Here is a 67,690-nt window from a genome sequence, read left to right as displayed (position 1 = left end):
CACCTCTTAGACAATATTGCCCCTAATTCATTTCTGCTCTCTTTCATCCTTATTTCAAGTGTGTGCGAGAGGAGTTTATTTTTTTATCAAAAAAATGTCAAGGGACAGATCCCAAACTGGTGAAAAGCACAAAGCAGGCCAAAGATTTATGAGATGGACACTGATACAACACCGTTATCTTCCTTTTGGATCTCTGAAGACCTCATCCTTCAGCAGCATGCCTGGAAGGTCTCAAGTCCCTCCACCTGCCCTGTAGGTCAGCACTGAAGGTGAAATCACTGCGGTCAGAGGTGGTGTTTTGATTCTCTTCTCAGCCTAAAGCATCACCTGGGTCAGGAGATATTCCAGGACACCTCAAGGGGCATCATGCTCCTCTGGACCCAAAAGTGGAATCTCAGGTGTCATGGCATAGCAACACTTGTGTTCAGGGACCTGCTCAAAACACCCATCTCCGTTTCGCTTGAGTTTGCTCAAGTAACCCTTGAGTTGATTCCCATCCGCTGCTGGCTGTCCTCCTCCACAGGAAGAGAACACAGGGGGCATCCCCCATCCTCATCCTCCTTGCCAGTCTCTCCAGCAGAGCCTGTATTCCTCCACTGCAGAACCCCATGTGAGCAAGCTGTCCCACCACATCTCATTTCATCCAAACCCATCACAGTTGTGTGACAAGCCACGGGGCTCCAGCTCCTCCTGCCTCTGATCCACCTCCTCCTGGCTCTGATCCACCTCCTCCTCCACAGCTCAGCTGTGGCACCAGGGTGGAGTGCCGACTTCTCACAGGGAAACCTGAGCAGTGACCCTGACCAGAAGACCATTGGACAGCGAGCTGTGCTGCGCTGCACGTACAGCCTGGCCTTCACGCCTGTGCCATGCAGAACGGAGCCTTTGGCCGCAGGACAACTTCAACAACTCATTGTCACAGAGGAGCCTGCAGGCAGTACTGCCCTTACACCTCCTGCCTGGCCTTGCCTGTGTCTAACAATGCAGCAAGGAATTCTCATGAGAACATCGCTTCTGTTAGACTGTAGAGATGATGGAAAGAGTTCTTCTTTTGTAATAAATGCCTACAGTAGCTTGAATGATCAAAAGAGGGGAATGGCTTCTATGGGTGGGGTGCGCATGGCATGCTGTGTGTGGGTCAGAGGCCTGTTCAATGCCACACCACCTGGGGTTCCCACCATCTAAAAGGGACCTAAGATGATCTGCATGATTCTCTCTTCATAGTGTTAGCGCTAATGAACAGCATGTTAAATGATACCTCGCAGAGTCTGACTGCCTTTCTTACTCGAATTACAATGAACCAGTGGTGAAAAACACTCTCGCAGCACCCTTGCATGCAGCCCCTCCAGTCCCATGGACTGGTAAGGGTGCAGTTTGCTCAAGGAACCCCTGGCTTGATCCCCATCCACTGCTGGTTGCCCTCCTCCAGCGTCCTGCCTCAAAGCACCGAGGCCCGGGAGACCTCGCTGGTGGTTGCTGAGGCAAAGAGGATGTAGAGTATCTCCGATCTATCTACACCTACTCTTACTAAATTTAGCAGTGGTCTCACAGTATTTCTGACTCTTCCTTAGCTCTTCCTGAAGTAGCAACAGCTCATCTTAATGCCCTTGGATTCCCTTTGGAGTTTCAATTAAGTTTTGAGATGAACCACGTCAGTGCTTGGATTATGCTGTCCTTGAAGACAAGATGTATCCAGGCACGCTGTTAACATGATTGGCCTGTTCCTTGATTGAATCACCAAGGGAGGGAGTAAAGACCCCGGTGCGGGGTGCTTTGTGTTCATGCAATGCAGGCAGCTGTTGTGTAGAGAAGGGACAGACCTTGCTTCTCTGATGGCACCTGATGGCTGATGCCTCTGACTGATGGCATCAGCCAATGGCACACAGGCACCAAATCCCACTCGCTGCGATGCCGTCAGGGGTGTCTGTCACACACCCGCCCTGAATGGGGATTGCTTTCCTGTAGGTGCTGTGCTGTCCCTGCCAGCCCTGGCATCTCAGGTTGCTCTGTGGGCCTGGGTTTGAAAACTAAATTGAGTCGACACCCGGAATTCTGTAAGGTAATGTGGGGATGAACATGAGGCAACTGCCAACACAGTGAGTGGAGGCCTAGTAAATACAGCTCATGGAGAAGAGAAAGAGAAAGCCTGAACTCTCCCTATGGCACGACTCCATTCCATCATAGGAATACCTCTATAGGCCACCCTGAACATAATGAGTAGGGACAGGTTCCGTTGCCCTTAATTTGGGCATCAGCTGTCATTTTAGTTGTTCAAAGGAAACTCCCAAGAACCTCCAAGAAGATGCTGTCAGTCAAGGTGGTTGTGGTCTGATATTGTCCTGTCTCTACATCTGCCTGCACCTATCTTCAGTCTCTTTCTATAGCCTGCACCTATCTTTGACCACCTCTAGCACCTCAACTGTGACCACACATTTGCACCTGAACAGCTCACTCCTGGCCTCCACCACCATTAATTACCATGGGAGCTGAGGCAAGGAGCTCACACGCAGGTGCCTCTTTAATGCCCACCTGAACAGAGGCAAGAGGAATCCCACCTCCTGTGGGTTGGTGGTGTGCATGGGAGGGAGCAGAGTCCCCTGCCAGCCCCAGGACTACAAACCATGGAGAGGATGCCTTGCCTGACTCAGTTGCATCCCTTCCCTCAGCAGGGGTTAAGGAGAGCCCTGTCTCATGTCCTGTCTAATGATGGGCCAAGAAAAGTTGATATTTGCACCTAACTCTGTCTCTCTGCAGGGAAATGACACTGCTGGAAAGAAGCGTCTCTCCCCAGGTGAGGGAGGGCACATCAGCGATGCCTTCAGCTTGTTTCACAGCAGGTTCCCCTGGAGCCCCACGGACAAATCAAGGGAGCCCAGAGGGGGTAGAGAAATTGCCACCTTGGGCTGGTCCTCTGCTGCTGAGCTCGGCTGGGCTCCTGGGACACAGGGAGCTCATGGGAAGTGGGCAGAGCTGCAGGGAGACAGCTCTGCCCAGGAGCAGCAGCTCTGCAAAGCGCAGCAGGGCTGAGGGCAGTGCCTGCAGGCACCAAGGGGAGAGGAGCAGGGCAGGGAGAGCTTAAAGGCAGTCTGGGGTGTAAGGGAAGTTGAGAGCTCACTGGGGGAGAAATCTTCACAGCCCTCTACGTGGTAAGTACCTGCAGGAAGGGCAATGTATCTGCAGCTGGTGGAAAGATCTCCAAAAGCTGGCGCATCCCAGAGTCAGGAGGACTGCCCCAGCTTCTCTAGTGTAGAGGAGAAGGACGTGCTGCACAGCAGGGCTTCCCTGCTGCACCCTCAGAGGGACAGGGCATCACAGCTGCCTTCTCCCAGGGACAGCTGCAGGGGGTGCATGTTTGTGTGCAGCCAGGGGTGCAGCACACACACAGAAGGTCAAGGCAGAATTTGCTATAAAGAGATTTTCCGAGCCTGTGTTTTCAGTGCCCTACTCTGAGGGCAGGGAACAGGAGCAGGGGTGGGGCCGGGGAAGGGAAAGAGAAATAGAAAAGGACCTGTCAAGTTTGAAAAAGTCATTGAGACTCCTGAGCTGTAACTTGGAGTGGTCAGTAGGTCATCTAACCACCTCCTAAAGTGCCTTCAACCCCTCCGCTGCCTAGGGGCAGCACCAGCATCACCTCTGCTGCACCCCTCAGGGCTGTTCTGACCTGCCCTTCTGAACCTCCCAACAGGAACATGTGCCCAGCCAGTGCCCTGCAAACAGGCAGGTTTCTGTAGGGCCAAGGGGAGAGGTTGGCATGGGGTCTGTGAGTGCTGACAGGGAAAAGACATGGGACACGGCATCACTTCCCAGGAGGAAAATCTCCAGGCAGCAGCATTACGATCAGGGAACGAGAGGAAATCTAAAAGATCAATGTTGTGGGAGGGAGAATTCAGAAAACTCTGTATCATCCCCCCCAATGCAGACCCCTGCCTCTGAGCAAGCCCCCTTGCCTCTTCTCCCACCCACCAAAGCCTCTGCCCTCAGGGCTGGGGGCTCCAAGCCATGAACCACCTCCTCTGCAGCCAGAGCTCCAGCAGAGCCGTGGTGCAGCTCTCCAGCCACGGGCCCAGTTCCCTCTGCAGAGCACAGGGGCTGAGAGCAGCTGCCCGGCAATGTTGGGGTCTGGGAGGTGGCGTGCACAGCTGGGGAAGGGTAATGCTGTCTGAGTGCCCCAGTGCCTCTGCCCTGGCCTCTCTCAGCCAGAACCTCCCTGTATTTTTCCTTCTTTCTCCACTTGTCTGTGTGATTGCTCTTGTTATCCTGGTCTTGCTGTCACGCTCTCTGGGGGTGGCAGTTTCAGATGCAGAGTCACACACTGATCTTGTGAGGCCTTTCGTGCAGCTGTGTCCCTGGGAACAAGTGTCCCAGCCTTCCCCTCATCTGTGAGGCTGTGGACAATGCAGGCTGTGGGGCTGGGGCATGAGCTGGTTTGCCCTTTAGTGAGATACCATCATGAAAAAACTGAGGTATCTCCTTGAGGTATCCTTCCAAGCTGTGAGCTGCCCTCCAGAATGCAAATCTGTCCCATAGCATCTTTGTGTTACCTGAAAGCCCCATGGAGAAGCACAGAGATGCAATGGCCAAGGAAATGCTCTTGGGTTGGTGAAATGAGCCCTGTGTGTCCTTGGCTACAAGTGGGCTGCTGAGACCTTGAGAAAGGGTGGGACATTTAGTGGTCTGCACTGGATCCCTCTGCTCTCAGCAGTGTCTGCTGGCTTTTCACAGGAACATAGCAGTGTGATCGCCCCCAATCACAGAAAGGTGCAAGGCCAGGGCCTCTCGGACTGAGGGACAGACCAGCTCCCCTCACTCTGCTCTAATCCCAAGGCAATCCTCTTGCCTTGCAGGATTCGCTCTGTTCTCCCTGAGTGCAACAGAAACATTGAGGGTTTCTGACATCCCAAAACAATCCTCAAGCAAGAGGGGGGAAATTCTTTTTAAAAAAAATGCTTTCAGTCTGCCTTCTGCATTCCTCATTCCTTAGCACCGGGAGTGCAGATGCTGACAAGCCCTTCTGCATTAGGGATGGTTTCATCTGACAAAGCTGAATACCAGGATTGGGCCGTGCTTCCACCATTCCCATGAACGCACTGCTGCACAGCAGGGCTGACACCTCAGCAGCCAGAGGGCAGAGGCCCAGCTCCTCAGGGCACATTCAACCAGCACAAAGCACAGCTTCAGCCATGGAGCTGAAGGAAGGTCTCCTAAAAAAGGAAAATGTGTGTGTGTTTATGTGTGTTTGTGTGTAGCAAGGGGAGGGTCTGTAGGAAATGGCTTTTAGTTTTGCTCAGAAAAGTCTCCCCTAACTTGTCAATTGACTTTTCCTCCTTGCACGGGTCCCTGTGCCCAGAGGCAGCAAATGTCCAACGCCAGCTCCATCACTGAGTTCCTCCTCCTGGCATTCACAGACACACAGGAGCTGCAGCTCATGCACTTCTGGCTCTTCCTGGCCATCTACCTGGCTGCCCTCCTGGGCAACGGCCTCATCATCACCGCTGTAGTCTGCGACCACCGCCTCCACACCCCGATGTATTTCTTCCTCCTCAACCTCGCCCTCCTTGACCTGGGCTCCATTTCCACCACTGTGCCCAAAGCCATGGTCAATTCCCTGTGGGACACCAGGGCCATCTCCTACCAGGGATGTGCTGCACAGCTCTTTCTGTTTGTCTTTTTGATGTCAGCAGAGTTTTCTATTCTCACCATCATGTCCTATGACCGCTACGTTGCCATCTGCAAACCCCTGCACTATGGGACCCTCCTGGGCAGCAGAGCTTGTGCCCACGTGGCAGCAGCTGCCTGGGGCAGTGGGTTTCTCTATGCTGTGCTGCACACGGCCAATACATTTTCACTCCCCCTCTGCCAAGGCAATGCTGTGGACCAGTTCTTCTGTGAACTTCCCCAGATCCTCAAGCTCTCCTGCTCAGATGCCTACCTCAGGGAAGTTTGGGTTATTGTGGTTAGTATCTTTGTGGAATTTGGGTGTTTTGTTTTCATTGTGGTGTCCTATGTGCAGATCTACAGGGCCGTGCTGAGGATCCCTTCTGAGCGGGGACAGCACAAAGCCTTTTCCACGTGCCTCCCTCACCTGGCTGTGGTCTCCCTGTTTATCAGCACTGCCATGTTTGCCTACCTGAAGCCTCCCTCCATCTCCTCCCCATCGCTGGATCTGGTGGTGGCAGTTCTGTACTCAGTGGTGCCTCCAGCAGTGAACCCCCTCATCTACAGCATGAGGAACCAGAAGCTTAAAGACACATTGAAGAAGCTGATTCAATCAGCTCTTTTCAGCAGCATTAACCTGCTTGTGTCTCTTCAGAAGTGATTTCAAATTCATCTCCGGAACTTCCTGTGTTTTGGGCAACTGATCTGTGATAACCGCGTCTGTCCATGCCTGCATGCACTCCACTCCACCAGAGGCCTGAACCCAGCCTGTCTGACCCAGAGGCCTGTTCACATGTGGCTGGCACAATGGTACAGCTTGCCTCCCATGTCGCATCTCTGGAATAAAAGGGGATTTCCTCAGTGCTGGTGCCTGGAGGTTGGGCTCTTCTGCCAAAGCTGAGGTCAGGCTGAACAAATTGCCCCCACAATGCCGTGCTGCTTTGCTTGGCTTCTCCATGGGATGAGGGGAGGAGGGCATGGGGCAATGTGTTAGAGAATGGGCCTGGGTTGAGCCTTCACCTGTGGGTGCCCAGTTCCCCCGGAGATGGTGAATGATCAACAGCGATCTGCCTGGGACATCACCCCATGGCTTTCAGGCACCACGGCCCATTCGCTCTGCAGAGCAGTACCAACAGCTTGGGGCCTTGTGGAGAGCACAGGGAGGGGGTAGGAGCGGCACGTCAGGCCAGCATGGACAAACTTCCCTGGTGAAAGGCTCTCTGGGGGCAGGGACATGCCTGGAGAAGAGCAAAGAAGATACTCCCTGCTTCCAGGGGTTATAAATGGCAAAGAGAAATCTATTTCTGAATGCACCAGCTTGGGCAGGCTTTTCTATTGCTTGGGCAGCCGGAGCAGCCTGAGGGCTCCCTGGGCCAGTAGTCTTTTCCTGGGAGAGGGGCTGGCACAGAGGGGCTTGCTGGCAGTGGACAATAAGGATGTCTTGGAGACAGGAGCAGCCACTGGCTTCCATCTCCTCATGCCATGGCTGGCCCTCAGCCCTGCACCTGATGGGGAGGCTGAGACACGTCTCTGCCTCCCAGGAGCTACTGTGACCTTCAGAGGGGCTGGGGCTGTGGGGTTGAGTGTGCAGAGCTCTGCAGTACCCATCAATGGGCACTGCCATGGGGTGAGCCCAGAATGGGCTGCTTTTCTGGGCTGGACAGGGGGGAGATGGGTAGGGGGTGGGAAGTGATGGGGAGAGCCAGAGAGGGACTGGGCTGGGCTGGGAAGTGCTCAGGAGAGGAACCCACTGAAGTTAGCTCAGCTGTCCGACCTTGCAGGGTGAGGACTCACACCAGGGGTTGGTGGTACAGAGCCAGGGCTCGTGGAAGGGAGCTGAGACTTGCAGATGCAGGAGAGAGGAGGCTACTCTGTGCCTTTGGTGCCATGGAGAGTTGGGGCAGGTGCCCCAGGGCATTTGTAACCCCCCAGCCTTTCTCCCTGGCCATTTCCAGCACTGGCAGCACACCCCAAGTTCATGGGTGAATTGTCCTGTTTGGCCATTTCCAGCCTCCTGCTGGGCTCAGTGCTTGAATCCCTCTGCTTGAAGCAAAGGACCTCCAAGATGGTCAGGGACTGGAGCACCTTTCCCCTGAGGAGAGGCTGAGGGAGATGAGCTAGTCCAGCCTGGAGAAATGAAGGCCGAGAGGGACCTCACTGTGGCCTGCCAGTACCTAAAAGGACTTGATGGAGAATAGAGAGACAGGCTTTTCACCATGGGGCATGGCGAGAGGACAAAAGACAGGGGGGTGGAAGGTGAAAGAAGAGAGATTAAGCCTACAGATAAGGAAAGTCTGTTTCAGTGTGAGCTGAGCCAAGCGTTGGAGCAGGCCACCCAGAGATGCTGTGCAGACTCCGTCCTTGGAGGTTTCCAGACTCAGACTGGATCAAGCCATGAACAACCTGGTCTGACCCTTTTTCTTCTGGCAGGTTGGACTGCAGGACTCCCGAGGTCCCCTCCAACTTGAACTGATCCTATGGTGTCAGGCCCCTTCTCTGAGAACCACAGAGTAAATGTTTATGGGGCAGGAATCTTCCTGTGCTGTATGTGACCACCTAAACTAACATCTCAGCCAGCGAAAAGAGGCTGATTCCACAGTGTGACTCTCTCTTGGCAAAGACTGAGTGGTGTCGCTGACAGTCCTGGGCAGGAACTGTCTTGGGGGCACAGGGCTCTGGGCAAGACACAAAATGACCTTTTCTTTAAATGCTGCTAGTCCGAAAAGAAAGATGTTTAGAAAATGTCAATAAACATAAAACAAAGAATTAAACGCAAAGATGCAAAGCAAAGAAAATGTTTAAAAACACTTTTCAGCTTTTAAATTTTATTGTGGTTGGATGTAGGACCCAAATGCCTTCAGCTACAGGGACACAGACACCTCCTGCCAGTGCAGATGCCCTGGGAACCCCCTGCCCAGCCTCTGCCTGCAGATCCCGAGGGGCTCTGCTCTCCCACACATCCTGCCTGAGAGCTGCCAGCCCCAGGCAAACACCTCAGGTACACCAAGGCCTCTAAAAGCTGCCCTGGATGTTTTATGGTCAGGCAAACAAGGTCTGCCTGGAAAGCTGAACAAATCTGCAACACTGAGAAAAAAATAGGAGCCCATTTTCACCAGCTGAAACAATTGAGTACTTTTAATATAGTGGCAGGGTTTTCCCATCATGCCAGAGTGGGAATGTGCAGGGAGTGCATTAATCATAGGAGAAAAAATATTGATCTCCTGTACTTGCATTATGGCTGCTCTATCTATTATATTACGCTGCGTATTCAATCTCCCTTATCTTTCAGGTCTTCCCACCTCTCTTGATTAAATGGCCATGTCTAAGGGCATCTTCTCAGCACAGGATATCGGGACATTTGGCCTTCCCATTTCTCTCCAGGCTCCCCCCTCCCCCTGCTTTTTGTTCATTCAGATGCCTCCCAATTATCTCGTCGCTGCTTGGAGCTTCAGGGACTTAGAAGCTCGCCCCATCTTTCAGAAGTCAAATGAACTCTTTAATCAGCTCCTTCCTTGCATTTATATCTATCCCTTCCTATCTCTCTGTCAAAAACAGTTCTTGTATGGCTGTCGTCGTTGGCCATCTCCACCCCAGGATGTCCTACGCTGTCCCACGCCTGTGCCTGTTTCCCTGCAGGCTGTAGACACACGATCCACTTCCCCACCTTGCTCTCATCCTCCCATGTCCCTGCCTGTACCAATATCTCTCTCTGAAACAGAAAGCCATGGGCTGATCACAGACAAACACCACCACCACCAGTGACCCGTTGCACCACGCCACTACCCTTCAAGTGACATTTCATCTTCCTCATGCCCAGGCTCAGACTCCAAAGCTTTTCCTTCCTCATGCTGTTTCCTCTACAAAGGAAATCTTCATCCTCCCTGAAACCACCTCTCAAGCGACTGCAGGCTACTACAACCTTGCCCTTGGCCTCTGTGCCGTGAGGCCAAAGCAGCCCAGGTCCCTCAGTCTCTCCACACAAGCCATGTGATTCAGCCCCTTCAGCCCAGCTTGGCAGGCCACCTCTGGACCTTCTCCAGTTCCTCCCCACTCCTGCAGAACATGGAGCCCCACACCAGGACAGATTATTTCAGATGTGGCCACAACAGCGCTGAGTCAAGGTAACTCCCCTTCTCTGGGTGGTCTCGCTCATCCTACTTCAGCCCTGTGTGCAGCTGGCCTTATTCATGGTCAGCATGCTCCACTGGCTCCTATAGCATCCCTTGTAGTGACCACGGCCTTCTCCTCAGGGTCACTCCTCAGCTGGTCAGCTCCAAGCTTGCCCTGATACATGGGGTTATTCTTCCCCTGATGCAGGACTGGCCACTTCTCCTTGTCAAACTTGATGAGCTTTCTGACGGCCAAATCCCAGAGTTTCCCAGGATCCCCATGAACTGAATCTTCCTTGTGTCAGCTGTTCATGTGTGTGTGCAGGGGGCTCATCCTGTCCTGTGGTGCCTCTAACAAGATGACAGCATGAGGAATTGAAGGCCATGATGGATAATAAAAGGAGGTAGCAGTTTAACGGCCTTGCTGACCAAGGTAAGAATTCCCAGTGCTGGCAGCCCAGAAACACCAAAGGAGGGCAACAGGCAAGCAAAGCCAGGGCCGGCGGGTAAAGGGAAATCAGGGGTGGGCTTCTTGAATGAGAGGGATTGAGGATGACTAAAGGGAAGAACCTGGGAGGGGGGACACAGGGAACAGGAAGGTTGGAGGTGAAGCAAAGGGTACAACCAGGGCTGCTTGTGGGCACCTGTCAAGTAGCCCTCGGTCTCAGCAGGGAATCAGCATGGCTGGGCACACGTCTGATGGGCCTGCACAGGAATGCAGATGGCTTGGGGAGCAAACAGGAGGAATTAGGAGTCTGTGGGCAGTTCTTGAGCTGAAATCTCACTTAGGTATCAGAGACATGGTCAGATAGCTCACACCACTGGAGCATGGCCATGGATGGAAGCTGCCTCTTTAGGAAGGATGGGGCAGGTCAGTGAGGAGGGGAAGGTGCCCTGTCTGTGGGCGAGCAGAAGGAAAGCATGGAGCTCTGCTAGCAACAGGTGAGGAGCCAGATGAGAGCCAATGGATCAGGATTAGTGGGCAGAGCAACATTACCATGGGTAATGTTGTAGTTGGTGTCTGCTGTGGACCAACTGTATTAGGAAGAAGCAACAGATGAAGCCTTCTTAAGACAAGTAGAAGCAGCTTCTCATTTGCAGGCCCTGGTCCTTGTGGGGGACATTACCCAGCTGGACATCTGCTGGAGGGGCAGCACAGCAGGACACAAGACACTCAGGAGGTTTCTGGAGGGCACCAAGAACCTCCTGAGCATTCAGAGAGGGTGTTAGGAAAGCCAAAGCCCATCTCGATCTCAATCTGATGATTCCATCTGGACATGAAGGGCATCAAGAAAGGATTTAACAATGATGCCAGCAGCAAAACAAAGGCTCAGGAAAATGTGGGCCTGCTGCTAGATGGGGTGGGACCCTGGTGACAGAGAACACAGAAGAGGCCAAGGTACTCCATGCCTTCTTCCTCTCTGCGTTTACTGGTAAGACCAACCTTCAGGAATCCCAGGCCCCCAAGACCAGAGGCAAGGAGCAAGGAAGACTTACCCTTGGTGCAGGAGTCTCAGCTTAGGGAACATTGAAACAAACGGCACGTGCATTAGTCCTTGGGACCTGAGGGGATGCACTCATGAGTGCTGAGGAAGATGGCTGATGTCCTTGTAAGACCACTTGAAATCATGTTTGAAAGGTCAAGAGGATTTGGTGAGGTTCCTGAGGACTGGAAGAAAGCAAATGGAAACCTTATCTTGAAGCAGAGCAAGAAAGAGGATGCAGGGAGCTGTCAGCCTGTCTCCCATTCTACCCCTATAGACAAGCTGAGCGAGTATGGACTGGCTAAGTGGAAAATGAGAGGGACTGAAAACTGACTGAGTCCCAGAGGGTTGTGTCCAGTGGCACAAAGTCCAGCTGGAGGATAATCACCAGTGGGGTAGCCCAAGGGTTGATACTGGGTCCCATTTTGTTCAGCCTTTCATTACAGTCCTGGAGGATGGGACCAAGGGCATCCTGAGCAAGTTTGTGGATGATCTGAAATTGGGAGGAGTGGCTGATACACCGGCTGGTTGCACTGCTGCTCAGAAGGACCTGGGCAGGCTGGAGAACTGGGCAGAGAGGAACCTCATGAAGTTCAACAAAGGGAAACACAGAGCCCTGCCCCTGGGCAGGAAGGACCCCATGGACCAGGACAGGCTGGGGGACGGCTGGCTGGAAAGCAGGTTTCTAGAGAAGGATCAAGGGGTCCTGGTGGACAACAAGCTGACCACGAGCCAGCAGTGTGGCTGTGTGGCAAAGCAGGCCGACAGCCTCCTGGGCCGCATTCAGGAGAGGTTTGCCAGCAGGTCAAGAGAGGTGATCCTTCCCCTCTAGTCAGTGCTGGTGAGGCCACATATGGAGCTCTACGTCCAGTGCTGGGCTGCCCCGTACAAGAGAGACATCGACTTACTGGAGCGAGTCCAGCAAAGGGCCACAAAGATGATGAAGGCACACAGGAATCCCTCAGGAGGAAAGGCTGAGAGAGCTGGGACTTTTTAGCCTGGAGAAGAGAAGGCTCATGGGGATCTTATCAATGTGTATCAACACCTGATGGGAGGGCATGAAGAAGAGGGAGACAGACTTTTCTCCGTGGTGCCCAGTGACAGGCAATGGGTAGAAACAGAAGCACAGGAGCTTCCATCTCAACACAAGAAAACACTTTTCTCCTGTGAGAGGGGTGGATCACTGGAACAGGTTGTCCAGAGAGGTTGTGGAGTCTCCATCCATGGAGATATTCCAAACCCAACTGCACCCTGTATTGGGCAACCCCAGTAGGTGCCCCTAGTCTAGACTAGACTAGGCAATCTCCACAGATACCGTGAAGAAGAGTCAGAAGGAAGTAATGGAGGTCTCTAGTGCCACAATCTGCTCTGAGCAGGGAGAGCTTGTCCCTTAGATCAGGCTGGTCAGTGTTTTCTCCCCTTGAGTTTTGGAAATCTCTGGGCCCCAGACCCAACACTAAGCAACTATAAAGGTGTGGGTTTTTTTCCTTAAACCTCATTTGAAAATCCCCCTCCTGCTTCTTGTTCTCTTTGTCCCTTGTCCTCCTTGTTCCCTCCTGACCGCTAGACAGATCCTGATGCCTACTCTGACCAAGGACAATCACAACCTTCTCTCCAAGTGTGGCAACACCGGGATCCCCTGCGGCTGCACCGCCAGGCATTGGTGGACAGCTCCAAGGAGAGAGACACCCTGGGGATCCCTGCATGGGCTCAGAGGAGGGCATGTGGAGACACCCAGCACCTAACAGCGAGGGAATGTGGCAGTGCCTGTGGGCTGACACTGAGGCAGAGCTGGGGGCAGCATGGGGGAGCAGAGAAGACCTCCAGCAGCTCCTCTGCATACCTGCCAAGGGAGTAATGCACTTGGTGGTGCTTCTGAGAGAGGATGGTGGCACGGGAGGGGAGGTACTAAGAGCTGTGGTGCAGGGCACCGGGGCTCAGAACTAGGTCTGGGCTTCCCAGCAGGCAGTGCCAGTGGCTACAGCCCCCAAAGAGCCCTGACCATGGAGAAAGCAGCAGCGCATCTCCTCCCCGCTGTGGAGAGCTGCTCTGGCTACAGAGAGGCTACTGGGAGTGCTGCGGTCAATCCTGCCTGCCCTGCATCTCCCAACCCAGCGTGTCAATGGGTCCCCAGAGCAATTGCACTGACTGGGGTGACAGCCCTGCCTGGCTAGGGACTGAGGGGAACTCTGGGCTGAGTCATGCTTCCTTCAGAGCAAGCCCTGACGCAGGGTCCCAGCCTCCCTTTCGATGCCACCCTTGAGGAGGGGCGATGGCATGAAGGGATGCGCAGTCGTGAGCACCAGTCCTTCTTCATCCGCTTCCCAGGCCTGGTGGAGCTCCCGGACAGCAAGGACTTCTGGCTCTGCACCATGACCACACTTTAGGGGACCCACACCCTGGGCATTGTCTTGGATTAGGCAAACGCTGGTGTTTTTGTCTCTGAGGCAATTTCCAGCCCAGGTCATCTCTGCTCTGATCTCTCCCTAACCCTCCTCTCATCTACCTGGCCGTTCCTCGCCCCCTCCCCACCACCCCTGCAGGGCCCCGAGCTGGCGATGCTGCTCTGCAGGGTGATTTGGCTGTGGTGCCTGGGGTCACAGGGCGACTCCACACTGGCCTTGCTGCTCAGGGTGTGGGGCAGCTCCAGCTGGATGGGGATGGCTGCTGCTCATCTCCCCACTGCACTGAGGAGATCCCGTTTTATTACAGAGAGGCTATGGGGCAGTCAGCTCCGCCCCGGTGTTAGACACACTCTTACCCAGGCTCCAGGTGAGACAGAGCAGGTTCATGCCTCTGGAGAAGTAAGACAAATCCAAACATTTCTCTAGGAACACAATAACCACAAGGAACAATAATGGGAAAGGTAATGATAATGGTATTGGTAACAATAATGATAATACACCAAAGCAGCAGTTTTGGATGGGATATCCTGGGAGTTGTTTGCAGAGAGAGATGGAGAGTTGATCACTATTGCAGAAACTTTTATGTAATCCTAATTCCACCCTTGAGCTCCTGGTTCCTCATGCTGTAGATGAGGGGGTCACTGCTGGAGGCACCACTGAGTACAGAGCCGCCATCACCAGACCCAGGGGTGGGGAGGAGGTGGAGGGGGCCTTCAGGTGCTGATAAAGAGGGAGACCACGGCCAGGGGAGGAGGCACGCGGAAAAGGCTTTGTGCTGTCCCTGCTCCCAGGGGATCCTCAGCACAGTTGTGCACATTTTCCCACGAGACCCAGGAGGGTCCCGCAGCGGTTTTTTGGAGAAGGGTTGTGCAACCTGGCAGCACAGGGAGGCGGGAAAGTTCTCACGTCAGGCACAGACACTAAAGGTCTGACACCGTAGTGACCCATTCTATGACAGCGGTTCCAAAGGAGCATTTTTACCTTACCACGAGCCTTCCTTGTGCTCGTTTGGGTCATGGCCCTGGAACACGCCAGGAGCACAGGCACCACCACCACCGGAGGGCAGACACGCGCCATGCCCCGCCCACCAGCTGCCAGCAGAAGTCCTGCCCCTTCCCAGCTGCCTCAGGGGCCATTTGCCCCAGAAGGCACTCCCCTCTACTGGTCACGTGCTTGGTTGTGATTGGCTGGAAGGAGCAGTCACCCCTTCTGGTTGACCCGGAAGTACATCTGACCCAGAAGGCCCTTCCCCTGCATACACTGGGGCTGCCATTTTGTTTTGGCCACCATTTTGTTTAGTCCGCCATTTGGGGGTGGTGGTGCCATTTTATGACGTGGTGCCACCATTTGACGACAGTGAACTGCCATGATCTTAAACATCACACTGCTCTGTGGTTGGCTGACAGCAATTGCTTGAGAGCATCAAACCCACGTCTTCTCTGGCTGGCAAGAGGAGCCTCCCCTCCCGCTGCGCCCAGAAGCAGTCAGCAAGCGAAGCCCCCTGTCATTACATACAGGGAGGCCACCACTTGTGACAGCCTCATTCCCCACAGGTTCTCATTCCCCACGTGATCTCATACTGCCCTGTGGTTGGCTGGCAGCCATTTCTTTGACACCGTCAGACCCATGTGTTCCCATGCATCCCTTTGATTAGCTGCCTGCCTCCTTTGGACAAGGACGTGCTCAGATAGAAAAATATGTACATTTATATACAATATAAACATTTTTAGAAATATATCTAAAACTGAGTGTTCAAATAAGTATATACTATATTTTTATTTATTTATGATTAGAGACAGTATTTTAAATACATTTCCTTCTATACACATAGACATGTGTATGCATTTATATATAGATATATGTTAACATTTATAAAGGCAGAGAAATTGCATCTATATAGCAATTGCAACATAGGTATCAAATGGATAAAACCTGCTTTAATAAGAGCTACTGGAAGGAATAATCAGAGTTTAAATGTGAATAGAAAGCAAAGTACAAGGGTGGGTCAAGGTCCCCCACTTTACTGGGCTGCAGAAGCAGCCCAGACATGTCTGGGGTAGTGGGAACCTCAAGAGGGTGGGGAGGACACAGCCAAGCTGGAACATGCCCGAGGGCTATGGCCCCCTCCCAGGAGGCCACCAAGGGGCCCTTGGCCCAAATCCTGTCAGCATACAAAGAAGAGCCCAATCCTCTGAATCAGCCTAGGAGGCTCCCACATCCCATCCCGGCCCAGCAGGAGGGCCACGCAGGGTGAACTGGGGAAGACTCTCAGCTTTTCTCTCTGCTGCAAGACACAGGCAATGCTGTCTGTGAACATGAAAAAAACAGGACAAAATGCCAACTTCAGAAGAATATGTGCATGGGGACCATATGGAAAAGACCCACAGAGGATCTGAGCAAAGACCATGTGAACAAGAGGAACTAGCCAATGAGCCCATGAACAGCAAACTGGATTTTGAGGTGCCAAAGAGAGGGGAAGGGTGCTGGTGGGGAACTCCCTTTCCCCAGGGTTGTGGGGAATCTCACAGCTCCCTGTAAGACCAGTGTGGGATGTGGGCTCATGATACATGTGTTTTCTTGTCCTGAGGTTGATAACCTGGTTGAACGTTTCAGATAAGCTCTGGCTGACTGAGTGAGGGCAGAAGTCAGGAGTGGGCTGGGACTTGTCCAGGTCCACCTGAGCCAGACCAGGCAAACCCAGTACGCTGTGTCTATGTCATGTCAAAGGATGGGGAAGGGAGTGGTGGTGGTGGATGGAAATGTATTGAATACTGTAGGACCTGAGCAGGATGCACACGGTATGGAATAAGGGGTGCAGATTGTACTGGGTCCGGCTGGGATGAAGTTAATTTTCTTCTTAGCAGCCCCTGTGGTGCTGTGCTTTGCCTTGGTGGCCAAAACAGCTTTGACAGCAAGCCGACATTGTAGCTATTGCTGAGCAGTGTGTGCACAGCATCAAGGCCTTCGCTGTTTCTCGCTCTGCCCTGACAACAACAACAAAAGCCAGGATAGCTGATCCCAACTGACCCAGTCGATATTCCATGCCATATGATGTCATGGTCAGCAATAAAACTGGGGAGGAGGGGGTGTTCTCCAAAGTGTCCTTTACTCAGAGACTGGCCGGGCATCAATCTCCTGCTGTGAGTGATTCCTCTTCAACTTATTAAACTGTCTTTATCTCGAACCATGAGATGTATTTTCTTGCTTTTGCCCTTCCAGTTCCCTCTTCCATCCTGTTGATGGGGAGTGAGCAAGTGACAGGGTGGGGGCTGCCACATGAGGTCACTCCGCCATGTCAGCACATAGCAAATAGGTTGGTATGTGCTTGAGTAGATGATTGATAGGCTGAGAGCTGGCACATGGCTTGTGCAAGTGGTTGTGAGATTACTGATGCCTGAGTAGCTGATAGGCCAAAAGCATGCACGTGGCTTGTGCCGGAGCTTGTGAGGTCACTTGTGCCTTTGTATCTCATAGGCGAGTGGATAGAAAGTAAGTGGATACGTGGTGATCAGGTCACCGGTGCCTGAGGAGCTGCTAGGCAAGAGGGAGACACATGGCTTGGGTATGTACTTGTGATGTCACTCTTGGCTGAATAGCTGATAGGCCAGCACCAGGTGCATGGCCCTGATAGGTGCTTGTGAGGTTGCCGGAGGCTGAGTACCTCAACAGCGAGTACATGGCAAATGGGTGTAGATGTTCTTGTGAGGTCACGGGTGCCTGAGTAGCTGATAGGGCAGGAGTAGGCATCTGGCATTGTACTGGTTTTGGCTGGGGTAGAATTACCTTTCTATTTAGTGAAATAGTGAGCGACTGTGTGGGACTTAGCTGCTGGCCGGGGTTAAACGACAACAGGTATGTGTAGGTTGTTTTGAGGTCACTGCTGCCTGAGTAGCTGATAGGGCAGGAGCAGGCCCACAGTTTCTGTAGGTGGTTCTGAGGTCATTGGTGCCCAAATAGCCGATAGGCCAGGAGCAGGCCAACATCAGAGGTAGATGCTGTGACATCATCTGTGGCTGAGTAGCAGATAAGCCAGGGGCTGTGCATGAGCTTGCGATGTCACTGGTGCCTGAGTAGCTGATAGGCCAGGAGCTGGCACATAGCTCATGTAGGTGCTTCTGATGGCACCAAAATAATATTTAGACCACGCCCAAATACGACTTTTTGAAAGAACTATCATCAGCAGAAGGCCATACACTGCACACACGTGTGACAGTGTAACTCATGTGCACGCAGCATTGGCAGGAGGAGGGTGTGAGGTCACCGTCAGTATAACCCATGAGCACACAGAGGTGGCAGTAGGAGGGTGGCAGTGGTCACATCACCAATGGCACCCCAAGGCTGTGGGGCTCGGTGCAGAGCAGCTGTGTGCTGTCCCAAGGGCATCACGGGGGACAGGAGCTGCCCGGCCCCGTGTCTGCGAGGCCGAAGGAGCAGCCCCTGCAGCCCTGGCTGGAGCAGTCGGGGTGGGGGTGGCTCAGGGGCACCGCAGGGATGTGCCTGGGCACAGTGCCAGGAGGAAACCACAGACTTCCTGCCCGGGCGCTGCGCGGGGAGCACGGCGAGCGCTGCGAGGCCACGTGGGCTGTGGTTTGTGCACCTGCAGGCTCCAGCTCCCGATGCGCCTGTGGGGAATAACGGCCCCTTGGTGACAGGCTGAGAGTCAGGGACATGTCTGAGCCTCTGGGCTGTGGGTCTGCTGCCAAGGCAGGGACATGAGGGACCTTCCAAGGGGCTCTCCAGGGAAGGATGGGTGAGCCAGCACTCCTGGGATGGGGCTCTGGCCTGGGCTAAGGCCCTTTCCCAGCTGCTGCTCCCAGCACAGCGGGGTCTGTAGCAGGGTCAGGGGCTCCTTCCTTCCCTTCCTGACACAGCCTCCGGTGCAGTCCCAGCCCTGTGGTTCCCATGGCATGGGCGTGGCTGGACACTCCCACCTTGGGCTCTTGGATGTGCCTGGCATAGGAGATGCTCAGTGCTCCTGGTCAACACAGCAGGGCTCAAGGGATGAAAACCCCATTTTCCTCCCCCACAACCAGCCCTGTCCTGTGACAGCCCCCCACCACAGTGACGTGACACCTGCAGCAGAGCCGTCTCTCATATATGGTCATGAATGGCACTGGAGAAGTTCATTGGAGGGCTGGGCTGTGTCGGAGGGGAGATAGCTCCCGATAATGTCTAAAAAGGTCCTGCTGCTTTGATTGGCTTGTCCTGTAGCTGGGCTGGGATCTGCAGAGATATATTGCCCTCCCGTCATCATTGTCCCCATGAGTCCCCAGGAGCTGTGGCAGGGAGTGTGGCGCGGCAGGGATGTGCTGGCAGGGCAGGAGGCTCCGGATGGGCACAGAGGCACTCCTGTCCCCTCAGATGCTGTGGCTGCTCCTCTGGGTACAGCTGTGCAGAGGTAAGTGCCAGTTCCATTGTCCCACAGCCCAGGGCCAGCGGGTACCAGCATGGTCATCGGGATCTGTCTGGGAATGGGGTTGCTTTGCAGGTGCTACTGAGATGAGGGTCAGAAGGTGCTCAAGTCCATGGACCCTGTGCCTGCCTGTCTGGGTGGGAGAGTACCTCCTTTTCCAAGGCTCCAGTGTTGAAGGCAGCCTGTGCCTGGCTGGATTCATAGACAGCCTGTCCTGGGGCACCCTTTTGGGACCCCCTGTTGCCCAGCACTGTGCCTCTGGAGCCGGTGGTGGCCTAGCTGGTGACGGCAGCACTCAGAGATGCCCAGGGCACTGCCAGCCTCTGGGGTACCCCGGAGGGTTTGTGTGCTGCTGACTGCTCCCTTGTTCCAGGGGAGCCCTGACCCCATGAGGGCAGTTTGTGCCCTGCAGAGAGAAGGGGACGGGGGCATCTGCATAGAGAGACATCCTTCCTGGGGGGCCCGGCCCAGTGCAGAGGCCGGGCTGACACCAGGGGCGAGGAGGGGATGTGGGTGGGGGCATCATCGGAATCATCTTGGTGGGAACATGAAAAGCGCTGGGGGTGGGAGTGGGTATGGATGGTGCCGGGGCAGGTGGTTTGCATGGGAAGCTGCAGGCCTGGGTACACGGGACTGTCGAGGGGGTGCTGGGCTGGGGAAGAGAGGGTGCCCTGTGCAGGGCTGGGCACAGTGTGCAGGTGTGTGTGGGCAGGGGGCAAGTGGCTGTTGGGGTGGGAAAAGGTGCCTTGTGCGGTGGGATGGCGAATGACCCAGCAGGGCCAGAACTGCCCACAACCAGCCTCGCGCAGCCCATGGGGATAGAAGGGACCCCCACACTGCCCTGGGGACAGCCTGGAGGGGAGAGGTCTCCCACCCTGGCACCACTGACATGGCCTGGGCAGGGGCTTCCCCCAGACATGCAGTGCTGGGGCTTGGTGCTGTGCCTGACTGGTCCCATGTTTGTGTTTGAAGGTGCTGCGGAGGTGAGGCTGGTGGATGGTGGCAGGCGCTGTGCTGGGAGAGTGGAGGTGAGACACGAAGGCCAGTGGGGGACTGTGTGTGATGACTACTGGAGCATGAACGACGCGTCAGTGGTTTGCAAGCAGCTGGACTGTGGGTCTGCTGTTGGAGCTCCTCAGTATGGACACTTTGGGCGAGGATCTGGCCCCATTTGGATGGATGATGTTGGCTGTAATGGCACCGAATCTGCCCTCTCTGACTGCCCACACAGAGGATGGGGTGAAAATAACTGTGATCATGCTGAGGACGCTGGAGTGATGTGTTCAGGTAAGGGAACAGCCTGTTCCACACCCTTGAGGTTGGGACGGGGGAAGGGACCTTGGCTGTGCCCTCAGGGAGCAACAAGTGGGCACCAGATCACTGCCTAATGTGGCCAGTCGCACTGCTGAACTGGGACTGTCATTGCTGGTGTTCCCAGTCCCTGGGAAAAGCCCAGAGGAAGCCTACCGCAGGGTGAACTGACCCTGCCACCGTGTCTCAGCCCCTCTTCAGTCAGTGTCTTGGGCTGCAGATGAATCCTCCATCCCTGCCCTGGGGTGTCCACTGATCTCCACTGGTCTCCACCCATTCTGCCAGTTCCCAGCCAACAATGCTGAGGGTCCCTGTGCTGGAGAAACCAGGGGGGACTTGCTTGGCACTCCACACCTTGGAGGAACGGCATGAGATGGCTGGTCCCCCAGGTCATTCCCCTTGACTGGCATGAGTACCTCAACTGAATCAAAAGGGCTTTTTGGAGAGCATGAGTGCTGGGCCCTGGGAGAGGAGCAGGGTGGCACACAGCCCTTCGCTGCCTGTCCCCGGGGCTCGGCTGTGTGGTCCAGCACTGCGAGGCTTAGGAGCTTGGCAGCTGCTTGACTCTGGCTGCTCCCTTCTGCATCACGGCATGCACAGGCTTGTACTGGGAGGTGCCTGGGGCTGTGACAGCCCCACAGGGGCACGGCCCCATGCAGGCAGCGCTGACCTGCTGCCCAGCCTCTCCTGCCTGCCCATGGTTCCCCACACCGCCCCATGAAACAGAGTCTTTGGCATCATTTACTGACTCTCATCTGTGCCTGCTGTTACCCTCTGAGCCAGCATGAGCCCAGGGGGGCATGCGGGTCTCCTGTCCCTCTGCTTGGCCTTTGGCCTGGGACCTGTTCACCTCTGGGCAGAGCACTGTGTGCCTGGCTGAGGACACCCCCTCCAAGCAGGCATCGGAGGGGTCTGGACAGGCAGCAGCCATGGTAACAGCCGCACCATTGCTGCACTCTGTGACATCTGCCCCTAACAGGAACCTCCCAATGCCCCAGAACTCCCCTGGGAGAGGGATGCATTTCTGGCTGCATCAAGGTGATGGTCCTGCCTGGTCCCAAGCTCTGGAGGGGCTGAGCAGGCTGCAGCAGTCATTGTCATGTGGGCCAGTTCTCCCAGACCCAAACTGCTCTCACCACTGCAGTGCTGGGGGGACCATGCCAGGCAGCACAGGGTGCCTTGTGCAGCAGCAGGTTGTATGAGCGGTGCCTGGTGCTGTGACAGACACGTACCCTCTAGAGCCGTGATGGTGTAGAGAAGGGGTGCAGGGGGGCCTGGATGTCTTTGTGTCACCAACACTCCCCCAACAGCTTCCGCTGGGATATGCAATGGGCCATTTGGTCACGGCTTGCTTGGAGGTGATGCAGGATGTGGCCATGTATCTGTCAGAGGGCTCTGGGAACTCCCAGTTATCTTTTTTTTTTTTCCAGGATTTGTCTGGCTGGTGGAAGGGAAGAGCTGCTGCTCAGGACGGGTGGAGATCCATGATGGGGGCCAGTGGAAAACTGTCTGTGACTCCCACTTTGGTCCCAAAGCTGCTGATGTGGTCTGCAGGGAGTTGCAGTGTGGTGTGGCCCTGCCTGTGGCTGGGGCAGCTCACGTTGGAGAAGGGATGAGTCCCATGTGGGATGGAGAGCTGCAGTGTGTGGGGAATGAATCCCTCCTTGCCTCCTGCCCCAGGGGGTCTCCCAGGGACCAGCCCTGCACCCACACAAACAGCGCTGTTGTCACCTGCACACGTAAGGACTCAGGGTGGGGTGCTGAGCACTGGGATGAGCTCCAGCCTGGGCAGGGGCAGGTTGTGCCTGTGGAGACAAGGGACCTGGGGTGTCTGTTCCTGCAGGCTGGCAGAGAGGTGACCTTCCTGGGGGATCCTAGACAAGGGCAGGGCTGGGCTGGTGCCCAAGGACAAGGAGGGGGCATGGGTTGGGAGGGCTCACTGGGATCATCATGTAGCACCAGAGGGGACACAGAAAGGGCTGAGGGTGGAGGATGAGCTGGGAGGTGCCCAGGGCAGGCTGTGGTGCAGGGGATCTCGGGGCCCTGGGGAGAAGCAGGAGTGTGTGCTTGGGCAAGCCCTGGTGGGGGCAGGTCTCTTCTCAGGGTGCTGTCTGGGGAGGGGTGGTGCCCTGGGTGGGTGTGGGCTGAGGGCAGGTTGCAGGGGGCCGTTGTGGTAGAAGGAGGTGCCAAAGTCTGTGGGGCCACAAATGACCCAGCAGGACGGGAGCTGGGCATCCCCAGCCTTGCGCAGCCTGTGGGGATGGAAGGGGTCCCTGCAGTGCCCCGGGGACAGCCTGGAGGGGAGTGGGCTCCCACCCTGGCACCTCTGACTGCACCCGGGCAGGGGTTCCCTCAGACCCACAGTGCCGGGGCTCGGTGCTGTCCTGACTGGTCCTGTGTCAGTGTTTGAAGGTGCTGTGGAGGTGAGGCTGGTGAACGGCAGCAGGCACTGTGCTGGGAGAGTGGAGGTGAAACAACAGGGCAAGTGGGGGACAGTGTGTAGTGACGACTGGGACATGAATGATGCAGCAGTGGTTTGCAAGCAGCTGGGCTGTGGGTCTGCTGTTGGAGCTCCTCAGTATGGACACTTTGGGCCAGGATCTGGCCCCATTTGGATGGATGATGTTGGCTGCAATGGCACCGAATCTGCCCTCTCTGACTGCCCACATGGAGGATGGGGTGAACACAATTGCGTTCATGCTGGTGACGCTGGAGTGATGTGTTCAGGTAAGGGGAGAGCCTATTCCCCACCTCTGGGGTTGGGACAGGGAAAGAGATCTGGCTGTGCCGTCAGCGAGCAACAAGTGGCACCGGAACACTGCTCAATGTGGCCGGTTGCACTGCCGAGCTGGGACTGTCATTGCTGTCCGTGGCCCCTGAGGAAAGCCCAGTGGGAACCTGCCCAAGGGTGTCCACACTCTGCCTGGCCCCTGAGCTGGCTCAGGTGAATCCCCCACCCTGCCCTGCATTGTCTGTTGAGTCCCATCTTTCTCCTCATATTCACCCAGGACCTGCCTGGCAGGGCCAAGGGCCAGGTCCCCCCATGCCAGGGGCACCAAGAGTGACTCATGTGGCCACCCACAGTACCGGGGAAGGGCATGGGATGGTAGCTGCTTTGGGGTTGTGCTCCCTGGCAGGCACAAGTCCCTTGGCTGAAGCAAAGGGGTTGCTCGGAGAGGAGGAGCACTTGGCCTGGTCTGTGGAGCAGGGTGGCATGTGGCACCTCGTATCTCTCCCAGGGTCACCCCATGAGAGCCTGCCCGTGGGGACACGGTCCCATCCAGGAGTGCTGACCTGCTGCCCAGCCTCTTATGTCTGTCCCAGCCCCTGGCCGCCTTGCACTTCTGGATTTGCCAGCATTGACTGGCTCTCCTCTGTGCCTGCCCTTGCACTGGGAGCTTGTGTAAGCCCAGGGCTGCTCTTCTGTCCACTCTCCTGCTCTCTGCCCGGCTGTTGGCCAGGGACATGAGCATCCAGCAGTGCACTCTTGGCCATGACTGGGGACCTTTTTCCTGGGCAGGCACCGGAGCAGGGGTCTGGCACAGACACCGACCGCAGGTTCAGCCTCACTACACTTGTGCCCTGTGACATGTCCCATCTAACAGCAGTGCCCCAACAGCCCAAGACCCCCCTGGGAACAGGCCATGTTTCTGGTGGCACCAAGAGGTTCCTCATGCCTGGCCCTGAGCTCAGTGGGGCAGAGCAAGCTGCAGCAGCCAAGAGCGCCTGGGCTCATTTCCCTGGACCCCAAGCGCTCTGGGTGCTGCAGTGCCCAGGGACCAGTGCCGGGCAGCCCAAGGTCTGTGGGGCAGCAGCAGTTTGTCTGAGCAGTGCCTGTGGCAGTGGGTTTGGGAGGGAAGCAAGCCCACAAGGGTTGGGCTGATTTCTGAGGAGCGGCAGGCGGGCCCTGCTCTCTTTGTGCCATCAGCATCCTGTGAGAGCAGCTGGGGTGGTCGTGGGGCTTTTTGCCTTTGGCCACCTTGGAGATGAGGTGGGACGTGGTCAGGGGACTGCCAGAGGGCTGTGGGAACTCTCAGGGGTCTTTGGTTGCTGAGGGATCTAGCTGGCTGGTCAGAGGGAATAGCCCCTTCTAAGGACATATAGTGATCCATGATGGGGACCCTTGGAAAACTGCCTGCGACTCACGCTTTGGTCCCAAAGGTGGCAACATGGTCGGCAGGGTCTGCTGTGGGTCTGGGATAGACACATAGCCTTGAGTGCTGTGATGGTGTAGAGAAGGGGTGCAGGGGGGCCTGGATGTGTTTGTGTCACCAACACTCCCCCAACAGCTTTCCCTGGGATGTGTAATGGGCCATTTGGTCATGGCTTTCTTGGAGGTGTTGTGGGAATTGCCAGAGCTCTCTCAGTTGGTTGGTTGATTTTTTTTTTCCCCAGGAATTGTCCGGCTGGTAGAAGGGAAGAGCCACTGCTCAGGACGTGTGGAAATCCATGATGGGCACCAGTGGAAAACTGTCTGTGACTCCCATTTTGGTCCCAAAGCTGCTGACGTGGTCTGCAGGGAGTTGCAGTGCGGCATGGCCCTGCCTGTGGCTGGGGCCGCTCACGTTGGAGAAGGGATGAGTCCCATGTGGGATGGAGAGCTGCAGTGTGTGGGGAATGAATCCCTCCTTGCCTCCTGCCCCAGGGGGTCTCCCAGACACCAGCCTTGCACCCATGCGAACAGCGCTATTGTCAGCTGCACACATAAGGACTCAGGGTGGGGCATTGAACACCTGAGCTGTGCCAGGGGTCGGGGATCAGAGCAAGGACCATGATGGGCTGGGCGTGAGGACAGGAGGGGTGATGGGTTGTCTGCAGCATGAAAATAGTGCAGAAGGAGAAGAAAGGCATGCTGTCCCTCTGGCCTCTGCACCAGCTACTGAGGGTACAAGAGTACCAATCCACCCTCAGTCCTTCTCTGTCCCCAGAGTACACAGGGTTCAGGCTGGTGAACGGCAGCCCGGCGTGTGCAGGGAGGGTGGAAGTCCAGGTGCTGGGGACCTGGGGGCCCCTCTGTGCCTCCCGCTGGGATCTCTCGGATGCCCACGTTCTCTGTCATCAACTCAACTGTGGGTTTGCTGAGTCCATTCCTGGAGGAGAGTGTTTTGGGAGAGAGACTGGCCCTGTCTGGAGAGACTCATTCCACTGTGACGGGACTGAAGCCCACCTGGGACAGTGCCCAGTGATCACCCTGGGGGCCTCACCGTGCTCCCATGGGAACAACGCCGCTGTCATTTGCTCAGGTGAGTGCTGGGAAAATGCTGCATTAACTCCATTTGCCCTTTGTGTGCAACACGGCCACCCAAAGCAGGGGTCCCATGGCAGTACCAGGCTGAACTTCTCCCTGGAGAAACCCTTGCTTCCCTAGGAGCCTTCTGGAGGGCTTTGCCTGCTCAGAGTGACTGCTCTGCTGTGGGAGAGCAGGGGACTGAACGGAGGCAGGCATCTGCCCCCAGGGCAGCGGCTTAGGCCCTGGTGCCACTGGCAGGCCTGGGCTCCTGTGTTTTTCTGCTGTGGGATGAGCCCGGGACAGGGCTGCAGGGCTCTGCTCCATCCCTCTAGCTGCATCCCATCCCCACAGAGAGCCCTGCAGAGCCTCCTCCCACCACCCAGGCAGGAGCTGCCTGGGTGCCCCCAGCAGCAGCAGACCTGGGTGTGAGCTGCAGAGCGGGCCTGGGCTCTGCCCTTGCTTCTCATTAGCACAAGGCTCAATCTTGTCCTGTGTGGTTGGAGAATTCCCCCTTGCCCTCTTCCCTGAAGGGTGCCATGTTCCCCGGTGCCTCCAGTGGCTGTAGCATCTCTGCTCTCCCCAGGCTCAGCCGGCTTTGCATCCCTGCGGCTGGTGGGTGGAGGGAGCCGGTGCGACGGGCGAGTGGAGATCTTCCAGCGTGGGACATGGGGCAGAGTCCTGGATGACCAGTGGGACGTGCGGGAGACCAACATGGTGTGCCAGCAGCTGCAGTGCGGACAGGCGGAGACAGCCTACAACCCCCCAAAGCCTGAGCGAGGGACGGGCCCCGTAGGGCTGCGAGGGGTACAGTGCGCAGGGCATGAGACCAACCTGACCCTCTGCAACACCTCTGTAAGAGACTGAAGTGTTAAGAACAATTGTCTCAAAGCTTGCTTGTGTGTTTATCTGATAAGACCGGGCAGTAGACCACTCTTTTGTCTGACAAGACCCGAGGGCAGACCACTCTTTGGCTTATCAAGTACCACCATCTGGCAAGGAAGCCTGTGCAAACTTGCTGAAGCAGCAGGCCATTCTTTGGCTTATCGGGCACCACCAAGAATAGGACACCAACTGGTATCTGGTCAGGCCGCTTGCCCCACCAGTAGATGTGCATGTGTTACCAAACGGAAACGAGAGGGCAAACTCCCTCTCCAACACCAACACCAGATAAAAGACAGCACAACGAAACCTGAGTGTGGCCATCCACCACCGAAAAACTGAAGACAGGACCAACGGGACGCCGCTGGATCCATGGTGGTGACTATCCTTTGCTTCTCTCTCTCTGGATGCTTGCTTAATTTCCTCCTAATATTTCCTGCCTTTCCTATCGCTTTACTCTTTTATATTTACCCAATAAAACGTCTGATTGGCGGCATATGACCTCGTTTGTGTCTTAATTTCACCCTTGGGATCATTACAAACCTTCCCCGAGCCTGATAATCAGACCGGGACTTAACAACCTCCCTGCCCGAGAGTGCACTGGCGGCAGGGGTTGTGGAGGACGTGGGAGTCATTTGCTGGGGTGAGCAGCACTGCACAGGCTCCCCAGATGATGAGGTGGGTGGGCAGCCAGCCCCTGACAGCAACTGGGGTTTCTCCCCACTGCAGGGAGCCGGCAGGTCCGGCTGGTGAATGGGGCTGGGCGCTGCGAGGGGAGAGTGGAGATCTACCACCAGGGCAGCTGGGGGACCATCTGCGACGATGGCTGGGACCTGTCTGATGCTGCCGTCGTTTGCCACCAGCTGGGCTGTGGAGGGGCAGTGGAGGCGACTGGCTCTGCTCGGTTTGGGGAAGGCTCTGGGCAGATCTGGCTGGATGGCACGAACTGCTCCAGGGATGAAGCTGCTCTCTGGGACTGCCCTGCCAGGCCCTGGGGGCAGCACGACTGCGGGCACAAAGAGGACGCAGGAGTCGTCTGCCCAGGTCTGTGGTGGGACCCTGGTTCCTGGGGAGGCCGGGATGTGGGGAGAGCCTGGCACGTCCAAAGCTGTCCCTGGCTGCCTCTGAACTCCTGCCTGAGCCCATGCTGCAGACACCCATGCATGGGCACCCTCAGTCCCACTGGGGGTCCCTGGGGAGCTCAGCTGTTCCCCAGTGTTAGCGGGAAGGGCAGGGATGTCAGTGCATCAGGGACTTCTCTCTGCCCCTGGGTGCAAGAGGGATGTGCTGGCCATGACCCTGCCTGGCTGAGGGCACGGGGGGTGCAGAGGCGTCCCCTCTCCCACAGCCCCAGACCAGCCTGTTCCCCCTTGGTGCCTTTCCTCCCAGAGTTTGTGGCCCTGAGGCTGGAGAACAGTGATGGCTGCTCTGGGCGCCTGCAGGTTTTCTACAATGGGACGTGGGGGAGCATTTGCTCCAACTCGATGACTCTCGACACGGTGTCGCTGGCATGCAAGGAGCTGGGCTGCAGGGATGGAGGATCCCTGGAAACACGGCTGCCCTATGGCAGGCTCTCTGGCCCTGCGTGGCTGAATAACGTGCAGCGTGGGGAGAAAACCAGCTCCTTCTGGCAGTGTCCCTCCACTCCCTGGGATGCGCAGTCATGTGAAGACCTGCGAGATGAGATCCACATCACCTGCAACGGTAACTCTGAGCCACTCGGGCACCAGTGTCACCCTAGCTCCTGCTCCCCACTGGACACAGCCAAAGGCAGAGAAAGAGCTTGGAGGGGCTTTCCTTCCCATGTCAGACCCTACTCCTGCCGGTGGCACAAATGTGACCCCAGCAGCACACATCCAGCAGCAGTTGCCACCCAGGTTGCCAGCAGCGCCTGGGGAAGGCAGAGGCATCTCCAGGTGAGGTCTCAGAAGAGACCAGATGGGGTTCAGAAGAGTCTTCCCTCCATAGACACACGACTGCTGCTCTGTGAACCAGGGATCTTTAGGGGCTGAGCAGTCAGGGTCCCCCTAGACCTGCGCGTGTCCCCTGAATGACTGGGGTTCAGATGCTGCCATGACCAAGATGGTACAGGGAGGCACAAGTAGACCTCAGCCTTGCTGTGTTCTGCATGATCCCCTGAACCAGCCCCCTTCACTACAGGGTTTCTTTCTTCAGGGCAACGCCCAGGAATGTCCCTGGCCCCGTTGGCCCCGTGCCCCAACTCCACGAGCTGCACAGGTATTGAGGTGCTCCTCTGTGTACCTTTCTTGCCTGGCAGGGCTCTGCCTGCTGTCTGGGTGCCATGGGAGGCCTTTGCCTTCTCCAGACAGGGAGAAGATTCGTGCCGTGGGAGGCGAGGACGGGTGCTCGGGCAGAGTGGAGGTCTGGCACCGTGGCTCCTGGGGGACGGTGTGCGACGACTCCTGGGACATGCAGGATGCCGAGGTGGCATGCAGGCAGCTGGGCTGTGGCCCTGCGGTGTCTGCCCTGAATGGGGCTGCATTTGGGATGGGGCAAGGCCCCATCTGGCTGGAGCAGGTGGAGTGCCGGGGGACAGAGCTGTCCCTGCAGGACTGCTGGGCCCGGCCCGGGGATGGCGGTGCTTGCCGGCATAAGGAAGACGCTGCTGTGCGCTGCTCAGGTGAGCGGCAGGACGGGGACCTCTTGTTCAGGTGTTGGCAGGGAGCTAGAGAAGGTCGTTCACCCACTTGGTCCTGGCATGGCCCCTGACCTCCCAAGAGCGAGACCATTCCTGCAGACTGCAGGAGCCTGGTGCCAGGTGGGGAGCAGCCTCAGTGGAGCTGGGTGTCCTCAGGCCACTGCCTGTGGGGCCCTGCAGCCCCAGGGCTGTCCCCTGGGCTGCCTGTGCCATCCTGCCTGCCGCCCAGAGCAGAGGCCGTGGGCCCTGTCCCGGCCTGCCTTTCTAGCACTACTGGAGGGGCAGTTTGGGTGGGATGTGTCAGGGACATCTCCAGACACACCCAGGGCGTGTTGGGAAGGAGGCTCCCCAGTATCCACACACCCGTCCTCTCAGCCCAGCTCTCCTTTTCCTCCTCTGCAGCTCCAGCCAGGACAGCAGCATCCCCACCCCGAGCAGGTAACTTGTCCTCCCGCCCGAGGCTGGGTATCTCCAGCACAAGGCTAGTAACACACAGCTGGATGGAAGGGGCTCCTTGCTGGGGTGTGAAGCTCCCAGGAGGAGGCACTGGGGTGGTGGTGGGAGAGTTGGGGAGGGCTGTAATTTCCTCAGCAGGCTGGAAGCTTCCCCATTACTCAGCCCTGGGGTCCTCCACCCTCTGCGGCCTTGAGTGATGGGAGTCAGGACTGGTGCTGCCCCCACCTCTCCCAGGCCTGGTGTTGCCCCTTGCATGTTCTTGCCCATGCAGATCCTACCCGGGGTCGTTTGACCAGCAGTGGGAGAGTCTCAGTGCCCGTCATCATCTGCATCATCCTGGGGGCCTTCTCTGCCTGCTCCTGGCCCTCCTGGCTGGGCAAGTGTTAAGCACCAGGGCTGGGCACAGAGGTGGGTCCTTCCATAGCAGTCCCCGGGACCATGCCTCCTGGAAGGGCTGTGGGGTGCTGCGGGGTGTCACTGAGGGGCACAGGCAGAGCTGGGGGGATGAGACTGTGTGCTGCCACCTGTCCATGCACCACCCCATTGACTGCCTGGCCATGGGGCACCAGCAGCAAGGGGTGGAGAGAGCCCAGAGGCGGGGGGAGGTAGTGATGGGGCGAGGAGAGAAATAGCAGAGTGGGGATGGGCAAGGCTGGCAGTGCTCTGGGTAGTGCTGGAGGGGGCTCTGGGACAAGGGAGATGGCAGGAGGAGCATGGGGCAGTAGAGTCCATCTCCATGGTGTCAGGTCCCCAGGCTGTCCCTCTGCCCAGCCCTGCCCATCCTCGTCCATCCCCCGGCAGGGCAGGGGCCCTGCTATAGGCCCATGGGACAGATAAGGGGCAGCTCCGGGTGGAGAGGAAACATGGGAGCTGCTCCAAGGTCAGACAAGGGGGGAATGACGCAGGGGCCAGAGGGGCATGAGCGCTGTCTCCGAAAGGATGATGCGAGGGTGACGCTGCCCCAGATAATCTCCACAGCAATGTTGCCCTCACTGGGGATGCGGCAGCCATGCCGGGACAGAACAGTGGGGCTGTGCTGTCGAACCAGTCCTGGGCTGGCCAAAGGAACAGGTTTGGGGGAGCACAGTGGGGTCCCATCACCCCTCTGCCTGTCCCTGTGCCAGCCCTGCCTCTGTCCCCAGGCTCCAGGAGGGCTCAGGAGCTCTTCCCCGAGGACGTGTATGAGGAGGTTGGTTATAGCCCGGTGTGGGAGAAGCAGGCAAGGTTTGGTCGCTCAGGTGGGTGTGGGTCCTCCCTGCAGGCCCATCTACAGGACTCTTTCCCCTGGCCCCAACACAGGGCTGATCCCCTGAAGCCTCCCAGCCAATGGTCCCTGCAGCGCTGGGGCCGTGTGGTCTGTGGGGAGAGCATCCAGGTCCTGGGCCCGGGAGAGGAGCTTCCTACCAACCAGCTTTGCCCATCTCAGCTGGTCAGCCCCTCTCTTCCTGCCCCTGCACCTCATGTGACACCCAAGGAGTGAGGGAAGGGGCTGCGCTAGGGCAGCTCTGGGAGCATCTTTGAGATGGTGTTTGTCCTGGGGGAGCAGGGTGATTCCCAGCCCTCCTCCCCATGCAGCCCCAGCTCTGTGGGTCCCCCTTCCCCAGCAGCGCTGACCATGAGACAGGTCCGTGGGGCTCGCTCCCTAACACCCGCTGTGCATCTCGCCAGGCTCCTCTTCAGAGGAGTCCCTGACCCAGCTGCAGCCCTCCCCTGGGGACAGCGAGGAGAAGGAGGGTGGTGTGGGATCAGCACCAGGTAATGGAGGCAGGAAGGGGCTGATCTCCCTGCAGCCATGTGATGGACAGAGGTGTCACAGAGTGTCACCATCACAGATGGGGAGGACATGGGGGTCTCCTGTGGTGCTGCCAACACCAGTGTGTCAGCCCTGTGTCCCTGCGCATCGTCCCATCCTCTGCTCTGCAGGACGTGTCTTCTCACTGTCACCAGCTGCCCTCTCCTTTCAGATGTTCTTGTCCTGCCCGGACGTGACCCAGTGGGTGGCTATGATGATGCCAGGGAGGTTTCTGACCCTGGGGATGATGCTGCCCCTGGGCAGGGAGCTTGGGAAATGCCCAGGGCACCAGCGGAGGGAGCGGGGCCCAGGGATGCACTCGGAGGTGAGAGGGAAAGATAGCGCTGCCGGTTCCTGGGGTGCCATCCCTGGTGCCACCCAAGTCACTACCGTATTGACACCCAGACCTCCTGGGAAGGGGGAACCTGACCCAGGAGTTTTCCTTGGAGGGACTTGGGGTGGGAGAAGGAGCTGAATGTGGTGAGGAGTGGGGAGGAAGGTGATGCACGGACCCCATGCGGCAAACTGCAGTGTCCTGCCTTGCTGCTTGCAGGGAGCAGCCTGCGCTCCCGGAGAAGTGCTGGGGTCCCTGGAGCTGAAGGAGACACCTCGTCCCTGTCCCTGGGGAGCATGGGCTATGATGATGCTGAAGAGGTGTCTCTGGCACATCCCCGTGAGGACACAAAGGCTGTGACAGCGGAGCTTGGTGCCCAACAGTCCCTGAGCCCCAGGCCAGGAGAGCCCATCCCTGCTGTGCAGCTGGGTGCAGGCAGGAGGGAGGAGAGGCCTGTGCAGCTGGGAGAGCTGTGAGCGCCAGGGAACCATCTCCCTTTACCATGGGCAGCAGAAATGGCTGGGAGTTTCCTCTATTTTTATTCCCATTTTTACACTGTGCATCCATATTGGCTCTTACTAAAAGTCTCTGGGGGCTTTGACCCAGAGCTGCTGCTTGCCTGCCCAGGTGTCGGGTCATCTCCCTGAGGCTGATCAGGGGAGCAGAGAACAAAGGCACAGTGGTAGGAAAGGGGCGCATCTCAGGGACAGCAGGCTCGGGGTCAGGCTGTGGGGCTGTGAGAGCCCCTGGTGCCTGGGGAATAATCCTGCTGACAGAGCCATTTCCATCCTGCTGGCCACAGGCAGTTTCTAGTCAAAATGGCTCTCTGATAGGTGCCGTGATGCACCCCGGTGGGAGCACCCATTTCCTCACCCTGGGGTTTCCAGCTGCTCTTTCCCCCAGGCCCTGCCTGGGCCACACTGGCCCCACAGTGCAGAGGCCATGACAGAGCTGCCATGTCAGGGTAAGCCCTGGGTTGTTGCCCCACAGAAGTGAGCCCTAAGGTGGCCGCAGTGCCCTGAACACCCCAGCCAGCCCCAGCGGGGATCATGGCCCGTGGATTACCTCCCATAAAGGTTAGGAGGCAGCTGTGCTCCACACTGCCCCAGCACAGGGTGCAGAGCCACTTTCTGGGACACACGGGGCTGGAATTCCCTCTCCTCATGCTCTGCCAGGACCCCAGTCTCCATGGGCTCTTTCTGTTCTCTTGGGCCCTCACAGACCCTGAGCACTCTTGTCACAGGCACAGAGCTGCCTTCTTCCTGAGCAGGGGCTGTAAGGCCCCATGGCAGCCCTGGGACCCCCTCCTCCTGCTCCCCTCCAGCCCCCACCCCTGCCCTCCTGCTGCCTCGCCAGGGGTGTCAGTTTGGATTTGTGTTGGGGCAGTACTTGTGTGCAGGTACAGGAGGGATGGGAGCAGGGGGGATGGGGGCACCTTTCCCTCAGCGCTGTTGGAGGGCCGGGGGATGGAGAAAGGATCCACACGAGATGTGTGCTGCAGCCAAAAGCCGTGGTCTGGCCCCTGGCCTGGAGAAGGACCCATCCAGGAGGATGCTCATGTGGGCACGTTCCCATGGCAGAGGAGATTTTGTGTCCCTCCCCTAAAACAGGTGCTGCTGGGAGCTGAGCCAGGGTCCCTCTCCCTTGGCTGGGGCTTTCACCAGCCCCTGCGCCCATGGACAGAAAAACCTCTTACACAGGAGACAGGCGGGGAGAAGAGTTTAACACCTGGGCAGGACCTGGTGCCCAAACTGCCTTCCCTGCTCCCACTGGTGGGTCTCCACACCCCTCCAGCTCTTCCCTAAAAGGCTCCTCTGCTGCAGGCTGGAAGGTGGGTTGGCTCCCTGTGGGGAGTTGCTGCAGCTCAGTACTGCTGCCAACAGCAGGATATGGCCCTAGAGGAGAAGAGGGCAGGAGGCGGCTGTCACCAACATCCTCTCCCACTTCAGCATTGCCCCATTCCCTGCTGGGAGCTCCTCCACCCCTGGGGGGACCCTGGGGGAATCTGGAGGAAGCCCAGGCTCACACATCCCTCTGCTCCATACCCTGGAGCCTTCCTGCTGGCAGCCCCCACGGGAGAGCAGCGTTCCCAGGGCGAGACTCCCACGGTAATGGGTGACATAACATGGGCATTGCAAGCACAGCCTCCATCCCCTGGAAAACTCTCACTGGGATAAGCTCCAGCCCTGGCATTCTTGGATGTGAACAGCCTGGCCCTGTGCGCTGGGTCCATTCTATGCAGCAAAGCAGGATTGTCACTGGGCCCCAGATCTGTGCTTGCTCCTGCAGCTCCTGAGGACCTACCTGAGGGGGGTCACAGTGAGACCCCCAACTCTCAGCACTGCTGCCCCACACTAGGCAGAGCACGGCTGTGGAAAGCCCACAGGAGGGCAGCCTTATTTCTCTTAGTTTGGGCTCACTGTTCCCGGGGGCTGAGCACCCTGCAGTGAAAGGCCATGTCTCACACTCTGTTTTGGTTGCGGGTGTTTTAGCTGGGGGAGCAGCCAAGGCACCATCTGGCCCTTCCCGCCTGTGCACGGCTGTGGACAGGCCTGTGCCTCCCTGATCCCACCAGCGCAGCATCAAGAGACACCAAACACCCCAGGAACAAGAGGTGGGCACCAGCCCCATGTCTGTGGGCTGTGCCTGACCTCAGGAGCTCCACATGCCCTGAGCTGAGGCTCTGCTTAAGCCAGTGATGATGGTGGAAGCAGAAGCACTTGGAGACAGGGTCAGGATAAGAAATGTCAAAGCTGGGAGTCCCACAGCCCTGCCCAGGCTCATCCAACTCAGACAGCCCTCCCTGCTGGCACAGAGGAGCGCTTCCCTATGCGGTATGGGATCTCCACCTGGAGACAGGACAATCTCAGACCCTTATCCCTGGAAAGCCACCAGGGCAGTGTGGCCCTGGTCCCAAAGGATGCCTGGGCTGGACCAGCACCCTCACACCACATCTCTCAGTGCAGCCAGAAATGATTCCTAGTGTGCTGCTGACACCTTTCCCCTCCCTGAGGTCTCCCCACACTCTGCTGCCAAGCATTGTCCCTGGGCGGTGGGGTGGGCCTGTGGTGCAGGGCAGTGACCTGAGCTCAGGTCCAGCACAGCTGCCTGCTTCTCCTCCAAGAGGGGGCTCAGCAGAGGCAGTGCACATAGCCTTCCCACAGCCCTCCTCACCTCACAGGCAAGCCCTGGGTGGGCAGGGCAGGCCCACAGGGCCTGGAGAGGACCAGTGCCCGAGCTCCAGCCTGCACCTGCCTGAGGCTGGGGAGTCAGGGCAAAAGTACCCCTGGAGATGCTGGGGATTGAACCCAGGACCTCCCACATGCAAAGCAGGTGCTCTGCCACTGAGCTACATCCCCTTGACACCTGCCAGCAGGGGAGGCACTCTCCTCCCGTGATGTGACTATGACAAGTCCTGTATTCCCCTGGGTGCCCAGGGACCCTCTGCAGCAAACAGCACTTGAATCCTTCTGATGTGGGGCAAGTTGGGACTGCCTCTCTGCTGGGGCCTGATCCTGGTACAGGGCTGCACTGCAGAGCGCTGCCCCTTCAAGGTCTCTGCAGGGCAATGGGGCAGAAGGAGGCTCTTGTTGCAGGTGCTGCTCCCACACTCTGGCCCACTCCAGGATGGGTCAATGGAGAGAGAAAATCCCTTCCCCTGAGCCTCCTCTGCCACCCAGGGCACCAGCCATCTGTGCCACGTCTGTCCCCAACTCTGCAGCAGCAGCAGTGCAACAGGGTGAGGGGAATGCCCTCCGTGGACTGATGTGCCCCCAGGCTCCGATGGCATCCCAGGGCATGCCGTGGAGGGCACATGGAGGCAGAAATCTTATACCCCCTCCTCCAGGCACCGGGCCTGCCCCTGCACCCCTCTGTTCCCCAGCAGCCCTGCAGGTGAGGTGAACATCAGGCTTCCATCTCCATGGGGCTGGGGATGGGCGTTGGGCTCAGGGACCTTCCCATTCCTTCAGCACTGATGTCTGTCCTGACAGCAAAGCAGTGCCCGGGGACAGCCCTGGCTGGGGTCCCTGTGGCAGGGTGGGTGAGCGTGCTCAGCTGTTAACGCAAAGGCTGATGGTTTGACCACACGCAGGGATGGTGTCCTCACGCTGGTACAGCTGCGGCAATTGTGTTGCCCAGTGCCATAGATTTTTCCCTACTGAGCCCCTGCCTGGCAGAGAGGGTTTAGGGGAATCAAAACCAGAGCACAGTCACTGTGACCTTCTGGAGTGGTTGAGCGGAGTTAAGGGGATGGACTGCTCATCTATTGTGCTCTGCACACATGGCCCCAAAGCCCATCCTCAGCAATGACTCTCCCGTTATTGTTCAAGAAAGACCTGGAAGGACTGTCCCTTCTTAGGACAGACTTCTTGCCAGGAAGCCACAGCCAGGGGGGTGCCTCACCTGGTTCTTACTGGCACTTCACTCAGCATCCGTTTGGGTGGATATTTCTTTCTTTTGTGTGTCTGCTCTTTCCACACACAGGAATGACAGAAAAACAAACATTTCATAAAAGCTTGTCAGAAAGCCCTTGTTATATAAAAGAAGTCCATCAAATCTGGAGGGAGCCAGGAACATTGCCATAAGCACCAAGAAGATCCAGGAATCTCAAGGCCTCCTCTGAAATGCATCAAATTCTTGCAACCATGATTTGAGCCTGGAAGTGGGGAGGGATTTGTGTCTGTGGGTGGAGGAGGAATAAGTGTGTTGTGGGAGTATGTCAGGGCTGAAGGCCCTTGCACAAATCAGGGGTGATGGAGACATTTCCATCCTGTGTGCATGCCTCAGCCTCGGAAATGGGGAAAGCCCACTGCTGGGGGTGGATGTTCTCAATCATGCCCCATGAGCGTGACCTTGTTCTCTTTTGCAAGAAAGAAGAAAACAGGAGGACTTAGGTTGCAATATCTAAGTCAGCCAGTGGGAAACAAATACGTAATAACATTGGGGGATTGGAGGGGGGTCAGATTAGGAGAAGGAAAGAAGTGGGAAGTAATGATTTCTGTGTTAAAAAATTTGACTGCTGAGACCCAGTTTGTGTACCCTTCTTCTGAAGAAGGATCTACTTTTTTTCTTTTTTTTTCAGAGGGGCTGACCCTATCAGACTAGCTTTCACAGTTCTCCTCTGCTAGACATCCCAGAGAACAGGAGGGATGGGATTCATCTGCTCAGATTTAGACATGTCCAGTGGAAGGGCTTGATTCAACTTCCCCCTTCTCGCTGTCAATATGAAGATGTCCTGAGGAATCCCAGACACGCAGGACCCCCACCCCTCAGCTTGGCTGGGTAACGGAAGAGAAAACAGCATGTTTCGGGTAAGCTTTCTGCCACTCCTGGGCAGGTGTGGCATTTCAACAGTTCCCACTTCCAGGATCACAACTGTGGTTACTTTAAAGCAAGAAGAAAGCCAGGGAAGTTTTTTACACTCTTCAACACCAGACCTGTATGTCTTTAAGACACAAATTCTCTGTTCCCATTTCTCATTCCCCAAACAGTCCCCAGATTCTGCACTTCTAAAGACATACCTGGTACACAAAATATGCACTTCTGAGTTGTCCACACTTGACACAACCACAACCTGTTTATTCCTGGTGGGTCAAAACTAGTAGGAGCTCTCAATGCAAGCCAGAGTCTTTCTGAGGGCATTTCCGCAGGCTGTAGAGGAGTGGATTGGCCATGGGCGTGAGGATGGAATAGAAAAAGGATGGCACTGTATTGAGCTGCCTCAGTGAGGCTGTTCTGGGCATCATATAGACAACGATGAGGGTACCATAGAAAACAGTGTCCACGCTGAGGTGAGAGGAGCAGATGGAGAAGGCCTTCTGCCTCCCCGTGGTGGCTGGGATCCTCAGGATCGCAGCTATCATGCAGATATAGGATACCAAAGTGAACACAAATGGGAAGACCATATCCAGAAAGCAGATGATGAAAGTAACCAGTCTAAGCACGGTGGTGTCACTGCAGGCGAGCTCCAGCAATGGGGCAAAATCACAGAAGTGATCAATTGCATTGGGGAGAATTACACCACAGAAGTGTAAGTTGGAAAGTAGCCCAGTGACTATGGTAGACGATAGTAATCCTGCTAGCCAAGACCCAGCCGCCAGCTTGAAACAGAGCTTCCAGTTCATGAGGCTGGCATAGAGCAGGGGTCGACATATGGCCAAGTACGAATCCTAGGACATGGTGGCCAGCAGATGACACTTGGTACCTGCACAACAGGCAAAGAAAAAGAATTGTGTCATGCAGCTTTGAGAAGAAACGGATCTGTCCCTGGTTAGGAAGCTGGCCAGCAGCCTGGGCAGGATAGTGGAGGTATAGCAGATTGCCGCACTGGAGAAATTAGGCATCTGGCCTGAGGTCCAGGAAAGAAGGATGAGGAAACCTAAGAAAAGGGAAGGGAATGTTGACAAAGGTAACAAGAGGAATTTCACCAAGCACGATATTAGTTACCCTTGCCACACCTTCAACTGACTGGGTGCCAAAATGGATCCTCACAGCCACACCAGAGCAAGAATATTTTTCCTGAAGGCCTATTCAATCCTTCACGAGTTGAAAACCCTCCTTTTCACACAGCTGCTGGTGATTTCTCTGCTCGCTGTCATGGGGAATGCAGTCACCATTGCCGTCCTTTGGCTCCACCACTAGTGCTATACCCCCAGGCATCCCTTCCGCAGAACCTTGTCCTTCTTGCATACTTGGTTCACTCTGGTCATTCCCCCTAACATGTTTGTCAGTCTCGTGCTGGAGATTAAGATATCTCTGTGGCTGCTTACAAGTCCTTTCTTCTCCGTCAGCACAGCTGAGTTTAACCTATGTGTTGTGATGTGTTTCGATTGCTGCAGGGCCATTTGCAACCCCTCACACGACTCTGTCCTTGCCAACTCCTGGCTGTGCTCCATGCTCATCTTTAGCTGCCGGGGAATGGCATCTCTCTCCACGCTCAGCCCCACCATCCTGTATGCCATTAGACCCTCTGTGCCCACTGCAGAGACTGCTTCTTCTGCGGCATCATCCCTTTGCTGAGAGCAGCCCGCATGGGCACCAGCTACTATGAAACATGAGCGTTGCTCTCTTCTCCGCTGTGTTGCTGAGCTCCTTCACACTGACCTCTGTGGTTTACACCTACATTATATGCACCGTCCTGAGGATAACCTCTGTGCAAAGCCACACTAAGGCCTTCTTCACCTGGCTATCCTTCACCTGCATACCCTATCTTTCTTCACTCACTATGGCATATGCTGGCTGCATGCTTGACGATGCGGGGCCTGAAGAGAAGCTGCTTTGTTGTAAGCTGCCTGCAAATTTACAGGTTCCCTTAAGAAAGTGCATTCAGGAGAAGAACAATTTTAGAGAACTGAGGTGTCACCCAAGAGAGTATGAAGACACAACCCTTTGAGTGTTTGAACTGACCCAGAAAATGGAAACTGGGACTGTCCCCTCGGATTCACTGATTCAGTACGTTCATACTGCTGTAGGTGACTGAGCTTGAGCTTTTGCTCAAATACAGCCAGTGGTTTAATCTCAGAAAATTTCCCAAAGGAACCCAGTGCTGAGCTTCCCCTATGCCAGACTAGAGGCAAAGAACAAGCCGGGCATTTGGGATCTAAGACTAGCCTGAGCCCCAAGCTAAAATGTCAATGCAAACATGGAGCACTGCCCTGTACTGATCTTCCCATTTTACTCCTTGTGGAAGTGCTACCCATTCTGGCCTGGGACAGAGCCTAAGGGGACAACACAGCCTGTGGAGAAGATCAGTTTCACTGCTTCAAACCCACCTTCTCCTCCCCTCCCTCTCCTCCCCTTGCACTTGGAATCATCCCACTTTGGGATTCATCTGCTCTGCTCCTTTCCCTATCTAAAAACAAATATAAAGATGAAGGGAAAAACATCAGTCTTTATCGCATATAGTTTTCTTGTGCTTCTTTCTGTTAGATGTCTATTTTGATTAAAACAAAACAAAACAAAACAAAACCCAACAAATCCTTAATAAATCAGTGATTTAAGACTTGAATAGTGAGTTTCATCTGCTTCACTGCAGGTGCCTGTGAGAACTGGTTTTCCCCAGGCTCCCTCTAGAGTCAATGGAAACAAGAGAAAATGCTAGAGGCTGGTTCCTCCCAACCCATAACTGGCATGCAAAAGAAAAAGGTTACAAATCTCTTCCAGACGCTCTTCTCTTGCTCTGTGTCTACGTCAGGACATTTGATAGCAATAGCAATGAGCAACTCTTTGGAAACAACTGTGTTTCAGTGCAGAGGGATGTCAGATGAGATTGTGTGACAGGCTGTGTGGAGTCATCATACCTTTCAGTCACTATTTAGAGTACGAAAGAAGACAAGTTATACTTGGTCCCTATTCCACCCCCTCCCCCTTTCCTGAAGAAACAGAGAGCAAGAAGGTGTGGAAGGAAGTAGGGGATTACAAAAGAGATACTGGATATTACTTATTTTGAAAATAAGAGATTCTCAAGGATTCCTAGTGCAAAAAGGCGAGTACCTCTGAAAAGTAGAAAGACTAGCTTTCAACATACATATTTGATTTCATTTGATGGTTTAGCATTTGTGCAACAGAAGAGATGAGTTTGGCACATAGGTGTGACAGATGTTTGCAATAGGTCTGAGTGAATGTGGAATTTGCCAGGAATGGGGTGAAATAGCTCACAGCCTCTTTAAAATCTTCTGTTCTGGAGAACGAATCCTTTGGGAGAGTTTGAGAAAGGTAGAAAGACGACAACAAATTCTCTGAGGACTCAAACTGAAATGTAAACCAGAAAAATCACGGAGTGAGAAAGGCTTGAAGGACTCTCTCTCTCTCTGTGCTATCTAGGAGGAAGACTGCAAGCAAGGAAAGAAGCAGAGAAGGAAGGATTCCTTTCATCCAGATGGTGAAATAATCACACTTGGGTTTTGCCATCTTCCTGTCTCGGCAGGATGAACTGAAATTCAGCATAGCAGCAGAAAATGAAACTGCAGTTACTGAGTTCATCCTAGAGGGTTTCTCAGGGCTTGATCAAAGCCTACAGCTATTTCTCTCTCTGCTCCCTCTGCTCATATACCTGACAACAGTGATGGGGATCGCAACCATCATTTTCCTCGTGTGTGTGGATCACCGCCTGCAAACCCCCATGTACTTTTTCATCAGCAATCTGGCCTTCCTGGAAATCTGGTTCACATCCTCCACAAGCATCAGATTGTTTGTGATCCTGAGTTCTGGTAGGAGAACGATCTCACTAAGCAGCTGCTTTGCCCAGTCCTGTTTCTATTTTGCCCTGGGCTGTACAGAGATGGTTCTACTTGTTGTCATGTCCTTTGACCGCTACGTTGCCATCTTCCAGCCTTTGCGTTACGCTGCCATCATGAAGCCTCAGCTCTGCATCCACCTGGTTGCTGCTGCCTGGGTCATAGGCATCACAGTCTTGAGTTACCGTCTGGTCCTCCTCTACAAGCTGACTTTCTGTGGCTCGAACAAGATCCACCATTTTTTTTTTGTGACAACTCCCCGTTGTTCACATTGTCCTGCTCTGACCCCAGCCTGCTTTGGAAAATAGACTCTTTTTTATTATCGTTTATCTTACTGGGTTCCTTATGTTTAACTCTGGCATTTTACATGGGCATCCTTTTCTGTATTCTGCACCTGCCAGCAGTCGCTGGGAGGAAAAAAGCTTTTACTACGTGTTCTTCCCACCTCACCACCTTGGCCATTGCATATGGGAGCTGCATTGCTCTCTATGTGCGTCCTTCCGAGAATGTTTCCTTGGAGACAAACAGAATTGTGGTTTTGCTGAACACTGTCCTGTACCCACTCTTAAATCCATTCATCTACAGTCTTAGAAACAAGACTGTGCTACTGGCCCTGAACGAAGCCATTGCCCGTGTGTAGAGAACCGGTACCAAATGCGGTTTTGTCTCGACATTGCTGCTGTAGCGCCACCCAGCGCAGCGCTTCGAGAAGACCATCTTCTCCACAGCTTTGAGAAAAAACAACCTCGTGCACCTGCGCAGGGACTAAAGGCGCGAAAAGAGCTGAGGCGGGGACAAAAAGGCGCGAAAAGAGCAGAGGCGGGGGCAGCACGGCCGTGGCGAGCTGCACGTACACATTTGTGATCTGCGCATGCGTGGGAGCCCCTATATAAGGAGCGCACGTGCCCCTCGGCGGGGGCGGCAGCGGCGCGCGCGAGACCACTCCTTCTGTTCCTGCACCCTCCAGGCTCACCCCCCCCCCCCGCTTCGATCCCCGCCGGAACCCGAGGCCACCGAAGACCCTGCAGAAGATCACCGGACTCGAAGTGGTGGTGACAAACTCCTCCTTCTCCTTCTCTTTCTCTCTCCCTCTCTCTCCAATTCTTTTCCTCTCCTCCCTTGCCCTCCCTCCTCCCTCCGTTCTCCTCTCCCCTCTAATAAAAGTAAAAGGTTGTACGGCATTTGACCTCGTTTGCGTCTTAATCTCGTCCTTGGGATCGTATCGAAACCTCTCCCGATATTGGATCGGGACATTTTAATTGGCGTCACGGACAGGATCCCTTGAGACGAGAGTGTCATACAACCTTACAGTGTGCTGAGCGAGTGTGTGTGAACGAGACGTACGAGCAAGTACGAAGCGAGTGCGGAGTTCCGATCCGCGGTTCTGCTCTCCCGCGAGGGAAGCAGCCGGAGACGAACGAAGCGCAAGGAAGGAGTGGGTGTTGAGAGCTTTGTACTGAAACGCGCGTAGCAGTTTGTGATTTGAGCTCCTGAGGGCGTACAGGGGAGACTTGAATTTTATAGTGTGACCCCCTCAGGAGGATATCCCCTTTGTAGGCTCTGCTCTGTCTTACAGTAGTTTATGGTCTGGCCTCCTGGGGGAGTATAGGGGAAGTTTGGATTGTACGGTGTGACCCCCTCAGGACGATATCCCCTTTGTAGGCTCGTATTTGTCTTCTAGTAGTGTGCGGATTGGCCTCCTGGGAGCGTATAGGGGAAACGTGTTTTTTTTTTAAGGTCTGACCCTCCCGGGACGAACTCCCCTTTGTAGGATATGGCTGCCCAAAAGGCAGGCGATTTTTGTGAAGAGACAGAGAAATTATATGAGTTTTTAGAAACGTACCGCTCTCGCCCCTCGCCCCCGGGACGAGATTGGGCACGGGACCACTGGTTCCAACTGCAAAGTGTTATGGACCGAATAGCGGTTTTGCATAAAGAAGCTAGAGCGAAGAAGGGAAAAGGGAAGGCTGTTGTTTGTGCTGTGTTAGGAGCGTGTCTGGCAGCGGCGGTGGAGGACAAGAAACGAGCGCCCTGCCAATCGGAGGCTGTGGCCGCTGCGTTGCAAGCAGCGATAGCGCCGCTGCGAGAGCAACTACTAGAGACCAAACGGGCGCTAGAGGAGGAGAAGCGCCAAAATATGATTTTGAAGGAGGAGCTGAGGGTTCAGCTCCTGAGGGAGGCAGACACCCTCGCTGAGGCGGAGGTAATGTTGGAGGAGAAAGGGGTACGCCAAATCTACCCCCAGAAAGACCTAAAGCAATTAAGGGAGACGGTGGATAACCCCCCCCATATGTGCCCGCTGGTAAAAACGGAGTATATATATGAGGACGATAGCGACAACCGTCCCCAAGTTGTAACTAAAGAAATCCCTTTTACTGCCACGGAACTGGCTAAACTCCGAAAGGATTTTGCTAGGACGGCAAGGGAGTCCGAAACCGAATATGTGTGGAGGGTATCCCTGTCGGGGGGGGACGGGATCATGCTATCAGAAAAAGAAGCAGAGGGGTATTGGGGCCCCGGCGTCTTCCTCACCACGGGCGATCGCCGGGCCCCATGGTCTCTGACCCAGAGGGCAGCATATTGGGCGGGGGGGCTGAACCCATTAGAAAGGGGGGATCCCCTAGCTATAACTGGTTCGGTTGAGCAACTACTAGAAAACGTACAAAAGGCAGCATGCCTGCAAATGATGTATGACCGGGAACTTAAACCAAACTTAAGCTCTCCGATGTTGTTACCAGTAGACCCCGAGCGGCTGACACCGCTAATAAGAGGACTCCCCGACTCGCTAAAACCTATCGGGATCCAATTACAGGGGAGAATCCAAAATGTGCCTCACGAAGAGCGAATTGCATCTGCCCTGGAGGGAACAGTAACACCGCAACAGCGACAGCGGGGGAGGAAGGTGTGGACTTGGGGGGAGATAGCTCAGGAACTAATAAACTATGGGAGGAAATACGGGCCAGTAGGCAGAACTTACCACAAGGTGGAAACTAGGGCCGTGCGGGCAGCGGAGCCGGCAAGTAAACGGCTGGCTTTTTCGGGGACAAGCCCCGGCCCAACAAAAAGGGAAAAACCCCTGCTCCGACAAGAATTGTGGCAGAAGGGACTGCAAAAGGGTGTGCCCCGAGACCTAATGGATGGGCTCCCCACCAAAAAATTAGAGCTCCTGGTGCGGAGGTGGTCCGGGCAAGGACCCTCTCCCAAACCAAACGCGCCCTCCGTGCCGGCACTGGATAAGGAGGAGGGGTTCAAGGGGGATGAAAGGGTGGCGGAAAACTAAGACCTCCGCCCCCTCAGGGTGAGGGGGGAGGCGGGGGGTGGATGTTTATTAGACAACTCACCTGCAACAATAAAGGGGACCTCCTCATTACTGTCGCAGTAGGGCCGAGGAAGAGGCCCATGACCTTTTTAATTGATACGGGGGCCCAAATTACAGCAATAACACAAAGTGAGGCAGAACGGTGCGGCGTCTCAACTCCTTCTAAGCGCCTGATAGTATTAAACGCCCTAGGGAAAACCCAATCTGTGCCCATGACCCCGGTAACCTTATGGCTACCAGGAGATGAGAGTCCGGTGAACACCATGGCAGCCATAGGACCCTTTCAAATGAACCTCTTGGGCATAGACGTTTTAAAGGGCAGACAGTGGCGCGACACCCAGGGAAATTCGTGGTCTTTCGGCGTCCCGCAGATCAGGCGGCTGGCCGAAGCCCCCGGCGTGGGGGTGCGCCTGTTGCAAGCGGCGCCTGCCCTCTCCCCTTCCAAACTGACAAACGTGAAACCCTACCCGCTACCGATAGGAGCAAGAGATGGAATCGTGCCAGTGCTGGAGGACTTAAAGGGGAGGGGGATTATAGTTCCCACCCACTCCCCCTTTAACTCCCCGGTATGGCCTGTCCGAAAACCAAACGGCAAGTGGAGGCTGACAGTAGATTACCGGAGGCTGAATGCCAACACAGGCCCATTAACAGCTGCTGTACCGAACATTGCCGAGCTTATAGCCGCCATTCAAGAGCAATCACACCCTATTATGGCGACTATTGACGTTAAAGACATGTTCTTTATGGTCCCCCTGCAGCCGCAGGACCAGGACCGCTTTGCTTTTACCTGGGCGGGGCAACAGTACACCTTTACACGGCTCCCTCAGGGATACAAGCACTCCCCCACCTCAGCCCACCATGCTCTAGCACAAGAGCTGGAAGCAATTCCCATAAGGGCGGGGGTGAAAGTTTACCAATATATAGACGATGTACTCATAGGGGGAAATCAGGTGGAAGAGGTTGGGGAAGTCCAGAAGGACATCATCACCCATCTAGAGAGCATAGGATTGACAATCCCACCTGAGAAAATGCAGACCCCTTCAAGTGAGGTGAAATTTTTAGGAATTTGGTGGAAGGGAGGGATGACATGTATCCCACCAGACACCCTTTCCTCCCTCGACCAAATTAAGATACCAGAATCGAAAAAAGACTTACAGCATGCGTTAGGGCTGCTTGTGTTCTGGAGAAAGCATATCCCTGATTTCTCAATTATCGCGAGACCCCTATATGATTTACTACGGAAAAGGGCGCAATGGGAGTGGACCCCGGTCCACGATGAGGCGCTACGGCTATTGGTGTTCGAGGCAAATGCATACCAAGCCCTGGGGCCTATCCACCCGACAGACCTGGTGCAGATCGAATGGGGGTTTGCCGCAACCGGGCTATCGATTCATTTGTGGCAACGGGGGCCGGCAGGGCCCATCCGGCCCATTGGCTTTTATTCTCGGAGTTTCAAGGATGCAGAAAAACGGTACACTACGTGGGAAAAGGGGCTGTTTGTAGTCAGCCTAGCTTTACGAGAAGCAGAGCGCACCATTCGCCAGCAACCAATAGTGCTCAGAGGTCCTTTCAAAGTGATTAAGCCAGTTTTAACTGGGACACCTCCCCCTGACGGGGTGGCACAAAGGGCTTCAGTGCGGAAATGGTACGCGCAAATAGAACATTATTGTGGTATTTTTGAAGTTTCTGAGGGCGCTGCCAAAAATTTAGTTATCCAAGAGGGAGTGGCCCCAGACCGGGAAGATGACGTGCCCCCTTCTGCTGTGCAGGTAGCCCCCCCATTTTCCGAACAATTACAGAACGCTTGGTTCACTGATGCCTCTGCTAAACGAGAGGGCAGGACTTGGAAATACCGTGCAGTCGCCCTACAGATAAGGACCGACCAAAAAATAATTACCGAAGGAGAAGGCAGCGCTCAAGTAGGGGAATTAGTGGCCGTATGGAGTGTCTTTCAACATGAAGCCCAATCTGCCTCTCCAATCTATATCTACACTGACTCCTTTGCTGTCTTCAAGGGGTGTACAGAGTGGCTCCCCTTTTGGGAACAAAATGGGTGGGAAGTTAACAGAATACCTGTATGGCAAAAGGAAAAGTGGCAAGATATTTTAACCATTGCCAGACAGGGGAACTTTGCGGTAGGATGGGTAGCCTCCCATCAGACGGGAGAAGATCCGTCCGGTCATTGGAACAATAGGGTTGATGAGCTGGCCCGCCTTGCCCCCTTGCAAAGTGATCCAGTAGCAGAGGATTGGGAGCGACTCCTGGAATGGTTGCACCTTAAGAGAGGGCACACTGGAGCCCAAGACCTCTACCGAGAGGCTCAGGCCAGAGGCTGGCCGGTTACCCGAGAAAATTGCAAAACTTGCATTTCGGCCTGTGAGCAATGTCGTATCCGCTTAGACAGGCACCCCCTGGAAGACAGTCCCCTACATTTGAGAGAGGGAAAAGGTTTGTGGGAGGCCTGGCAGGTTGATTACATTGGTCCGTTCCGTAAATCAGAAGGGAAGTGCTATGTATTAGTGGGTGTTGAAATAGTATCTGGCCTAGCACAGGCTAAAGCCTGCGCTAAGGCAACAGGGGAGAATACGGTGAAGGCCCTGAAAGAATGGTTTGGGACCTTCCCTAAACCGCAGTTGATACAATCTGACAATGGCACACACTTCACAGCCAAGGTGGTCCAGGAATGGGCGGCTCGGGAGGGGATTTCATGGGTATTCCACACTCCATACTACCCCCAAGCAAATGGGATTGTGGAGAGAACAAACGGCTTGCTGAAGCGCTTCCTGAAACCACATGAACCGGGGTGGGCTGAGCGGGTAGGAGAGGCGGTGACCAACGTCAATAATCGCTGGGGTGCAAACGGGTGCCCGAAAATTGCAGCATTTTGTCCACAAGCCCCAACCATGGTACCTGTCTCTCGAAACCCCAACTCCCCCGGGACACCATGTTATTCTCCTGGTCAACCGGTTCTGGTTGAGCTTCCCACTGTGGGAGCTGTGCCTCTTGTACTAGATACCCCCCTAAATAAACACATGTGGAAAGCGAAAGATACCAGTGGGAGAACCCACAAAATACACACCAAATGGATTATTCCCTCCTTCTAACCCAAGGAGCGAGTTTTGTTCCTGTTTCTGTTTTTAAGGGCAGCGATATGACCACGACGCACCTGCTGCTTTGGATCGTTTTGACTCAGGAACATCTCTCTGAAAGTGACGAGCGACCATTCCCTCCACCTTCCCCTCCTCCATATAATCCCTTCGAGGAAAACGAGTTTGTGTTATTAGCGAAAGCCGTGAGTCAAACTTTCAATCTGAGTCACTGTTGGGTGTGCGGCGGACCCCTAGGGCTATCGAGTTGGCCGTGGACATCCGCACCCCTCACCCCAGACCAAATCGTAAGCAAATACAGCGAAGCCGCAGACAATCCGTGGGATGACAGTGGTACCTGGCCAATTCAGTTTCCAGCTAAGGGGCAATACTGCTTGAATCGCACTCAGAAAGGAGGGGTCAAGGTGGGAGAAAGCAAATGCCAATGGACACTCACACGTAAGCCCCTCGACAAGGAAAGGAACCTGTGGGTGTGGCTTAATGAAACGAGGCGTAACCAGGGGTTTAAGGGATATTGGTCAAGCAAAAACGAAACCTTGGTTCTCCAGCATTACAAACAAACTTGCAAATGGAGGGGTACTTATGGGGCTTGGTATTGTACCGGCCGAATAAGGGATGGGGCAATGACCTTTTTCAGCCCTCTGGGTGACAAAGACACAACTTACTTTCAATTTCCACCGGGGAAAGATGGGCCATTTTCTCAAGGAAATAAAGCCAGAAAAGGGCATTATTGGATTTGTGGAAACACGGCATACAAATTCTTACCCGCGGGGTGGTCGGGAGTTTGTTACATAGGAATCATAAGGCCCCTATTCTTCCTCCTGCCAGAAACTGGTGGACCCCAATTAGGCGTAAAAGTGTATGATAACCTCGGACATAGAAGTATTGCCCGTAAGACGCGATCTACCAAGGTAAATTTAGGTGGGACACAAAAATGGGGGAATGATGAATGGCCCCCTGAGCGAATAATTGAACACTATGGACCAGCAACCTGGAATCCGAACGAGCCCATTGCAGGGGCAAGAGAACCAATCTATAATCTAAACCGAATAATCAGACTACAAGCGGCCCTAGAAATTATCACCAACAAAACCGCTGACGCCATAGACCTATTAACTCGGCAGTCTCAACAAATGCGCACGGCAATCCTTCAACACCGCATGGTTTTAGATTATTTACTGGCTGAGGAGGGAGGGGTATGTGGAAAATTAAATATCTCTAACTGCTGCCTAGAAATAGATGATGTGGGAGAAGTGGTTCTCCAACTGACCCAAGATATCAGGAAAATAGCCCATGTCCCTGTTCAAACCTGGAGTGGTTGGAATGGTGATTTGTGGTCCTGGTTACCAGGGGCACCGTGGGTCAAACAATTAATATTGTACTTGCTATGTGCAACTGCTACCTTACTGTTCCTACCCTGTATAATTCCATGTTTTATTCAATTAATTCGACACGTTGTGTCAAATATGCAATTTGTTCCTAACACCTCACCTGATGGTGTAACGAAAATCTGTACCATCCGTCAGCCACAACCAACCTCAGTACCCATCATTTAAACCCATCCCCAATTACTTCTAAAGGAAGAAACCGTGTACTGCCAGTTACTGTTAACCCTATTTCTAATGTTTGCTGTTGCCAGTTATTGTCAACCCTATTTCTAATGTTTACCCTTCAAAGTTGAAGAATTGTTAAAGTCGTTCAAGAATAGCTTGCATTGAGCAATACCTCAGTTAATCTGTGTTAAGACATTCCCTCACCTGAAACAATGTTATTCCCGTTTCCCTTCCCACAACTTTCCTCCACCCTTATCTCCAACCCTTTCAACTCTGCATTTTCTTTCTTTCTCCTTTGTTTTCTCTTTCTCTGTCTTATACCACCAAGCTGCAATGTCGAGCCACGGGGTGGTGTAGAGAACCGGTACCAAATGCGGTTTTGTCTCGACATTGCTGCTGTAGCGCCACCCAGCGCAGCGCTTCGAGAAGACCATCTTCTCCACAGCTTTGAGAAAAAACAACCTCGTGCGCCTGCGCAGGGACTAAAGGCGCGAAAAGAGCTGAGGCGGGGACAAAAAGGCGCGAAAAGAGCAGAGGCGGGGGCAGCACGGCCGTGGCGAGCTGCACGTACACATTTGTGATCTGCGCATGCGTGGGAGCCCCTATATAAGGAGCGCACGTGCCCCTCGGCGGGGGCGGAAGCGGCGCGCGCGAGACCACTCCTTCTGTTCCTGCACCCTCCAGGCTCACACCCCCCCCCCGCTTCGATCCCCGCCGGAACCCGAGGCCACCGAAGACCCTGCAGAAGATCACCGGACTCGAAGTGGTGGTGACAAACTCCTCCTTCTCCTTCTCTTTCTCTCTCCCTCTCTCTCCAATTCTTTTCCTCTCCTCCCTTGCCCTCCCTCCTCCCTCCGTTCTCTTCTCCCCTCTAATAAAAGTAAAAGGTTGTACGGCATTTGACCTCATTTGCATCTTAATCTCGTCCTTGGGATCGTATCGAAACCTCTCCCGATATTGGATCGGGACACCGTGCAACAACACAGCTTTTCCCCTAATCCTGATGCATTTCTGGACAGCAATTCCAATGAGCTGCTATGTTAAATATGCTAAATAATACCAGTGCATAGGTATGTAACCTCCAAATACAGCTGCCTCAGGAGATGCATGTTCTTGTTGGGTTGTGTTAGGTTAAGTGATAGAAGCTCATCTGCACACACAAAGAAAGCACTACCAATAGCAGCAGGAGTAACTCAGTTAACACCCTGCCCCAGCTGCTCCCAGAGCCATCACAGGAGAGCCACCAGCTCATCCAGAGCCCATCTCCACAAAGCGAGAAGAGCACAGAGGCACAGTGGCAGGTGGGAACCCAGATGACGGGCTCCTGAGGAAGGAACATCTTGTCCCAGGTCCTTCCAGGGCTGCCCTGGGATAGCCGTCAGCCCCGTTGTCCAGGTGTGAAACCCACCAAGAGGAGTCACTGCGAGCAGCTCTCTGGATCACCATTCGGACTAAGGGAATTGTTGCCTAGGGGCGTAGGACACATTATGGGATGCAAGGGAAGAGCATTTTTGGATTGCACAGGACTTTTATCATGGGAAGTGTAGGGGAGGACCCCGACCAGTGCAGTCTGTCCTGTCTTCTCACTAAATTTAATTTCTAGCTCATTCCTGTGGGGGGGGGGGAAATCTCTCTTCTGCGTGAACATGTGAGCGCAGGGGGATGAGTGCAGCAACTGGAGAAAGACCAGGGGGTCAGACAGCCCATATGCCAGTCATAAGTGACTGGACTTACGAGTTTGTGTGTGTCTGTGTGTGTGTGTGTGAGTGGGGTGGTCTGTAGCAGCATCTGGAATGGGGTTGCAGCCTCAGGGGGCTCATATGTCCAGGTGCGTGCAACTGGGGAGGCTGGTATCCAGGGCAGCTACTGAGGAGACTGAGCGTCTGAGCCCAGCTGCTGGAGGGATCCACCCTGTAAAAGGTATATATATATAGATTAGAACAGAATAGAAAAGAAGAGAACAGAATAGAATACAATAGAACAGAATAGTTCATTTGGAAGGGACCTACAAGGATCATCTAGTCCAAATACCTGGCCACTTCAGGTCTGACCAAAAGATAAATCATGTTATTAAGGGCACTGTCCAAATGCCTCTTAAACACTGACACGCATGGGGCATCGACCACCTCTCTAGGAAGCCTGTTCCAGTGTTTGACCACCCTCTTGGTAAAGAAATGCTTCCTAATGTCCAGTCTAAACCTCCCCTGGCGCAGCTTTGAACCATTTCCCCGCGTCCTGTCGCTGGATCCCAGGGAGAAGCAATCAACACCTCCCTCTCCACTTCCCCTCCTCAGGAAGCTGTAGAGGGCAATGAGGTCACCCCTCCACCTCCTTTTCTCCAAACTAGACAAGCCCAGTGTCCTCAGGAGCTCCTCGGAGGACATTTCTTCCAGCCCTTTCACCAGCTTTGGTGCCCTCCTCTGGACGCATTCAAGTACCTTACATCCTTCTTCAATTGTGGGGCCCAGAACTGCACACAGTACTCCAAGTGAGTCTGCACCAGTGCTAAATACAGCGGGATAATCCCCTGTCCTGGTTTCAGCTGGGACAGAATTAATTTTCTTCCTAGCAGCTGGTATAGTGCTGTGTTTTGGATTTAGGATGAGAATAATGTTGATAACACACTGAGGTTTTACTTATTGCTAAGCAGTGTTTATCCTAGTCAAGTGCTTTTCAGCTTCCCATGCTCTGCCAGGTGCGCAAGAAGCTGGGAGGGGGCACAGCCAGGACAGCTGACCCAGGCTGGCCACAGGGCTATTCCATACCATATGACGTCATGCTCGGTATATAAGCTGGAGGGAGTTGGCTGGGGAGCAGTGACTGCTGCTTGGGGACGGTCTGGGCATTGGTCAGCAGGTGGTGATTGTGCATCACTTGTTTGGTATATTCTTTTATTCTTATTCTTATTATTCTTATTATTATTGTTGTTGTTGTTATTCTTATTCTTATTCTTATTCTTCTTATTATTATTATTTCCCCTTCCTCTGCGGTCATATTAAACTGTCTTTATCTCAACCCACGGGTTTTACTTTCTTTTTCTGATTCTCTCCCCCATCCCACTGTGGGAGGGAGGGTGAGCGAGCGGCTGGGTGGTGCTTAGTTGCCGACTGGGGTTAAACCTCAACATCCTCTCTTTTCAGCCCCTCGTTATACTGCACCCCAGGGTGCGGTTTGCCCTCTTGGCTGCCAGGGCACACTGCTGACTCCTGTTGAGCCCCCTGCCAGCCAGCACCCCCAGATCCCTCTCTGCAGGGCTGCTCTCCAGCCACTCCTCTCCCAGTCTATACTTGTGCCCGGCATTATTTCATCCGAGGTGCAGAATCCAGCATTTGTTCTTGCTGAACATGGTGAGAGTTGCCTCCTCTGGGTCATGGATACAGCTTTTTGATTGCACAGGGCCCAAGAACATTCCCTGTGCTGCCCCATGATGCCCCAGTATGTCCCACTGGCCTTCAGGTAGGGTATGACCCCTTCACCACTGCTTTCTCAGCCCGATCATCCAACTGGTGTTTAAACCATCTGTTTGTCTACCCTTCCAGGATTTAATGTCCTAACTTGGCTACAAGAATAGCGAGGGAGAACACGTCACAAATCTTGCTGAAGTTGAGGTGACCAACATCCACTCTTGTCCCCTCATGCACAAATGCAGTTACTTCATCATGAAGGCAGTCAGCCTGGTGAGGCATGCTTTACCCTTTGAAAGTCCATGCTAACTGCTTTTGGACACATTCTTCTCTTTAAAGATCCCAGAAATACCACCCAAGAGATACTGATGGCTTACTCCTCACCAAAGTGAGCTTGTACAGCCTGGGGTTCCCTGGGTTGCTCCTTTGCCTTCTTTCAGAGATGGGTGCAGCATTGCTTTGTCCTCGCTCACAAGAGACCTCTACCAATCCCATGACCTTTCCAAAGGGATATTCTACACAAATATCTGTCTTCCCCTGTAACTTCATTACCACTATTCTGCCTGTTATATGCTGTATTTAATTTCTCTAATCGTTCGTGTATTTTCACCTGTCCTGATACAATAAGTAAGTCATCTTATTTGCAATTTCCTGATACAATAAAGTCATCTTACCAGTAGACTGTCTAGACAAAGGCCCTTTCCATTATTCTCCAGCTTTCTCCTCCCCTTACTCTTTGTTCATTCAGATACCTTTCAGCTATGCTGCTGCTTTGGGTTTCAGGGAGTTAAAGCTTACCTGTCTTTCAGTAGGACATGTGTCTTTTTAGCAAACTCTTCTATTATGTTTATCTCTACCTTTCTGTAGCTATCTATGTAGAACATTTCTCATAAGATTATCCCTTGTAGAAAGGCAACCTCATTACAGGTAGCTTGTAAGTAGCATATGCTTGAGGAGTGTATTGTATTGTTTCTGAAACTTTATCATGCTTTACTTTTCTTGCAAATAGGAAGAATCCTTCTGTGCCTGTGTGCAGCCAGTTGTCTAAGGAGACCAGGTGGGAGATGGCGCAATGGAGCTGTAACATCCAGTTGCAGACTTCCCTGGAGAAGTCTGATGTAAGGAAAAGTGGTGTTATTGCGGCCTTTCAGTACTTAAAGGTAAAGTACCAAAGCTCAAAGCTCAAGGACAATAAAAAGGGCTTTTTTAAATATCTAAATAGCAAAAGGCAGGCGAGAAATAACATTGGCCCATTACTTGATGAGCAGGGTCACCTCACAAACAGGGACATAGACAAAGCAGAGACGTTTCATGCTTTCTTTGCCTCCATCTTCAACACCGATGAAGTGTTCCCTGGGCTAGAGAACCATGACTGCAAGAACGACAAACTCCCATCCAACCCCAAACTTTTGCGGGATTTGCTGCTCCAGCTGGATAAGTCAATGGGGCCGGACGGGATTCATCCGAGGGTACTTAAAGAGCTGGCTGATGTCATAGCGAGACCTCTCTCAATGATTTATCAATGCTCTTGGGAATCTGGGGAGGTCCCAGTTGACTGGAAGGTGGCAAATGTTGTCCCAACCTTCAGGAAGGGCAACAGGGATGACCCTGGTAACTACAGGCCTGTCAGTCTCACCTCTGTGCCTGGCAAAATGAGGGAGACAATTCTTCTGGGAGTTATTGAAAAACACCTGATAGACAACACAGTCATTGGTCCCAGCCAGCACGGGTTCACGAGGAGAAAGCCCTGCTTGACAAACTTGATTTCCTTCTATGACAAGGTTACCCACCTAGCTGACCAAGGGAAGCCAGGCGATGTCATCTTTTTGGATTTCAGTAAAGCCTTTGATACTGTCTCTCACAGTATCCTCCTGGACAAAATGTCCAGCATACAGCTGGATAAACACCTAATGCAATGGGTGAGCAATTGGCTGATGGGTCAGGCCCAAAGGGTTATAGTAAATGGGGTTACACTGGGCTGGCGATCAGTCACTAGTGGGGTTCCACGGGGATCCATGCTGGGGCCAGTGCTCTTTAATGTCTTCATAAATGACTTGGATGCAGGACTCAAAGTTTTGTTATCAAAGTTTGCCAATGACACAAAATTGGGAGGAGCCATTGACATTCTCGAGGGCAGAGAGGCCCTGCAGAGGGATCTGGACAAATTAAGAGAGCTGGGCGATCACCAACTGTATGAAGTTTAACAAGGGCAAGTGCCGGATTTTGCACCTGGGACATGGCAACCCTGGATGTACATACAGACTGGGGAACGAAGGGCTGGAGAGCAGCCCCATGGAGAGGGATCTGGGGGTTCTGGTCAACGGCAAGTTGAACATGAGCCAACAGTGTGCCCTGGCAGCCAGGAGGGCCAACCGTGTCCTGGGGTGCCTCAAGCACTGCATTGCCAGCCGGGCAAGGGAGGTGATTGTCCCACTCTACTCTGCACTGGTGAGGCCTCACCTTGAGCACTGTGTGCAGTGTTGGGCGCCACAGGACAAAAAAACCCCAAAGCTACTGGACAGTGTCCAGAGGAGAGCCACAAAGATGGTAAAGGGTTTAGAGGGGAAGCCGTATGAGGAGCGGCTGAAGTCACTTGGTCTGTTCAGCCTGGAGAAGAGGAGACTGAGGGGAGACCTCACCACAGTCTACAGCTTCCTCACAAGGGAAGGAGGAGGGGCAGGTACTGATCTCTTCTCCCTGACGACCAATGATAGAACCCAAGGGAATGGCAGGAAGATATGCCAGGGGAGGTTTAGGTTGGACATTAGGAAAAGGTTCTTCACCCAAAGGGTAGTGGAGCATTGGAACAAGCTCCCCTGGGAGGTAGTCATGGCACCAGGACTGACAACATTCAAGAAGCATTTGGACAACACCCTCAGACATAGGGTGTGAATTTTGGGGTTGTCCGATGCAGGGACAGGAGTGGGACTCAATGATCCTCGTGGGTCCCTTCCAACTCAGGACATGCTCTGATCCTATGATTCTATGATTCTTATAAGGTAGATGAGGACAGACTTTTTAGCAAGGCCTGTTGCAATAGGATAAGGGGTAATGGTTTTAAACTAAACGAGGCTAGCTTTAGACTAGATATAAGGAAGAAATTTTTTACAATGAGCATGGTGAGACACTGGAACAGGTGGCCCAGAGAGGCGGTAGATGCCCCATCTCTGGAAACATTCAAGGTTAGGTTGGACGGGGCTCTGAGCAACCTCATCTAGTTGAAGATGTCCCTGCTCCTTGCAGGGGGGTTAGACTAGATGACCTTTAAAGGTCCCTTCCAACCCAAAGCATTCCAGGATTCTATGACTCTATGATTCTATGAGAAGGTGAATCGCGTCAATTTGCAGAGGTGAAAGCCATCCAGCTGGCTTTGGATATTGCTGAAGGAGAAAAATGGCCGGTACTTGATCTCTATACTGACTCATGGATGGTGGCAAATGGCCTGTGGGCGTGGTTGCAGTAATGGAAGCAGAGTAACTAATAGCGCAGAGGCAAACCCATCTGGGCTGCTGCACTGTGGCAAGATACTGCTGCCTGGGTAGAAAACCTGGCTGTAAAAGCATGTCACATAGATGCTCACATAGCCAAGAGTCAGGCCACTGAAGAACATCAACACAACCAGCAGGTGGATCAGGCTGCTAAGATTGAAGTGCCTCAGGTGGATCTGGACTGGCAACAGAAGGGTGAATTATTTCAAGCTGGGTGGGCCCATGACACCTCAGGCCATCAAGGAAGAGATGCAACATATAGATGGGCCCGTGATCGAGGGGTGAACTTGACCATGGACACTACTGCACAGGTTATCCATGGATGTGAAACATGCACTGCATCAAGCAAGCAAAGCGGTTCAAGCCTCTCTGGGATGGAGGACGATGGCTGAAATATAAATATGGGGAGGCCTGGCAGATTGATGATATCACACTCCCACAAACCCGCCAAGGCAAGTGCCATGTGCTTACAATGATGGAAGCAACCACCAGATGGCTGGAGACATATCCCGTGCCCTGTGCCACTGCCCGGAGCACTATCGTGGGCCTTGAAAAGCAAGTCCTATGGCGACATGGCACCCCAGAAAGAATTGAGTCAGACAACAGGACTCATTTCCGAAACAATTTCATAGACACCTGGGCCCAAGAGCACGGCATTGAGTGGGTATATCTCATCACCTATCATGCACCAGCCTCCGGGAAAATCAAACAGTACAATGGAGTGTTAAAGACTACACCGAGAGCAATGGGTGCTGGGACGTTCAAACATTGGGACACACATTTAGCAAAGGCCACCCGGTTAGTCAGCACTAGGGGATGTGGTGATCGAGCTGGCCCTGCCCAGGCAAAACTTTTACGTACTGTAGAGGAGGATAAAGTCCCTGTAGTGCACATAAAAAAATACGCTGGGGAAGACAGTCTGGGTTACTCCTGCCTCGGACAAAGGCAAACCCATTCATGGGATTGCTTTTACTCAAGGACCTGGGTGCACTTGGTGGGTGATGCAGGAAGATGGGGAAGTCCAATGCGTACCTCAAGGGGATTTGATTTTGGGTGAGAATAGCCAATGGTTTGAATTGGATGATGTTAATTGCTACGTAATACTTCTCACGCTGCCCCAGCAGTGAGTACATTGGGAGGGGCACAGAAGTTGTGAGGGGACACAGCTGGGACAGCTGACCCCAGCTGACCAAAGGGATATTCTGTACCATGTGATGTCATGCTCAGCATATAAAGCTGGCGGAAAAGCTGGCCGAGGGTCTGCTGCTCAGGAACTGGCTGGACATTGGACAGCATCACTTCTTTTGTATATTCTTTTATCATTGTTATTCTTTTCCCTTTCTTTTAAGTCCTACTAAATTGCCTTTATCTCAACCCATGAGTTTTACCTTTTGTTTTCGATTCTCTCCCCCATCCCACTGCGAGGGAGTGAGCGAACGGCTGTGCGAGGTTTAGCTGCCTCTCAGGTTTAACACGGGTGTGTTATCAACACTGGTTTAGGCACAAATGCAAAACATAGCACCATGTGGGCTGCTCTGAAGGAAGTTAACCCCATCCCAGCCAAACCCAGTACACTTGAAATGGGGGCCCCAAAATGGACACAGTTGCTTACAGGTGGCCTAACGAGTGACGAGCAGGGGGAGACAATCTCTTCCCTCGCACTTTCGGCGAGGGTTCTCTTTATGCACTTCAGGACACTGCTGGCCGCCTTTGCTGCCAGGTCGCACTGGATCAAGCGGATAAATGCTGGATGGTGTTTAGTATTTAATTTCTCTAGTCTTTCCTGTATTTTCACCTGTCTGGACACAATGACCATTTCTAAAGTAATCTTTTCAGCAGGTTGTGCAGACAACAGACCTTTTCCATTATTCTGCAGTTTTCTCCTGCCCTTACTCTTTGTTCATTCAGGTACTTCTCACCTGTGCTGCTGCTTTGAGCTTCAGGGACTAAAAGCTTGCCTGTCCTTCAGTAGGACAAGTGTTTGTTTAGCCAATTCTTTAATTATGTTTATCTCAACCTTTCTGTAGCTATGTATCTAAAACATTTCTCATAAGAGTATCCCTTGTAGAAAGGCAGCCTCATTAGAGGTAGCTTGTAAGTAGCATATGCTCGAGGAGTGTATTGTATTGTTTATGAAGCTTTATCATGCTTAATTTTCTTTGCTTGCCAACAGGAAGAATCCTTCTGTGCCTGTGTGCAGCCAGTTGCCTAAGGAGATGAGGTGGGAGATGGTGCAATGGAGCTGTAACATTCAGCTCCCAGAGGTCAGTGAAGTCTGATGTCAGGAAACGGATGTAAATCCCAGGTGGCCAGTGAGAGAAATGGTGAGGTTGAGGAAGAGAGGAAGCAAGGGGCAAGGCTGTCACTACAGTGCCAGACCTCAAGGGACTGCTTTTCCTAGCTGTCCAGACCTCCCGAGGAGACCCTCTGCATCAATATCAATTGGAGAATGCTGCTATCACCTCTTCTCTCAACTGAAATGAATAAAATATAGCCTTTAAAAAAAGGATTTTGATTAGGTGCACTTGGAAATCTTCCTCCCTACCTACACTTTGAAATGACTCTACAATTAGCTGGACAAGTCTTGAAGAGTTGAAGAAAATCACAGGAAGAGAAATAGCTCGTTAGGGCTTTCTGTATATTAATGAGCCCCCATGCTGTAGTTGGCCCTGTGTCCGTGAACCTCAGATACTGAGAGGAGACTGAACAAACCTCTCAAGAAGTCAAAGGCAGAAGCAAAACCTTGAAGCATTGATTGGCCCCCCTGAGGGCCATTACTGACAAGGCCTCCCCAAGGGCTCGTTAGAGCAGCTAACTGGAGGCTGTGATTGCAGGTAGGCAAAGGCACTGTGCAGGGGGCTGTAATGCTGGGAAAACCCTTGGTTTGTTTGATGAAGCAGCAAGGCCGAGTCCTAACCTGCAGGCCCTGGGAAGGCAGATCCTGTCCCTCACGTCTGGCTCAGGGCTCTTCCTGGGGGCAGTGGGATGTGAGGATGAGCAACGCCAACTGCAGAAAAACTGTGCAACACCTCCCGGCCTCCCCAAGCAGGGATGAGGAAGAAACAAAGTCCAGAGCCTCAAAATGAAGTTTTGAGGCAGGTGTCAGTGGCAGAGGCTGCTGCCATAGTCAAGAGGACAAAGACCTCAGTGCTGTTGGGCTCAGGGGGAGGGTGCCTAGTTAGTGTCAGGGCATGGGCTTGCTTTGTGGATTAGGGTTTTGTGTAGGGCTGTTGTGAGGGTTAGGGTCAAGGCTAGCATTTTAGTGTTTGGGATAAAGGCTAGGAATTAGAGTGAGTAATAGAATGAGAGTAAGCATATATGGTTTGGGGCTTTGGTTTAGAGGTAAGGTTTGAGGTTAGGGATCGGAGTAGTGGATTCCTGTCAGGGGGAAGGGTGCCATTTAGGGGTAGGGTTAGGGCTTAGCAGGTTATGAGAGCAAAGAGCATAAGTGTCCTGGTGTCACTGCAGGAGAGCTCCAGTGAAATCACAGAAGAAGTGGTGCACTGCACTGGGGCCACAGACCTGTATCTGGGACAAGAATGAAGTGACTATTGTAGATGAGAGAAACCCCCCTAGCCAACGTGTAGCTGCCTTCCCAAAGCAGACCTTCCCGGTCATGAGTCTTGCAGAGAGAAGCAGGTGGCACACAGCCCAGTACTGATCGTAGGATGTGGCTACCAGCAGGAAACATTCAGTACATGCAAAAGTGCAGCAAGTACTACTAACACCGCTGTCAGCAGAGATGGTGGTGTGTCCAGTCTGGTCAGCAGTGTGGTCAGGTCAGGGGCGTGGTACTGGAGCTATAGCAAGTCTTCAAGTTGTCCACCACCAGCACAATGATGAGGGTGTTCCCAACACCAGTCACAGGGCAGGTCATGAGAGAGAGGAGTGTTGGGGACATTCCCTGTTCACACCTAAGCGCTGCAGTGTATCACCCTGCTTTGCACGCCTTTGAGATGCCCCAAGGCATGAGGAATGGACACAGGAACCTTGGGCCAAGGAAGTGCATCCCAGTGCTGCATTCAGGTGGTTTCCAGGGGACATTCCCCTCAATGTGAAGTTACCTCAAGACACTGTCTTTCCCACAGGCCTCCACAGCAACCCCAAGAATAGCTGATGGCATTTGTGCTCGCTCAGGTTCATCTGTGCCACGCACACCATGTCTTTAGTCTCATCTCATAGAATGAGACAGAATGGCTTGGGTTAGAAGGCACCTCTAAAGATCATCTAGTCCAACCCCCCTTTCCACGGGCAGAGACATCTTCCACTAGATCAGATAGCTCAAAGCCTCATCCAGCCTGACTTTGCACACTTCCAGGGATGGGGCAGCCACAACTTCTTCAGGCAACCTCTTCCAGTGTCTCACCACCCTCATCATAAATAAATTTCTTCCCTATGTCCAATCTAAACCTAACCTCCTTCAGTTTAAAACCATTGCCCCGTGGCCTGTCACTACAGGCCTTCATATAAATTCTCTCTCCCTTTTTCCTATAAGCCCTTTTTATATATTGAAAGGCCACAAGGAGGTCTCCCCAGACCCTTCTCTTCTCCAGGCTGAGCAACACCAGCTCTCTCAGCTTCTCTTCATAGGAGAGGTGTTTCAGCCCTCAGATCATTTTCGTGGCTCTCCTCTGGACTCGCTCCAACAGGTCCATGTCTTTCTTGTACTGGGGAACTCAGAGCTGGACACAGTGCTCCAGGTGGGGTCTCAGAAGAGTAGAGTAGAGGGGGAGAATCACCTCCCTCAACCTGTTGGCCATGCTTTTATTTAGGCCACCCAGCATACGGCTGGCTTTCTGGGCTGCAAGAACACATTACCGGCCCGTGTCCAACTTTTCACCCACCAATATCCCGAAGTCTTTCTCTGCAGGGCTGCTCTCAATCCATTCACCTCCCAGTCTTTACTGACAGCGGGGATTGCCCCGACCCAGGTGAATGGGCTTGCACTTGGCCTTGTTGAACTTCATGAAGCTTGCACGGACCTCCTACTCAAGCCTGTCCAGGTCCCTCTGGATGGCATCCCTCCCATCAAGTGAATCAACTGTCCCACTCAGCTTGGTGTCCTCTGCAAACTGGCTGAGGATGCACTCGATCCCACTCTTTCTGTCATTGATGAAGATACTAAATAGTACTGGTCCCAGTACGGACCCTTGAGGGACACCCCCTGTTATTGGTTTCCACTTAGGCATTGAGCCATTGACTGTAACCATTTACATGCGGTCATCTAGCCATTTCCTTATGCATCTAACAGTCCGTCCGTCAAACCCATACCTCTCCAATTTAGCAGCAAGAATGTTGTGGGGGACCATATCAAATGACTTAGGTTAGCTCCGCCAAAGAAGTGCCCATTGCCTGTCACTGCGTGCAATCACAGGACTGCCACACAAAAGTCCTGTGACCAAGCTGCAAGAGCAATCCTTCCTTACACCAACACAGGGGCTCAGAAAGAGAGTGTGGAATTTAAAAGAGAACGGCTCCAGAAAGACCAAGCGCTGGTGCTCCCTGGCAGCGGTGCTGTGCCAGCACTCTTTTCCCCTCCACCTCTGCACACAGGCACTGCCACTGCAGCACCAGAAGAAGTCTCAGAAAAAGGACCTCAGATGAAGAAGTCACTGCAGGGTCTTTTTGGTTTTTTAAATGCACAGAGAACATGGCTCTTATTTCAACAGTCTTTCCAAAAGTCTCTGGGTAACACTAGAAAGGTAGATAAGGAATTAGAAATGGTATGAAGAATGACATTAATTTCTGCACAACACTATCACATGTAAAACAGAGCAAAAAACCCTCCACCACACCACCAAAACCTCCAGAAGACAGGCTGAGCCTGTAATGAGCTACACTATGAGCGATATGCATAAGAAAATGGACAGTTTATTGCTTCAGAAAAACATCCAGTCATCAGTTTCCACACTGCATCCTTGAGCTCCTTGTTCCTCATGCTGTAGATGAGGGGATTCACTGCTGGAGGCACCACTGAGTACAGCACTGCCACCACCATATCCAGCAATGGGGAGGAGATAGAGGGGGGCTTCAGGTAGGCAAACATGGCGGTGCTGATAAACAGGGAGACCACAGCCAGGTGAGGGAGGCACGTGGAAAAGGCTTTGTGCCGTCCCTGCTCAGAGGGGATCCTCAGCACGGCCCTGAAGATCTGCACATAGGACAGCAGGATAAAAACAAAACAGCCAAATGCTGCTAAGAGACTAACCACAATAAGCCCCACTTCCCTGAGGTAGGAGTGTGAGCAGGAGAGCTTGAGGATCTGGGGGATTTCACAGAAGAACTGGTCCACAGCATTGCCTTGGCAGAGGGGGAGTGAAAATGTATTGGCAGACTGCAGCAGAGAATTGAGAAACCCAGTGCCCCAGGCAGCTGCTGCCATGTGGACACAAGCTCTGCTGCCCAGGAGGGTCCTGTAATGCAGGGGTTTGCAGATGGCAACGTAGCGGTCATAGGACATGATGGTGAGGAGACAAAACTCTGCTCCTACCAAGAAGGCAAACAGAAAGACCTGGGCAGCACATCCCTGGTAGGAGATGGCCCTGGTGTCCCAGAGGGAATTGGCCATGGCTTTGGGGAGAATGATGGAGATGGAGCCCAGGTCAAGGAGGGAGAGGTTGAGGAGGAAGAAGTACATGGGGGTGTGGAGGTGGTGGTCACAGGCTACGGTGGTGATGATGAGGCCGTTGCCCAGGAGGGCAGCCAGGTAGATGGCCAGGAAGAGCCAGAAGTGCACGAGCTGCAGCTCCCGTGTGTCTGCGAATGCCAAGAGGAGGAATTCAGTGATGGAGCTGGTGTTGGACATTTGCTGCTTCTGGGCATGGGAACCTGTCCAAGGAGGAAAAGGCAGTGAGAAGTAAAGGCAGAGTTCTTTGAGCAAAACCTACTCCAGTTCTCATGGAAACTCCCCAGGCTTCCTTGCCCCTTTCAGGTAGACTTTTGTCATGCTGCTTTTATGAGCTCTGCATGGTGTTGGCAGAGGGTGCCACTGGGAGCAGGGAGCCCTGCTGTGGACTCTTGAAGTGTTACTCCTGCCCTACAGCAACCGGTAAACAGGAACACAGAGTCATCTCAGATTAAATCCACCTCTGATGCCAGTGAACTTTTCAGCATTGTTGTTCTCATTTCACCCAACTGCAGAGCAGAGCTGTGGGGATTTTGGTTTGTGTATTTTGTTCTAGTTTCCTCACCGAAACCAAAGAGTGTTTTTAAGGTAGAAAGCTTTGGCATTCCTGTTGCACTCCAGGTGAAACCTTGTGGGTGCTGACAGGCAAAGGAAGCTCCCTGGGCAGGCTGAGTGCTCCTCCTGGCAGGCGGCAGAGTCCCTGCCCTGGCACACAGCCCCCTGGGGTGCAGGGACCCTCCTCTGAACGACAGCCCTGCACACCCTGGCTGCACAACTGGCTTCACAGCCCTGCAGCCATCCCCAGGCGAAGGCAGCCATCATGCCCTGTCCTTCTGACCATGCAGCAGGGAAGCCCTGCCCTGGAGTATGTCCTCCTTCTTCACACCAGGGAAGCCAAGACAGACATCCTGACAGGTCCTAGCAGTCATGGGATGTGCCAGCTCTGGAAAACCTGTCCAGGATACTCGTCTGCATTGCCCTGCTGCCAGAGACTTACCGTGTCAAATGCTGTGAAGATTTCTCTGGGAACAAGCTCAGCTCTGTCCTCCCACCCCAGACTGCCTTGAACCTCTCTCTGCCTCACTCATCTCCCCTCGGTACCTGCGGGCAGTGCCCTCAGCCCTGCTGCACTTTGTAGAGGAGCCACTCCTGGGCAGAGCTGTCTCTCAGCAGTGCTGCCCACTTGCCATGAGCTCCCTGCATCCCAGGAGCCTGGGCCACCTGAGCAACAGAGGACCACCCCAAGGCAGCACTTTGTCTCAATGCTCTGGGCTCCCTCCAGGTGTCCCTGGGGCTCCAGGGGAACCTGCTGTGAAAAAAGCTGAATGTTCCCTCCCTCAGCTGGGGAGAGACACTTCTTTCCTGCAGTGTCATTTCTCCTACCTGAGGCAGAGTTAGGTCTAAAAATCACCTTTGTTGTCTTATTATTAGGCAGGACACCCAGACAAAGACAGGCAGGGTCTTTACTCCTGCTGAGGGAAGGGATTCAGCTGAGTCAATCGAGGCATCTCATCCTGCGTTTCTATTGTTAGCGCTGGAAGGGGACTGAGCTCCCTCCCTTGCCTATCACAAACCCACAGGACGTGGGATTCCTCTTGCCTCAGTTCAAGCGTGGGTTAAATAGGCACCTGCAAGTGAGTTCCTTGTCTCAGCTCCCATGGTAATTGCTGAAGATGTAGGTCAGGAGTTGGTTGTTCAGGTGAAATAGCTGGTGATGTTTGAGGTACCAGAGGTTGTCCGAGGCATGTGCAACACAGCTGCACCTGTCCCTATTTACTATTTCCTTGGCAGCCTGTGCTGCCATCTGACCAAATACTGTCCTGTATCACAGGGAGAGCTATGTTTCTCTGTCTTTTCCATCAGCTGGCTTGACTAGATCTCCATTGACTATAATGATGGTTTCCATCCCCACATTACCCAATCACATTCTGGACAGCACTGCAGACAGGTTCGGTGCCTTTGTGCAAGCCACTGATAGCCACCACTGCACTGTGGCAAGGTCTGTCCCTTCTCTATCCAGCAGATGTAGGGCAGTCCAGGAACACAAGGCACATCACACTGGGCTCTCCACTTGGGTGCCTACATTCTCAGACTGCTGGTTTTGCTCTGCATCAACCTTTACTCACCCCCTTGATAATACAGCCAAGGAACAGACCAACAGTTTTCACAGTGGGCCTGTCAGCAGCACCTTGTCATTCATGGAGATCACCTTCATGTCCACTGAAGGCCCTCAGGGGCAGCAGAAACACCACTGAAGTAAACCCATTTCTTTCCAGGGCTGCGTTTCCCAGCCCTGTTTCTCTCTGTCCCTGCAAGAACAGGGTTTGCTCACTCTCTTGGCATCCAGTTTCCGCTTTATTTTTCCATCTGCTGTCCACTCTGGCATGTTTCTGCTCTGATGCACACACATGGTCTTGGACGCTTAGTACCAGGTTTCCCTAAGACAAGTCAGAGCTTGGCCTGATGCTGCACCTGAGGTGCTACAGCCCAAATGTGCACCGACGCCCCCAGCCAGGGGCATAGCCAGGATGAGCTGGAGCCTGTGCTTTTTGACATTGATGGAGTAACTGCCAAGGCGTGGTAGAACAAGTCACGCAGCTTGGCGTGCTGCAATGGAAGGGTACAGGCTTTTTAGGACAGACAGGATGAAAGGATCAGGAGTGGGGTTTCTCTCAAAGTGAAGAAGCTACTTGGATGTATGGGGATCCCGTATGGGGCCAGTGAAAGCTCTGGTGAGCCCTTGTGAGTGAGGATCAGAGGAGGGGCCAGTAAAAGTGACATTGTGGTGGCAGATGAGGAACCCACGGTCAGGGTGGAGAAGTGGGCATAGTCTTTTCTAAGCACCCCAAGGAATCATAGAATCATAGAATGTCCTGAGTTGGAAGGGACCCACGAGGATCATCGAATCCAACTCCTGTCCCTGCATAGGACAACCCCAAAATTCACACCCTATGTCTGAGGGCGTTGTCCAAATGCTTCTTGAATATTGTCAGGCTTGGTGCTGTGACTGCCTCCCGGGGGAGCTTCTTCCAATGCTCCACTACCCTTTGGGTGAAGAACCTTTTCCTAATGTCCAACCTAAACCTCCCCTGGCATATATTCCTGCCATTCCCTCGGGTTCTATCATTGGTTGTCAGGGAGAAGAGATCAGTACCTGCCCCTCCTCCTTCCCTTGTGAGGAAGCTGTAGACCGTGATGAGGTCTCCCCTCAGTCTCCTCTTCTCTAGGCTGAACAGTCTTCAGCCGCTCCTCATACAGTTTCCCCTCTAAACCCTTCACCATCTTCATGGCTCAGGAAGTCTCTGGATGTAGAAGCCTGGGCCTCACTGGGGATTTTGATGACTCTGTCATTTTCTGGAAGGGGAACAAAGCAACATGCAAACAGTCCGGGCAGATTCTGGAGTTTCTTGGGACAACTTCTGAGCACAGCTGCCAGATGGGCCAACAAAGGTAATGCAAACCTGGATCTGATACTTGCCAGCAAGCAAGAGCTTGTCAGAGACGTGAAGATCATTGTAAGTCTTGGCTCTCATCACCCTGAAATCATGGAATCATAGAATCACAGAATCATAGAAACATTGAGATTGGAAAAGACCTTTAAGGTCATCAGGTCCAGCATTTAACCTAACACTGCCAAATCCACCACTAAACCATGTCCCTAAGCCATGTGCAGGGATGGAGACTCAACCACTTCCCTGGGCAGCCTGTGCCAGTGCCTGACTACCGTTCCGGTGAAGAAGTTTTTCCTAATATCCAAACTAAACGTCCCCCTGGCTCAACTTGAGGTCATTTCCTCTCGTCCTATCACTTGTTACATGGGAGAAGAGACTGACCCCCACCTCACCACAACCTCCTTTCAGGTAGTTGTAGAGAGCAATAAGGTCTCCCCTCAGCCTCCTCTTCTCCAGACTAAACCCCAGTTCCCTCAGCCGCTCCTCATAAGACTTGTGCTCTAGACCCTTCACCAACTTTGTTGCCCTCCTCTGGACACTCTCCAGCACCTCTATGTCCTTCCTGTAGTGAGGCGCCCAAAACTGAACACAGTACTTGAGGTGCGGCCCCACCAGTGCCCAGTACAGGGGAATGATCACTTCCCTGGTCCTGCTGGCCACACTATTCCTGATACAAGCCAGGGTGCTAGTGGCCTTCTTGGCCAGCTGGGCACACTGCTGGCTCATCTGCAGCCAGCTGTCGACCAACACCCCCAGGTCCTTTTCTGCCAGGCAGCTCTCCAGCCACTCTTCCCCCAGTCTGTAGCGTTGCTGGGGGTTGTTGTGACCCAAGTGCAGGACTTGGCACTGAGCCTTGTTAAACCTCACACAGTTGGCCTCGGCCCATCGATCAGCCTGTCCAGATCCCTCTGTAGGGCCTTCCTACCCTCCAGCCCATCAACACTCCTGCCCAACTTGGTGTCATCTGTAAACTTACTGAGGGTGCACTCAATCCCCTCATCCAGGTCGTTGATAAAGATATTGAACAGAACTTGTCCCAGTACTGAGCCCTGGGGAACACCACTTAAGACCAGCCGCCAACTGGATTTGACTGCATTCACCACAACTCTTTGGGCCTGGTCATCCAGCCAGTTTTTTACCCAGAGAAAAGTATGCATGTCCAAGCCATGAGAAGCCTTTTTCTTTTGTTTGTTTTTTTGTTCTCTGTGCATTTAAAAAAAATAAAGGACCCTGCAGCAACTTATTTATCTGACATTCTTTTTCTGAGACTTCTTCTGGCACCGCAGTGGCAGTGCCTGTGTGCAGAGGTGGAGGGGAAAAGAGTCCTGGCACAGCAGCACTGCCAGGGAGCACCAGCGCTTGGTCTTTCTGGAGCCATTCTCTTTTAAATTCCACACTCTCTCTCTGAGCCCCTGCATTGCTGTAAGGAAGGATTGCTCTTGCAGCTTGGTCACAGGCCTTTTGTGTGGCAGTCCTGTGGTTGCATGCAGTGACAGGCAATGGGCACTTCTTTGGCAGAGCTGACCTCCATAATCGAGCTTCCACCATACAAGGGGATCTCCTGATGGCAGTGCCTGAAAGCTCAGGTTTTCTTCCAAAGTTTCTCTCAAGAACAAGCTCAGGAAAGTGCCCTCAAGAGGAAAACACGATTGAACAGCTAAATCGTTTGAGTATTCAGGGTGGGAGCATGTGGCAGTGTACCTGCACAGGCAGATCTCCTAGGGGAGGTAGGAAGGACCAGCACGGCAGGCTCTGGTCTGTGCCCGTGTTCACTGGACA

The 67,690-nt window shown here is 53.9% G+C and overlaps 4 protein-coding genes across 4 annotated transcripts; 3 read left to right on the top strand and 1 right to left on the bottom strand.

Annotated features, from left to right (window-relative positions):
• Positions 1-5,356: 5,356 nt before the first annotated feature.
• On the top strand, positions 5,357-6,316 carry LOC309603931 (olfactory receptor 14C36-like; the record flags this gene model as incomplete). Its single annotated transcript, XM_082338809.1, has 1 exon — positions 5,357-6,316. The coding sequence occupies one exon, from the start codon at positions 5,357-5,359 to the stop codon at positions 6,314-6,316; it is 960 nt and encodes a 319-aa protein (XP_082194935.1).
• Positions 6,317-19,983: 13,667 nt separating this feature from the next.
• Positions 19,984-31,590, top strand: LOC309603930 (scavenger receptor cysteine-rich domain-containing protein DMBT1-like; the record flags this gene model as incomplete). The annotated part of the gene is made up of 7 exons (XM_082338808.1): positions 19,984-20,153; positions 21,376-21,415; positions 22,801-22,929; positions 27,296-27,425; positions 28,647-28,744; positions 28,893-28,999; positions 31,566-31,590. 7 exons carry the CDS (start codon positions 19,984-19,986, stop codon positions 31,588-31,590), a joined length of 699 nt encoding a protein of 232 aa, XP_082194934.1.
• Positions 31,591-40,791: 9,201 nt separating this feature from the next.
• LOC309603929 (olfactory receptor 6E1-like) lies at positions 40,792-41,603 on the top strand (the record flags this gene model as incomplete). Its single annotated transcript, XM_082338807.1, is given in 2 exon segments — positions 40,792-41,202; positions 41,205-41,603. Coding segments are annotated over 2 exon segments (810 nt in total).
• Positions 41,604-61,673: 20,070 nt separating this feature from the next.
• Positions 61,674-62,639, bottom strand: LOC309603928 (olfactory receptor 14A16-like; the record flags this gene model as incomplete). Its single annotated transcript, XM_082338806.1, has 1 exon — positions 61,674-62,639. One exon carries the CDS (start codon positions 62,637-62,639, stop codon positions 61,674-61,676), a length of 966 nt encoding a protein of 321 aa, XP_082194932.1.
• Positions 62,640-67,690: the final 5,051 nt, after the last annotated feature.

The sequence above is a fragment of the Platalea leucorodia genome, assembly GCF_965183815.1.
Source record: "Platalea leucorodia genome assembly, contig: HAP1_HAP1_SCAFFOLD_261, whole genome shotgun sequence".
In the NCBI taxonomy this organism is placed as follows: domain Eukaryota; kingdom Metazoa; phylum Chordata; class Aves; order Pelecaniformes; family Threskiornithidae; genus Platalea; species Platalea leucorodia.
This window is presented reverse-complemented; position numbering and strand designations above follow the sequence as displayed.